At 40.0% G+C, this 64,887-nt stretch overlaps 3 protein-coding genes and 1 long non-coding RNA gene across 5 annotated transcripts; 2 read left to right on the top strand and 2 right to left on the bottom strand.

Moving 5' to 3' along the window:
- The first annotated feature begins 13,070 nt into the window (after nt 1-13,070).
- On the top strand, nt 13,071-17,363 carry LOC310905968. The gene is made up of 3 exons (XR_014589312.1): nt 13,071-13,536; nt 13,876-13,971; nt 16,183-17,363. It is a non-coding gene; the product is annotated as an uncharacterized lncRNA (long non-coding RNA).
- Nucleotides 17,364-31,220: 13,857 nt separating this feature from the next.
- Nucleotides 31,221-34,534, bottom strand: KCNRG (potassium channel regulator). Its single transcript, XM_083854941.1, has 2 exons — nt 33,958-34,534; nt 31,221-32,120 (listed from the first exon to the last, which is right to left on the bottom strand). The coding sequence occupies exons 1-2, from the start codon at nt 34,530-34,532 to the stop codon at nt 31,868-31,870; spliced, it is 828 nt and encodes a 275-aa protein (XP_083711067.1). The 5' UTR covers nt 34,533-34,534; the 3' UTR covers nt 31,221-31,867.
- A 1,578-nt stretch (nt 34,535-36,112) lies between these two features.
- TRIM13 (tripartite motif containing 13) lies at nt 36,113-42,551 on the bottom strand. Of its 2 annotated transcripts, none has more exons than XM_083854940.1 (2): nt 42,429-42,551; nt 36,113-37,353 (listed from the first exon to the last, which is right to left on the bottom strand). In XM_083854940.1, exon 2 carries the CDS (start codon nt 37,348-37,350, stop codon nt 36,121-36,123), a length of 1,230 nt encoding a protein of 409 aa, XP_083711066.1. In that variant the 5' UTR covers nt 37,351-37,353; nt 42,429-42,551; the 3' UTR covers nt 36,113-36,120. The 2 variants fall into 2 exon arrangements, with proteins under 2 accessions (XP_083711066.1, XP_083711065.1); XM_083854939.1 differs by lacking the exon at nt 42,429-42,551 and adding an exon at nt 42,184-42,258.
- Nucleotides 42,552-50,151: 7,600 nt separating this feature from the next.
- SPRYD7 (SPRY domain containing 7) lies at nt 50,152-58,833 on the top strand. Its single transcript, XM_083854426.1, has 5 exons — nt 50,152-50,492; nt 51,695-51,811; nt 54,734-54,900; nt 56,575-56,677; nt 58,588-58,833. Exons 1-5 carry the CDS (start codon nt 50,387-50,389, stop codon nt 58,683-58,685), a joined length of 591 nt encoding a protein of 196 aa, XP_083710552.1. The 5' UTR covers nt 50,152-50,386; the 3' UTR covers nt 58,686-58,833.
- The last annotated feature ends 6,054 nt before the right edge of the window (nt 58,834-64,887 follow it).

Genomic DNA, 64,887 nt, shown 5'->3' with positions numbered 1-64,887 from the left:
TATCTGGGATATTGAAATGCTTATTCTTCTAATTCAAATGCCAATATACATAAGTACAGTATTGCCCCCTTTTTATTGTTATTTTTTTTTAATTTCAGCAGACATCAAAGGAGGAATTTATGTAGACCCATACATTGAAGGTTCCAGTGAGGGAAAGAGAAATGTAATCAAAGTTGTTAAATGTTCATATAGTGTATTGATGATATTGATGATAAACACCTTGGTTTAGACTGCTCTTTGCACAATAAAAACAGGGCATGTATGAAATTGCATGTATGCAATTGCTAATGGAGTAGTGTGTTTGAATAAACCATTGTTTCTAGCTTTGTTAATTTTGAATTTCTTTCAAACACATGGATATTCATGGTAATTTTTTTCTGAGTTTGTTTGTGCCAGGACTTTTTTTTTTTTTTTTCTTTTTTTCTTTTTTTTTTTTTCTTTTTTTTCTTTTTTTTTTTTTCCAGAAATTAAGGGGGGTTTTGTTTTTCTAAATTTTTAGACCACTATTATAAGATAATTAGTAATTTTTTTTTGAAATACATTATCAAGATAATCTGGTCAAAGCAAGATATCAGCAATATCTGTTTTTAATTTGTGAGGTCCTTAAAAATCTTAGTGATGTGCAAATACCTCTGAAGTATTTACACCTTTTCTTTAACCCACTAAATTTTAAGAGGTTGCTTTTTACTTCCTGTGAGTGTCCTATGGTGGGTTTTTTTGTTTTGTTTTGTGGATGGTTTAGTTTGTTTTGGTTTGTTGGTGGGTTTTTTGAGCTTTTGGTCAAAAAAATATTTTCGTGATTTTATACTTCCACTTCCTAGTTTACATGAAGAGCAATTTAATTTTTTTTTTTATTTTTTTTTTAAACTGCACTTTCTTCCTCCAGAAGGAAATAGATTTTAGTATTCATATGGAAGTTCGCTTAGATACTTAGAAAGTAGTGCAATTATGAACATGATTATGGTCTTCCCGAATTTAACTGATCATTTCCTACTTCAAAATAGATATAACATCTTATAAGCCACTTCTAGATTTAACAGGATTTCCAGTGGGTCTGGTAAATGAAAACTTTTGCTTTATAAATTCTGTATTCCTTTGGAGCAAAGTTTTCTCTTGGTAGAATGGATAGATACTATGGTCTTAGGAATGTTATCACTTTATTCTGAAAACACCTCACTTTCTCTTGTTGCAAGTTAGTCCATATTTTAGTCAGGCTTAAAAATTAGACAAAGATGCTCCATCTGGTGTGAAACATTGCAATGGCTCTTATAAGAAAGTCGTTCTCTAAGTGAAAATATATTGAAAAGTTTCTTGTGAAACAGAGTTCACTTTTGATACTCTAACACATACTGTCAGCATTTTCCACAGGCAAAAAGGACTCCTGATCAAAAATAATAATTATGTACTGGTTACCTTGTCCCTTTGCTCCCTAAAAGCAAAATATTTTTTCCAGGTTCTCAGGAGAAGAGAAAATGCTGCTTTTAATGCCAAGCACGGGAGTTATAAAAGCAGCACCCAAATCTGTACTTTTCTTCATCTGTGTTAATACCTAATTCTAAAAATATTTTTTCAGCTCTCAGTCAGAGTGAGGGATTGTAGTTCTGTATGACCAGAGTATTTTTTACACAAAGGGTCATACACTCATCTTTAATTCTATGTATGTGGAAATCCACAGCCTGTATGACATGCAAGTGTTACTAATATATTCTCTATACTTAAGTCCCTTATTTGTGATCTCTCTGAAGAGTTCGAGAGCAAATAAAACATGGCTTGAAATAAAATCAGAGGAAAATGCTTCCTAGTATTACCAGGTTTAAAATCTGGATCTTCATGGTGCCTATGTTTTGCATCTGACTTTAGGGTGTAACGAGGAGACTCTTGAATTAGCAGTGAGGGAATAATTCCTTCGGGGGTATTGGTACTGCTAAACTGTGTTCTGTTGACACCAGCAACTCTGGGTTTTTTTATGTTTTGATCCCACCATAATGACAGTGAATTTGGCTGTGAATTTTAGAAATTGATATTTTTGTGAAACTGCATAAGAAACTCACTGAAATGTAAAATACAATGTTCATAAGTTCTCTCATAAATTTGTTGTCCTTGGTTTTTTAAATTTTTTTTTAATTTATTTATTAATTTTTTAAAATTTATTTTTTTATTTTCCTCATTGTTGGCCATTTAGGTATATAGACTTCTTGTATTTTGTATTTTTGGTGTGTAGTACTTAATTTGTCAACCTCACAGTCTTCTGACCTGAAAACAAATTTGAAACACTGTTCAAATTTTTTTTGTTTAATTTTTTAGCTTAATATAACTTAGTTGCTGACCCACTTTCCGTTATTAAAAACCTGAATAGGATTTGTCATTGAGGTAGGAATTAATGAAGGCTAACACTAGAGGGCAATTCAAAGCAGCAGCCTACCCCAGAACAGTTATGAGTGCCTGTGGCCCTGAGATGAAAAAGAGGGAGCCAATGGAGGCTTTCCCAGGGTCTCCCCCAGGCAAAAGCTGCTCTTTGTGATTACCCTCCTAAATGGTTTATTTAACTCACTTTTCGTATATTGGAGTGCTCCACTGAATGAGAAAGAAGTTAAGCCAGTTCTTATGCTTTGCTGAATTACAAGTTAAGAAATATCTTCCACAGTGTCTTACCTCATTCACTCTTGCCATTGTCAAAAAGGCATAACTTCCTCGGTGGTGGGTTTTGTTTGGTTTTTATTTGTGTCACATGCTGCATCAAACTCTTGGAAAGATACTGAGGTTTAGGGGGTAAGATAACATTGCAGAAGAGCTTAAATGTCTTTTGTTAAGTACTAAGAAAAATGGAATATATGGTGAGTAAAATATTTTCTTACAAAATACTGCAAAGTTAGTCAAATTGAGATGACTATATGAATATTTAATTTAATATTTTAAAAAATACACAAAAACCAAAACACATGATAACCAAGATAAAGCTTCAGATAGATATTTGTGTCTGTAATTTTCTCAAGTAAAATATATTATATAGAATGGAAAAAAAGTTGAAGATGAGCAATAAAGTGGTGTATTTAATATTTAACTAAGTAGAAGAGATCATCTGTTGTACACAATTTAAACAATTTATATAACAGTGCATTACATAATAAATTATAGTTTTCACTGTTGCAATGTTCATTATAGATTTACCGAACATCTTAAATACTTGTAAATAATAACCTGTAATGCAAATGGCGGTGTCATGGTTCTTGAAAAGCACTCTAGTATTCTTATTTTAGCAATGCAAATTTTCTCATTATATTGAAATGTATGCACCCAGCCGTGTAAATGCTTGTGGCACAGTACAAATTTGAAAACAAAAGGCATTTTATATAAGAGTGTGTGTGTTTATACCTGTCTTTCTGTCTAACTTTAAGTGCATATATATATATAATACCTTTTATATTTTGTGTGCTTGTATATAAAAAAGCTGATCTATGATTAAAATGGCATGTTTGTTTCTACACTCTGGATCAATTTGTCAAGTTGTATTTTCTTTGTATTCTTTTGCACAACTTGCTATTAATGTCTAAAATTTGCTTTAGCCCCTTTCAGGTTGTTTTTTTATAAAGAGTATTTACTTGCAATCACTCTGGCAGTGCCACAGATTAATATAAATACTGAAGTGCATTGTTACAACAAACATTTACACCTGTTTTCTGCAGGGCTGATCAGCAACTCTAGTGCAATTTGAAAATATGTAATCTGCTGGCAATGATGTGCCCAACCTTAACTGGTACTGGTGCCTTTGGGAGAGAGATATTGTGTCATAACACAGTACGTATAGTCCAACAATGAGTGGCCTTCGTCAGTCTGTCCAGGAAGAAAAGAGGTTTCGTGGTTTTTAATTTGCAAAATGCACAACAAGGGGGGGAAAAGGAGCATGTGAAATTTAACCTACAAAAATTGTAAGGTTCTCTGGAGTTTAGGGGAGATTTTTGGTAAACTGGGGAAATGGGTTTGAGGAATTAGATGGCAGCCATGTACAGTGATAAAAAGGTCTTAATCATACAGATGAACTCTTGGTTTTGGAATGTATGTCTGTGAAATCTGTCTGATACTAGGTGATTAAACCAAGCACGTATGTAAGCTCTTAAGAAACTGAACCCTTAGTCTTTTGCAGGTAAGACACTACCATTTTAAGAATAAGTATTTTCGTGCCAATATGACTCTTCTTTTTTTTTTTTTTTCTTTTTTTTTTTTTTTTTTTTCTTTTTTTTTTCTTTTTTTTTTTTTCTTTTTGCCAGCTTGATTTTTGGCCCTAAATCAAAGAGATAAGTTCTGTCATTAACATTAAAGCAGTCTTCAGAACTTTGTTTATTTGAACAAAGCAAGAACAAATGTGTAAGTACCAGCAATGTGCAGACCAGTATTGCAATATTGGTCTGTTCTGTCTTTAAGCAGGTGGTTTCATGTGGCAGGCTGGAAGAGAGACTCTTTTTCTTCCCAGCTTTTGACAAAAAGATGACGCATATGACTCAGAATTAGAAGGGGAAATCTGCCAGTTTGCATCAGTTCCTTAACTTGTGGGCTGCTATTCACCACAAGAAAAATCAGTATACTCGTACCAGTGCTTCTTGAGAGATGAGGAGTAATCGTTTCCTTCAAATAGTGTACGATGATTGGAGTAGGCCTTTCATATGTTACACTAGGCTTTTCCTATATTAAGGTATTTTTTAAATTATATTAAATTTTTAGAAAGAAAAAAACAGATAATTTTATTAAATGCTAGATTTAATAGTTAATATAGAAATCAGATATTATAGCTTTATGTAGATCAAAAGCAAAGCGATTTGTTTCATGAAACTTCTGTTTTGTTGGCACTGAAACTCAGCTGTTAGAGATCTCCAGAGTCAAAAGGTAAGGTTTGGGGCTTTTTTGTATATTTTTTAACCTAATTCCACATATCTGAATCTCCAGTTCCAGCTTTTAAGTTAGTAGGATTGAAAAGAAAAATAAAAATAGTAACTTTGAAGACAGAAGCCATCTATTTTGAAGGGGAAAATAATTACTTGAAGTATGGAAGATCTGTGTTTTCAAAATGTCTTGCCCTAGACTTGCTATAAAAGATAATGCAGATAATTTTGGTTCTTTCATAAAGGTTAGGATTATGATAGAGACACTTCTTGCAATACTGATATTGCTCAAAGAGCACACTGTCGAGTAACTTTTTATTTTAAAAAATTGAAATTCTGGTTTTCAGAGATTTAACATCTTTTAGGTTTGTGGGTATTTATTAGTTTTAGAGTGCAATTTGGATTTTTCTTTTTATTTAACTACTTGTGTACTTTAAGTATTGGATTATAAACCTTTTTTCTTAATATATTAACATCTAGTTAATTCAGCATGGTTTTACTTTAAGCTTTTTAGTGCAATAGTGAAAATCTAGCTTAATATAAAGCCATAAGAAGCAGCCAGCATCCTTACCTCTTGTATTTTTTTTCAGTGGTTAAAGTTCCTTTCATTTGTCAAAACCCTTGTTATTGTTTTGGGAAATGTTCTAAGTGAAGTTTGTTTTCCAGCTAAAAAATTAAATTCACTGCTTATCGATCTGTGTCAGCCTTAGAAAGCACCATTTTATTTTGTATTAGCTCAGTTCTGTAAGTAGTGGGTCTCATTGATGGAAAGGGGAACCAAACCAGAAATGTTTCTGAAAGGGAGTACACAGATCTGTGTGTTAGATGGTATCTATTAAGATTAGTAGTATTCTAATAATATTTCATGGAGAGATGGGGGAAAGATTGCTGCTCTAGCTGCCACTGAGTAAACAATAAGATAATATGACCAGGAATCTGCACCCCAAAGGTGTTATGGACACCTGAAACTTCTGCTGAAGTGATTAATTAAATAATGAAGTTGTAGAAGTACAGCTAACAACTGGAAAAGTAGCAGTTACTAGGAGGTGTTTCTCTTCTATTAACTAGTGGATTCCCTTAATAGTTGAGCTGATTTCTTCAAACAGGTCAGACTCACCTTTCATAAGTCACGCTGTTGTCTGGCATTTTATAGAAGTCATGTAGTGATGATGTTAAGAAAAAGACAAATTTACTGCCTGAGCCAGAAGGCAGGCTTACAAAAAGCAACTCCTTTCACGACACGAAAAGCTCTTTGTTCTGTGGCCTTGGTCTTTTTGTGCTTTGACCCTTATTTTATAGCATTGTCACTCTGACCTTAAATCTTTGAAAGCAGACAAGCAGCAAATTTAGCCCTTTACAAGTGGAGTTTCGTTCTGAGCTATGAGCCTGGTTTTTATCTTTAGGCATTATAGTCCCATACAATACTGAGATGTAACAAAATCTCAATCTAAGATTTGTGGGTTTGGCATAGTGTAAATAGTTATTATTTATATATAAGGCAATTGAAAAAAACCTGTGTTGCTCTGTTACTGGCCTATGATTTGTAGATATTTACCAATTTGAGATAAGACAGCAACTAGGAAGGCAGTCTGGCTAATACTGACCAATATATTTTCCACTTTCCTAGAAGTACTTTGGAAATTGATCCTGTGCACAGACCACCAGAGTTTCTGCAAAAATTATTTGAATATTCTGTTGAGGAATAAAAATGCTTTGCTGTACATTCTAGAGTTAGAAGATTTAAACAGCAATACTTGCATGGCCTTCTTTCATTAAAGACTCTGCCAGCTTAGGAGAGCACAAAATTTTACATGAGGTCTGTGACTATTATGTGAGCAAGTCTTCTGAGAACTTCATAAAACTTTTTTTTTTTTTTTTTCTGGTAAGAAAAACAGAAATTAATGAATGTAATAGAGAACCAATAGTTGATAGATTTTAAAGTTTTAGGTGTTTTTTTTTTTTTTATTTCATATGTTTAAAAGGAAAACTTGTTTCCCTGTCTTAATAACTTTATGTTATGTAGCTGGTTTGTACTGTACAGTTATTGTTATTTGGAGAGGGATTGTCACATTTTCTTTTATCACTAATGATTCTATATACTTCAAGTTTTGGAAACTTAAGCTATTATAATGGGATACTATTTTCTGAATGTAATAGTGTAATAATCTAAGTCTACATGTATTGGAGAACTTGAAATTATTATTTTTTTATTTAATTTTTTTATTAATCTGAAAAGATATTAGAATTTTTTTTAATACTCATACAGAAACTGAAGATTATATTTTAAGACAGATTTGGCTTTCTTTTTGATAAATCTGCTATATTTAGTTTTAATATTTTTTGTGATAAAATTGAGGGGGGAAAAAACACTTTAATTACTACTATAATGAAATTTAAAACTTACTTTGTAGAACTTCAGAAAATAACTTCTTCGTTTTTCTTAATTTTGTATGTGTCCTTTCAAGCAGAAAGAATGCTGGTACAGATTGAAAGTGTTCACACAGTTTTTCTTCCTGTGTGCTTGCCAAAGGTGCAGAGAAGACAGATTTTTAAAAGTTGTGTGCAAGCTATACCAATGCAGTCAAGAGGGATCTGGAAAGCTTTTCTGAAATGCAACTTTTACAAACTCAGCTAGAACTTGGAGCTTGTTACACTTTATAAGTTCCCTGTAAAGTTTTTCATACAGCAATCTAGTTAATGCATCAACTTCAGACAAAACTCGTTTGAGAAGCTGGAAAAAGAGGTGGGAGGGGTTAATCTTATTCAGTTTTATTTTTGAGCTACAGTTGATTCTAAAATACACTGATAACATACCAAACTTTACACTGATAAATTTTTTGTGTCCTGTATCAGCTTCCCATAGTTATGCTTTTTTTAGCTAGCAAGTTATAAAAATTGATAAACTGTACTTGTTCAAATCAGAACTGACTACCTTTAGTTTTTTGCCTTTCACAGAAATCCACTGCATTCTGTTTGCTATTCATCACTCCAACAGAAGCATCAATATTGCAGAACCAAGTAACAGTCTTCATTTTGGTTTGTTTTCCTGAGTGCAGTCAGCAGTGGGGGGTGCACCTCATACAAATTAATACATGAGTCAAGCTAGTGTAAGCAGTAGTTGGAGTCTTAGCTTAAGTAAAAAGGGTGTAAAACAGAATTTGATGAATGAGAATCCTTAACTGCACTTCTAAATTTCCAGGTGTTTTTATACTTCTGAATTTCTCAATGGTTTTACTTCCTGGTTTTTATTTTTAGCTGGCTTTGTTATTTCATGTTTATCTTATGCAGTAGTTCTCCAGCTAGTCTAAATCTGTTTGTTCATGATCCTTGGAGAGATGGCTGGACACATGATATAGATTCTCCAAATTTAGTAGCAGTAAATTTCAGTAATCAGCAGTCATCTGCTTTACTTTAGTTATTAATACTTCACATTGCAAAAATGTAGTTCTCCCAGTCTTTTGCCATGGTTATGTGGGGAGTATTGCTGACATAATCAGGAAATAGTGAACATGCATTTTTTTTCTTTTTTTTATGTCAAAGTTTGTGCTACCAAAACTCTAAATTAGTGTTAGTAATTTCTGTTTAAATATTCATCTTTTTGTTCAGCTAATTATTTAAACCATTGTTTGTGATTTTTTTTTTACACAACTTCATAATAGTCTTAAAAATATTCAGCTGCTTGCTAGAAGGTATGGGAGGACCTATTATGCATAGAGAGTGTGTATAAGCTTAGTCCTGGATTATTGCACCTCTTCAAGGTGAAGTTAGGAAAATTTATTGCTGTGTTAGCATTATTTAATTAAAAAAACAAAACAAACATATGCAACAAAATTGCTAGCTTAGAGACAGATTTTTTAAATTTTATTTTATTTTTTATTTTTAGAACTGCAGTCTTAAACAATAATTAAAAATCTCACTGTTACTTCCAGAGAAGAGCAATCAAGATATATAGTTTAATCTCTAAATTCTTCTTCCTCAGACCAGAAAGTAACCTCAATTAAGTTGAGTGAATTAACTGAGTGTTGTAGGTTATGCCTGAACTAAATAATAATGGAACAAAAGTAGCCAAAAATACACTGATACCTTTGAAGTTAATGTTCTGAAATATTTCAGTGGAACCTTTCTTTGTTTTTAAAAATACATGCATATCACTTTAAAGGCTACTGACACCACAAATTAAATGGAAAGATAGTTCCTTAACAAAGAAACAAGAAGGCAGGAGTAAAATAACATACTTCTAAATCTTAGAATTTATAACTCTTGTTCATTCTGAAATCTATTCTGTTTGCAGTGTAAATACAGCAGTGTTGAGTAAGCATATGACAAAAATAAAATGAAACTATTGTTTTAGCTTGGAGGGAGGGGTGTAAACAGTGTACAAGAAAGATACAGCTACATATGCTTTTAGATCTCAGAATCCTAGAGAATGAAAGTATTCAAATTTCTTGGTAGTGGACAGTGAGAGTCTCTAATTCTATCTTTTCCCAGATTAATTCAATAAAACTAAAAGTATTTTCCAGTGTCGAACTGCCATTGTATTTATTCATATTTAGTGGTGTGTTAGTGGCACTGAACTGTGAGCAGGGAGCTTGGCAAATTCACCAGCAGTTGTCCGAAAAGATACACTGCAAAATGTCCTGTCTAACATAGAAGTAACTTGCTCCATTAATGGAATGCACAGAACAGGACACACTTGTCAAAGATGCTGCACTTCATGCTGTGTCATCTCAGTGCAAACCCTGTCTCATTTCTGGTTAAACTAAGCTAACCTAGGAAAACTGAGATGGATGTGTAATTGCTGATGTCAGGGCTGTGGAGGAGAGTAGCACTGGTGGACAAATGTAATGCTTTTAGACTGTGGAATACTTGCGTCTTTCAGGTTCACGTTTAGTTTTCTAATTTTAATCTGAAATAAGGTTGGGAAAGGGTCACGATGAACAGTGAAGCAATAGCCTTGCTTTCATACTGGATCTGTGTTTTGCATTAATGAGTAAGGAACAAAAGCAATGGAATATGGTTGTGAGCAATGGTGTATAACACTATTAATGAGGAAGAAGTTTTGGCCAAGAAGTATCAAGAAAGTGGGTTTTTTGCATGACCAAAAGGCACGAGGTAAATGTTTACATTTTACATCATGTTTTTGGGTATTAGAGACAACATACAGTATTTAATACAAAGGCCTTGGTGTATTTTACTCCAAGTCAGTGACCTGTCAGTCAGATTGCAGGCCTAGTGGTACCTTCTGGATATAATATGTTACATAGATGTTTAAGGAGGTTATTAGTAGTTATAGTAGCATTTAAGGAGCTTATTAGTATGTATAGTAGCCAGAAATTGACTTGTGGCTGGTTTTCATAGGGTCAGAAAAGACTGAGTTTGGCTTGATGTTGTCATAAACTCTTAACTATAAGCAATAAAAACTGAAAATGATATTTTATATTGGGCTTGGTCTTTGATAAATCAACTAAGAAATACTGAAATCAAGGAAAGGCTCTTTCATTGCTTGGGAACACTCCAGTTGCTAAAACAAGCACAAATACATATACACACAGTCTCTCTCTTTTTTTCTTTCTCTTTCTTGTTTTTTAACAGTTCTAGTACTTCTTTTCAAAGGGCATTCCTGACTGGTGTGTATGAGCAGCTTCATTGGAATTTCAGTTTTGCATCTTCAGAATCCTTCCTCAGCAGAGGTCTTGCTTTTAGGGACTTGGGAAATGTAATGGAGCTGCTTGCATACATGATTCCCAGCTTTTACTGAGGTCTCCTTTGTCTGTCTGTCTCTCATCCACAGACTTAAGACACAAGGATGGAGGTAGGAAAAGAACTCTTGGTAACGACTATATGGACTTTATGACCAAAACCTAATGGTACACAGCTTTGTGCAGACACTCCTCGATTTCAGCAGATTGCTGGCTCAGCTATTAGTACACTTCTTATCTTAGATTTTCTCCTTTCATGCTTTTCCTGTTCCACAACCCCGTCTCTCACATACACTGCCTTCAATTTTGTGATAATTTGCTTATTCTCCTTGCAGATGATATCTATTTTAATAGCAATGTAGAAAACATACAGTCACATTGTGTTGAATTTTGGATTGGTTGAGGTTTTTTGGGGGCATTTTGTAGTAAAGTTTAAAAAAAAACAAAACAGCAACAAAAGACCTTTAAAATCACTATTAAAAGGGAACTCCCCTCCAAAAAACAAACAAACAAACAAAAAAAAACCACAACAACTTCAAATAGCCCAGAATCCTGCCAGAATCCTGTAATTCATGCAAGGTTTTGTGTCCATGTTTTGTATGGGTGGCTGGAATTACCTGCAAGTTTTCTTACTAATATACTTACTGTAGAAAACAGCATAAGAAAATAGCATAATAGTTCTGCCAAGTCTTCATTTCATACTGTGTATAGTTTAATTTTAGAGGGATTTAGTTATGCAATAGGAAAAAAACTCTCCATACTTAAGCTAGAACCTGAAATCAACCAGACAGTGAAAGAATAGTATCAGTTAAACACATGGAATTTCAAATTAAGAATTTGGCCTGAATGTAAAAATGAGAAATGCACTTCCAAAGATGTTAGATGTTGCAGCTGTCTTACTTAAATAATTTTCTTTCAAGCTTTTAAGGTAAATGTACAAGTACCAAGCAATATTTTTTCCTGCTAGAGAATGTTTTTCATACACTTTTTCTTACTCTTAAAGTTGGAGTAAATCTCTTACTGCTGGCTAGCATTTTTGCTCACATCTATCTTTATGCCTTCCACATTTTATATATGTGTGTGTATATATATATGGTGGAGGATTTTGTCTTTACTTTTTCTTCTCTTGGCTTCTGCCTAGCACAGTTTCTTCAGGGAGAAGACCAACTGTCAGAGCATATGTTTACAGTATAGGTTTATTTTGACTTTGCACTCCTGCTTTAATTCACCATGGTAAGTTGGGTAAGTCATGCCTATTTTAGCTATCTGTTCTAAAAACAAACATAGGTAGTAAGAGGTGGGGCGGGTTAAGTGTAAATATAGCTGTGCATGTATAAAATATACTGAAAATGGCTCTTTGATGCAGTTCCTAAAGATAGTATTCCTCTGGATAAACTGTATAAAAAGTGTTGGTGCTGCTACCTGCAAATTTACACTGGCAATCCCAATTTAATTGGCATGTTTGTGGCAATGGACTCTTCTAGTAGATACTGCCCTGCTGTATCAAAAATAGGAAAAGGAGCAAAGAAAAACTCCCCAATCTTTCCCCCACATGGCCTGCCAAATCTCTTCTTGTGCTTCCAGATAGTCCTGTTATTTTCCAGAAGTTGTCTGTCATGAACTGACTAGAAGGCTTATTGCAATAGAGTGGCATGCTTGGGTCCATGCTGTGTAAGTAGCTTTTGTCTTAAATTTAGTATAAAAACATTATAGAAAGCATAATTCATGTTATCTAAGAAACCAGTAAAAGGACTGCACACACTTAAATCTCTGGCATTCTTTAGTGTAAGAAAATGATACCTGGCAGGGACATGAATTCTACATCTCCTGCCTACTTCAAGTGAAGTGGCATGGTCATTCTAGAGTGGGGGCAGATGAACTCCTGCTCATAATAACAGATAAGTTACTATTCTTGCTAACAATTGTTTTGGGCGGTTTTAGGTTGGTTTTTTTTTTTTTTCCTTCTGAAATTATTAAGACTCTTTGGAGTCTTGTCTGTCCAAAAATTGTACTAAGGGTAAGCTGCAGAGCTAACAAATAGCTTGAGGACTGATAGAGTAGTTGACAGCTTATTTTAAAATTAGCTCTTATTATCTTACATATGAAAGTTGTTGGGGTTTTCTTTTCACATCTGAGTTTCCAGATGACAAAAAATTAGATTAGAAAATAACCCAGATTTTTCTGTTTTCTTTTGAAATAAACATCTGCATAATCTTTAGTTCCTCTAATCAAACACACAATTGTCCAGTTTGTCATTCATGTCCCATTAAGATATTTTGCTCAGGTGACAATAAAGTCTGGAGCTTCACTATAAATGAACAGCTTGGCAATGAACAGATGTTTTCTAAATATTTTGTAGTCCATTGATACAACTGATGTTACTACATGAAAGCTAAAGTTCAATAAGAAAATAATGCATTCATCTCTGAGAGTATGTTTCTGGTTTTTTGAAGCATGGTAGACACCTTGGCATAACGTAGCAGCACATAATGGTTTGTGGGTTTTGAAAAGGTGCAGGCCATATTGTGCTGCCTCAAAAATACAAGGATTTCATCACCCTGAAGAGACATACCACTCACTTATGAATTAGTCAATCTTGTGATGCTGATGTCTGTCATACTTTAGCAGCACGTAAATATTGGTGTTAAGACTGTAAATATCTCCAGTATTAACTGTGCTGCTGAAGTAAGGCTAGCCACTTCTGCACGTGAGTCATGGAACAGGACATTGCATGTATTTCTTATGCCTTTTTATTTCTATAAATTTATATATTGTTTTTATATGAACATTTTCTTAGCTTTTTTTTTTTTAATTTTCATTTATTCAGAAACTGTTTAGAGCTTCATAGTATCTGATGGTAAATGTAGAATTGACATATATATATATAATTTTGCCTTGGTTTATGTGAAAACTGAACTTTTTAAAGGAGCCATCTCAAGCTACCCCTGTCTAACAATGCTTTGGTAAGTATGTTTTGTTTATATATTTAAAAACTATAAAAATTATGTTACTTTAATTTACAGCACATTTCATTATTAAAACTCTTAAAACTGTGTTCATTTTTACAACATTACATTTTAAATTAGTGGAACTGGGAAGTTTTTGATCATGCCCTTAGCAAAGAGAACTCATAAAGAAAAAGTGCCTTGCAATTTTTTTAACAAAATTTATTAACCACTTCATTTCTTAAACCATTGGGCTATAAACAGATAACAGTTTTATGGTTAAAAGTTTAAATTCTCCATCTGACTGTGAATTTACTAATTTTTTCTCATCTTCCACTAAGATTTTTTCTCTTGCAGGAGAATCTTTCATTGAGATGAGTGAAATTGCTGCAGTGAGAATGGAAATTACTTGGGCTTCTTTTCCTTTTAAAAGCTGCATGCAAGAACTGTGTGGTGAGTCAAATGTAGACTAATGGTTATGTAAATGTCACTAATTTTAGATACAGATCTGAAAGTGTGTTTCCTTTTAAGATTTTATTTTCTTCACTATCATGACTCAGTATCACTTGCTAATCTAATTTTATTAGCCCTGTTGTATTTTACCATTTAAAATACACATTACCTTATTCAAATAGTTGTTCACAGAGTCAAGTTAATGTATCATATAGATGTTTTAAAAGGAGGAAAAAAAGCTTATCTGCACTCAAGATTTGTTTTGATTTTAGCCTTCACAGGCCTGCTGCTGGTGTAGTTGCACAGGTACAAAGATGATAAAAATGAATATGAATCCAAGTTGTTATAATTCATAAGCTTGCATTATTTGACCATATTTCAGTATTTCAGACTGGTAAAAATCACACTCTCATTGCCTACTACTGCTATGGTTTTAAACTGGCAAAATTACTAATGGCTAAAATTTCCAATTTAGTTCAGACCTGAGCAGTTCTCAATAGCACAGCTATGGAGAATTAGATAGCCTACAGCTTTTCATCAGGAACACTTGTGTGCACTTTAACCTACTACATTTCTCTTAAGATACATGAGCAAAATGAGGTTGGCTACTTAGAAAAAATATCCTATCTAGATAAAAGTTGGATAGCTTTCTCGTTGAATTTCTTCAAGTAGCACTATATAACTGCTAAATATTACAGACCTGCACATACACTTCAGCCATTTGAAGACTTAGAATGCTTGGAAAGACCTTAAAGGTCACTGATTTTTTTTTGAGTGTGATGCAGACTGGTGCTTGCAGCAGGCCATCCATCCAGTTGCTCTTGTAGATCTAGTGTTTTAATGTACCCAGGATTTTTCCCAAGGACTTCTATGAGTAGATGTGAATCTAAAGAGCTGATCAGAAACTTGAGAGCATACAAGTCTGTTTGCATGGCTTTGTCTAAGTCCAGTGGCCAAACTGTTTGTTCCTGACTACTTCATTGTGCTCATGTTGGCCTTTGTGTGAAGATAGAAACAGTCTGTGCTTCCTTCTGGTTCACCATGCAAACTCCTATCACTGGCACAAGGGCAGGAAATAGCAGAGAGCAGGAAGAAGCAGAAGGGCAAAGGTTGGAGCGCCTCGTTTGGTGGCCCTAGCGGCTTAGAATAGTTCAGTGACGTGGTGAAAACACAGTTTGAGCATTTGCAGAACCAGAGTTCAACTGAGGAACCAAAGTTCCTGTCTGGATTAAGAAAACTACTTCAAGTGCTTATGAAGGCCTACTCAAATGATTTAGTTCCTAAACCTTTGAAAAGGATGTTACATTTCTCACATGGTTCACAGGTGGCTTAATATTAGCAGTTATATATTGTAGAGGTTTGCCGTATAGGAGGTGCCGGAGATTGTGGCTGGACCGAACTCACTTCGCATTGCAGCTCTGGGGTCCTAAGGACTGTGCCCGATGTAAGAAAGGAAGGCTCACTGTTTTCAATTCAGGGGCTTATTTTCTTCTAGGCTTAGGAACTATATGGGAAAAAGATATTTAATTAACATAAAAAGGCAAGAAAAGATAGGCCTGCTTGAAAAGAAACTGAGACTACTAGCTGTATATGAGTGAAGACAACTAGTGTTAGGAGCATGTCTAAAAAATGCGGTGTTAAAAGGTTGGAGCTGAGAACAGATGCAGGAAGGACAGATCTGACAAACTGGAAAATCAGAAGTATTGAAATATACTGGGCAAAGATTTAGGGGTTTGTTTATTGAATTTGGAAGAAGCAGCAGCCTGACAGAGGGGTCTGGCTTGAGGCAAAGCGACAGAGTCAGGTTTAGGGAAAGGGGCTTGCTCTCCTCAGATGATTCCTAACATTCACGGGAATGCTCTGCACTTTGGATCCAGAAGAGAATGCAGACTGGAAAGTTGTAGCTTTTGCTATTATATGGGAAATCATTGTCAATTTCATCCCCCTCATCATATTCCACAGAGAAGAGGGCAAACCTATTAGTACCCTCAGCTACTTCATGGATTTTGGTCCCCGAAAAGAAATCCCAAAGTAAGAGCAGTTGAGTTTGTAGGGGAGAGCTCTAGTTCAAACGGGATAGTTTCTTTAAGGCTATGTGCAGTCAATTTTGAATATATTCAAGGATGGAGATTCTGCAGCCTGTCTTGTTCAGCTAGAATTTCATGCAATTCACTTCTTACCTGTTGCTTCTTGTCTTGTGTCTGAACACAGCTGAGAAGAGCCTGGCTATGCCTTTACTCTCCTGTACCCCCACCAGCAAGCATTTAGAAAGGTTGCTGAGATCACACAAACACAAGCCTTTTCTTCTCCAGACTGGAGTCTCAACTCACTCAGCCTTTTTTCATGTGAAAGATTCTTCAGTTCTCTCATCATCTTTGTGGAAGTAAATAAAATGCTTAATATAATAAGGGGAATTAGAATTCAAAGGAGGAAATGTTTTTGTGAGGAGAAAATGAAAAAAACAAAGCACAAGCTAATAACTGTTAAAAGAAGAAGAAGATGACAAAATGAAACATTAAGAAGTTAGATAACTCCTGCTTTAAGATTCTGCAATCTTCATTTGCCCCCTTGTGTCAGTATACTATGAAGCAGTCTTTGTGATCACACAGAATCTAATCTATTGATAGGGTCAGCCTCTTGTGCTGGGCCAGGGAAGATGTTTGTGGGCTGTGCAAGCAAGAAGCCTGATGTTGCTATAGATGCTGCAGAAATTAGTAAAAATTCTGTAGGCAATGGAACAAATGGCTGCAAATAGAGGAAACCAAATAGAGGTTATGTCAAGTGAGAATTCCTAAGAATTAGATGTGATGTTTATTCTTCTGCCTTTATTCTCATGTGATGCTGGACAAGTAACCAGGCCATTGTTTCTGTTGTGCATATATTGTGCTTTACTTTAGAAGTGGCTGATTTAAGATTCACATGTCTAAAAGAAACACTGGTGGTTCACATTGGTAGCTGAGCTGCTTAGGAGTTGTCATTTGAATTAAAATGCTCTGTAAAGTTATGTCGCTGACAGTCTCCTCTTCTTAAAGGGAACTTGAAACTGTTGCATACTATGATAGTTTCTACATCTCACTGTCACATTTAAAATAGAGGTAATGGACACATACCTTGAAGGGCTCTTGGCTACTTTTGTTCAGTAGCTGTGCCACAGTAATGCATTTCCTTATGGAATTTTCTATGGCATTTATTAATTCTGATTTCAGAGGAAGAGGTGAGTACTGTGCATCTTTTAAAGACCAGATCTGCAATCAACTTTCCTTGTTACCAGCTCAGGCTGGGAAGCAGAGTTTCTGTGCTGTTTATTGGTCTATTTCTGCAGTCCTGTGAACTCTAAAATACTCTGACTTGTGTCCTGTCTTGTCACTGATTCATTTTGCAAATATAACTCATTATTAAACATTTGTGTGTGCCTCTTTTTTTGCTTGTCATTTTTGTAAGTAACATCATCAACATTCTGCAAAATCTTCTATATACTAAAGGTAAGGTACATGTTTGAACTTCAGCATATTTGACAATAAATTTACCTGTGAAGATCTATTTTCCAGAGAGAAAAAAAATGAATTAGTTAAATTGTAACAATTTCTTAATGTACAGTGGTAAGCACTGCATTTTCTAGAAATGTAAAGTGACATATTGTTTGACTAGCTAGGACAGCCAACAATAGTATAAGACTGTGGTTCTACAGCCTTGCAGTTCTTGAACCAGACAAGTTTGGGAATGAGTCTTCTTGTTTCTTTCACTATTACCCTGGCTCTCATATGCCTTTGGTGGTTTCACTGAATGACTTTAGGTTAGTTTTTGGTAGGCTCAGCCAGCTGAATATGCTTACTGTAAGCAACAGTGCCAGCACCGAGAAAATGCCCTTCACTCCTGAGACTGGCACTCCAGTTTTAAAGTCCATTTCACTGCTTAAATCACTGTAAGGAATATTCAGGGCCTTATTCTTTGTTTCTTGACACTACTACAGACAGACTTGGCCTATCTGCTCTTTAAATTGATATCAAAGGTCTAGAAACATTTCGGTCTATCTCTTTTCTTGTACAGAAGATTAGTATCAACATATGAAACCAGCACAAAAATGCTCATATAGATATAGCTTCTTAGCATCTGTACTATGCCTTTCCTATTATCAAGAAAATGTGAAAGTCTCCCCCTTTTCCAACAAGCAATATCTGTTATTCTCAGACACATCAATAAATACATTAAAGCTATATTATCCATCTATAATGAAACTTTCAGATCAAAAACACAAGATTTCCAGTAGTATGAGACAAAGATGGACAAGAATTCTGTTTTGGAGGTATGAAATCTGTTAAATGACTTGTTCTTCAACCAGTTTTAGGAAGTGTGCATGAATGGTAGGTTGTACAGTCAGGAAAAGGATTTCACTGCAGAGTTGATAACATTGTGTAGCCAGACAGCCCCCTGTTGGTTGTATTGCTGTGGAGGTTCTAGAAAGAAATTGTGCTTGAATTCAGCTGTTCATTGCACTCAGCAAGCAATTTTTTTCAATCCCGTATCACAAATAGAGAAAGTGGAGGGAGAATAAAAATGGTTGTGCTTGTAAAAACTACCTTTGAATTAAGTTTTCTCTCTTGTGTATAAGAAATGTTAAAGCTTGGTTAAATAGAGGGCCTGCACACAGTTCCTTAATGCCTTTATAGAAGTTTATTTTTAAATTGCTGTAGTAAAAATGTAGAGCAATGCTTCATCCTTGTGATAAAACTTAAGACTAGCATGCCTTAATATCACATTTATAGCCTAAGGCAAAGTATTTAGATAAAGTTCTGTCAAAAATGCAGGGTTTTAAAACATAAAAGTTTGTAAGCTGGCAATGAACTAACCAGGTACAGCCTTATTTAATAACTAAGACTCTTGCAGGCATATCTGTGAGAGCTTCTGCTATTTAACAAGGTACAATTTTACCAAGAGTGAGTCTTGGGTATTTTTTAATAATTTGCTTTGCTTTAGGATGTTTTCTGTATGTGTTTTAAGTTGCTGCCAATGCAACTAGTACTGTGTTTCTCATACGTTGAGAAATGGAAGAAGTTCTTATTCAAAATGAAATTACTGTGTTATGCTGGCAATTGCAGGACAATTATTAGGCATTTTGGCTTTTTTTTTTTTTTTTTTCCTAATGTGTTTGTGAAAAGAACCTAAAATCTCCCTTGTAATGGTCACTTTATATCCATCCACAATAGATATTCTATGAAATTGTAGTACTGGGTGATGCAAGGATTCCAGAAAGAACTTTTAGAGAGATACAGAGTCTTCTGCTCTGAATTAAACAATACATAAGTTCTCTTTCTGCATCAGGTATGGCCAAGGTTATAACACCTCATCTTCATTTAAGGAATTGGATTTGTGGCTGAAAATCCATAGCTGCAACAGTGCTAGAGAAATTGATGTGACAGTTAGTTTCTACTACAGCACAGGAGACTAGCGTGATGCCAAGAAAGCCAGAGTGCTGGAGAACATTTTCTCACTCTTAGAACTCATTTTAAAAATCAGTGATCAGGTATCTTGGAGCAGCTGGCAAAAACAAGAGGGTAAGTCTTACCTGCTGTGACTAAAAAGAGGAAATGGGAAAGATAGGGACAGAACAAAGAGCTGGTTTAAAATTGTCATGACTTGCTAAAATCCCTCAGAAAAGTTTTAAGAAACTAGCTGAAACAATCTCAAGGCAAGGGGACTCCTCCATGAAACAGAAAACCAGAAGCCTGAGGAGATTCAGGTTCACATCTCCTGCTTCTGAAAAAATACCCAGTGGAAGTTGCCCACAGATGTTCCCCATCTTTCTTGTTAAATCAAGGATATGCGCAAAAAAGTCACAAAACGATTTTGTTCAAAGTTGTTGGCAGTGATAACTATTGCTGTTAGCAGATGAAAGCAAGCTGCAGGTAGAATTTCAAAGGGTAGTGGAATTTGTTTTTATTGGACTAACTGTGCAGTTCCTTGCATGTTCCATATTCTTTTCCTAAGATGTTTCCTGAAGTAATGGTAAAGTCAGCATACAATAAATATAAGTAACCATTAAAGCGCACTAAAAGGAATACCTTATGTTTCCAGTAGATGTACACTGAGATAACGAAGTATTTTTATATAACAAAGATTTGTGAATTGCATCACAGTCCGCTATTATGCCAAAGTTCTGGGATAATTGCTGAAGAGAGCACCAGTAAAGGTGGCTTTAAACTGCTTTATGCTCCTACATTCTCTAAGTCTGCTGAAGGTGGAAAGCAGGGAGCCAGCATTAAAGAACTTCAGCAGCTAGCAAGGGGATTCACCTCTTCCCTCTTTGCAATCTACCCTCAAACTGCTTCCTTTCTGTGTTGGAAGCAGCTTTTTGAGTCTTTGGGTTCCAGAGGTATTTTGGTTTGGGTTGGGTTTTTTTCACAGGAGAGTTTACAATCCCGCTTAAAAATTAGCAGCATAGGTAAGAGCCTGTTCTAGGTTGAAGAAGATTCAAATAATTTACCCAGTTCAGAAAAATAAAATATTCTTCTGAGGAGGAAGAGTGGTTACCCCATTCCCAAATTAGGATTGAACTTCAGGACTTCTTCATTGTTCTAAAGTATCATTAATTTTTAGTTTAAGTAATTCTAGTTACTTGGAACATAGCTGGTATGTAACCTGCGTACTTAATTCAGGCATAAAGTAACTAGCCTGAGAAAAGCACTCCCTTTTGCTATGAATGTATCTCAGTTTCCTCCAAAATTGCAGGTTTTTCTCTTTAGCTGTGAACATTTGTCCAGACCAGTGGACATAATTTTTAATCATAATTGACAAATCCTAACTTTATCTCTAGGGGATTTTTTATGTTTACTGCAGGATTCTTTTTATAACAGCACCTGGTCCTGATGATTTATAGTGTTTGAGTTTCTCAGGCTTTCAACAGGCTCTTTTGAGATATCTAGGCCTGGGAAAACTCCATAATCTGTGAATCTTCATAAGGCACATCCTTGAGATAGGAATTTCTCTGTCACCCTTTATGTTGAAACCAAATAATTTATATTGATCCCATGACATTTTCTTTCATCTGCTTCTGGATATTACATGGACAAAACCAAAAAATATCCTCCTGAATTATAAAATCTTTAAGAATACTTGTAATTCTGTGTGTGTGTGTGTTGTGCATTGATACAGGGGTACTGCCTGAAGCCATGAGTACCAGTCGAGCAGAACATCTTTCAGCAGCACCTGTGAAAGCAATAACTGCATTTCTTTGTGCAAGAGTAGTGTTAATCCATCCCCTCATTCTTCAGACTACCAGTGGCTACAGAGAGCTTTTCATTAGCTAATGATAGTAGTAATTTTATTTTTTCCCTAACCTTCATTAGGTTTTCCTTACTTTACTTTCTTACTTGTTTACATTAACACTTAATGAACTGTTAAGATGTGGTTTAGTTAAGAAACTATAGCATTTCTGATTTGTTGGGTTTGGTTTTTTTCTGCTTTGGTTGGAGAAATTGCTTCAAGAATTCTATGTCTGTGCATACCCCATGAATGAGCACGACCTCCCTAGCATTTAGACGTTTACTGTGTAATGTAGTGGTGTCATTAAAGACTGCCTACATAAGATACACTTTACTTGAGTTGATGAGCATCACATGAATCTTCTAAGAAGGCTGAGCAAGCAAAACATCTTGCCTCAAGATGTCACAAGTGATACAGGCACCTGGCCTCTGGTTCTAGTTTGCCTGAGCAGAAACACTTGAGAAATACCAGAGCTCTTTTGCTTTTCTAACTGCTTGTCCTGGGCTGTCAGTAAGGCTCTTAACATGGCTAGACCTTGATTAGATGGAGACAAGGAAGAGAACATTTGCAAAACAGATCCTGATTTTATCCTACATAAATTCTGAAGAAGTTAAGCACAGCTCAGACCTGGGAATACTGGGCAGTCCAATGATGCAGAGCTGGAATTTTCATGATACAATGGTCTACAGTTCTTGGATTCCTTGGCATCCATAATTCTAGAGAAATTATTAGTAACAATGTGGCACCAAGAATTAATTATAACAAGGTTGGAATCACTTTTGAATCTTTGAGCTCCATCAGAGAAATCCAGCTCCTCACTGTCAAATCAGGTTCAGAATCACCCCTCATAAACTTCAACGGGTGTCTGGCCCTCAGCATTGATTCAAACATTCTCTATTCTGCTAGTACTCAGAGATCATTTTTTATAAGCTTCTGGCATCCTGTAGGACTAGTTCCAATAAAATACTTGTGTGCTTAGTCAGAACCAGAAGAAGACTGAAAGGTTCTGTACAGTTCCGCTTAGCTGGATGCATCCTACATCAGTAGAGAGGTAGGTGTGGTTCACACTAGGACAGCTTATAGAGATGGGAACTTCCTGTAATTTTCAGCATCTCACAGATTCCAAAGTGTTAAGGTTGGAAAAGGCCTCTAGTCCAGCCGTTAAACCAGCACCACCATGCTCACCAATAAACTATATCCCCGAGTGCCACACCCACATCCCTTTTCAGCTTCTCCAGGAATGGTCATTTTGCCTGGGCAGCCTGTTCTAATGCTTAACCACCCTTTCAGTGAAGAAAGTTTTCCTACTGTCCAATCTAAACCTACACTAGCACAACTTGAGGCCATTTCCTTTCATCTTGCCACTTGTTACCTGCGAGAAAAGACTGACATCCACCTTGCTACATCCTTTCAGATAATTGCAGAGAGCTTTCTTGTTTGTTCCTCCAGGTAACAAGTGACAGGATGATAAAAAATGGCCTAAAACTCTACCAGGGGAAGTTTAGGTTGGACATTAGGAGGAATTTCTTCTCAGAAAGGGTAATTAGATATTGGAATGGGCTGCCCAGGGAAGTGGTGGAGTCACCATCCCTGAAGGTGTTTAAGAAAAGACTGGATGTGGCATTTGGTGCCATGGTCCACTTGACAAGGTGGTGTTCAGTTGGTCATAGGTTGGACATGATCTGAGACGTCTTTCCCAAGCTAATTTATTCCGTGAAAGCTGCCTCCAATGACAGGAAATATTGATAACTAGAGCAAAAAGATGCTGAAGTTTTGTCTCTGCTGTAGAAAGAATTACCTTCTGAAAATGAGGGTCTCAAGTAGCATATTATTAGTTCATGCTGCAAATGCTAATTTGAAATGGAAAGCATTGCCACAGCCATCTAGAAAGGAATTTAGATATGGTGCAGTAGAGAGCCTTTATTGCAGTAGTGACATTTCCAGAGACAGACATCTTGATAAAAAGTATTTCTATGGGTTTTCTGAAGCACAAGGACCTATTCAATGCTTTGCATTCTCTTTTATAGACAAGTTTGTACCACACTCTTCTTAGATCCTCAAGACAAGTAAACACCAGTTGCCAAATACAGGCATCACAAGAGCACAGGCTTTCCAACCCTGCAGGCTTACATGCCCTCCCGCAAAGCAGCACAAGACTTAAAGAGGGAAAAAAGACAACTTCCTTGTGTGTAGCAGTTCACCTGCTTCTTTCATCTACATGGCAGTGTCTGAATGTTCACACCAGAACATTTGGAATGTTTTTGAAGTTGTACCTCTTCCTTTCAAACACTGAAATGGTTTTACAAAGTGTTAAAGCCTACCAATTGTCACAGAGATTTGGGTATTCTATTTTAGTCACTCATTGACTCCTTTTTGTCCAAAGTGTTTTATGAGAGCATGTTAGATCATTAGTAACACTGCTTCTTTTCCTATGGAAAAGACATCCTCTTTTTATCTCTTAAAAAGGGAAGGGGATCTCTTAAAAAAGATGGTAGTGAGCCAATTCCAATACAGTATTCACTTTGGCTGTCCCAGAACTCAAGAATGTAAATGCACGGAGCTGAAAGATCAGCTACAAAGAAATGTTTTCAGCCAGCAGTTTATCACTACCAAGGTAGAAAGCCCTGAGAGCTCTGAGTTTTCAAAACAGTTATTTCCACACTGTTACCCACCCAGCCTGAAGGAACAGTGTGGTCTTTCTAGCAGGCGTCATTGCCTCCAGTATAAGACCTGTGTGCTTGTCACTGCCTCTTTCAGAAGAACAAAAACCCACATATGCATGTGTGTCCTGAACACTCTGTAAGTGATCCAAGAACTGTCATTACATCCTTCATTCTTGGTTTTGTCTTGGTCCTCAGGGTAGACAAGCAGTCAGCATAGATCTCTCCACAGAAGAGATGATCCAAACCATAGCAGTCTGATGTTCCATTAGCCTTCTGTGACTTCACATAACATTCAGCTTTTCTATTCAATCTCAGAGCCTATCTCAGAAGCTCATTGAGATCATGGGTCAGAGGGTGGTGAGGCACTGGCACAGGTTGCCCAGAGAAGCTGTGGAAGCCTGGAATTGTTCAAGAGCAGGTTGAATGGAGCTTGAAGCAACCTGGTCTAGTGAATGGCATTCCTGCCCACAGCAGAGGGGCTGGAACCAGATAGTCTTTAATGTTCCTTCCAACCCAAACCCTTCTGTGATTCTAGGGGCAAGACTTTCAATAGCTTAGCACAAGACACTGTTACAGCACAGCTTATGAGGGCAAACTATAGCCAACAAAGGAATTGCTTAAGTGTTCCTGTGCTTGCTTGGGCATTTCCAGCAGGGAGTCTCCAAAAGATGAATCTTGAAAAAATATGATCATTTGACCATCATTTTTCCAACATGTATTTGTAGAGATTTTGAGACTGTATATGGATACCAGTGAAGTCTAGATTGCACTATTACACTTCAATTGTCAAAGAAATCTTATAAAATAGGAGCAGAAAGCAGTTTTAGCCTAACCAATGATGGAAGAAACTTCTGTTACATCAGGGGCCATGCAGATAAATTTTTCATTTACATTCTTGACATGGCCATATTTAAGCTATTAATGTATTCTGGGGATCCATGGTTTACTGAGCCATCTTGAGAAGATAATGTTTTGAACAACTATAGGTAGCAAATTAATATTATATGGGTTAAGGATAGAATTGGAAATGGAGAAAACAAAAGGTAAACCAGTCTGTTCCAGGAGATACCTTTCCCATTTATGGAAAATTAGGAACTTATCAACAGGGTTAGTGCTCACCATAATGCAACTGGCATTGAAACAAAGGCTACCAACAGGACATATCCAGCTTAGCTTCTGTTTCTAAATGTGAGGTATCAACATAGTCAAATCCATCTGATGTCTGGATCCTGCACTGTTTCACTTCACAACATGTATGCAGAAATTACCTCCTAAAGAAAAATTTTCTTCTTCAGGTATGTGAACTATTACTGGAAGATATTCTATAATGCATTAACCTAACACATTGGAAAAAAATAAAACATCCCTATAGTCTCATGAACATTTAAGTTCTTTGTCCATGTTATTCTGTGCCATTTCCAGGTTTGTACAGCAGCTATTACCCACCCATTTGTTCACCCCTGTGAGATCTGCTTTTCTTTGTCCAGTGGCATTGACATTTCTGGCAGCTCTGTCCTCTCCTCAGTACAGTAAATTGTGTCTCTGGGCTCACAAAGGCCATGACTCTTTCCAGCCTAGTTTTATTCCTTTACTTCCTCTGGGTAATGGGAAAGAAGTGAGTTTGCCGCCTTCTCTGATCTCTGCCTGCCCTTACCACGTAGTCCCTTCCTCTGTTCCACCAGGACCTGGCTGAGGAGCAGGCTGAAGACATAGTAAAAACACAAAGATTAAAGGATGGAAGGATCAGCATGCCTTCTGTTTATTGTTGAATACTACATTGTAAATAAACCAGTATGTCAGCAATTACTTTATTACTCAGTTTAGATATCACTGGGGAACAAAAACCAAAAACATAAACCAGCCTTTTCAGAAGGCCTTCAATGAAAGCTACAAACTGCCTTTAAAAGTCAAAGAAAACTCAGTTCCTTACTCCAAAGTACTAGTAAAACCCCAGACTTGATGTTTCCAATCTATTGCCTTTTTTTTTTTTCGAGTGGAGAATCAGGATGGAACAATGTTGCAATGTTTAATCCTTCGCAGTTTCAGCAAGCACTAAGCTGACTGCTCTAACTGTAACTTGCTTAGAAAGCAAAGCCGTAAATTAATTTTCTACAGCAGACTTGTACACATTACTGTTTCCAGCCTTTAGGGCTACATTCATCATCCTGCTAACCAGAGAGAAGACACCAATTATTGAACCATTGCATTAGAATGAAAACAGTAGAAAAGGAGGAAGGATTCTTGGAAAAATTTACACATCAGATCACACTTCAGGAAGTTGTTTCAGCAGAAACTACATGATGGTCTAAAAATCTTTTTTTTAATAGAAGTCAGATCTATTTGCATTTTATATGATGACTAGTGATTTACATCTTACCCACTCATTTGAGAATATTCAGGGCTCTAGGCATATCTCCAACCAGAACCAGAATATTCAAATCATTGTTGGTCCATCCATTTACTAGTTACAACAAGGCCTTCTGTGACTAATTATGGTCTGACTGCAGCAGGAGAGGCAGCTTCAAAGAATGGGAATCTTCAGACACACTAGCAGTTCCCTTGGTTCCCAAATTCATTATTTATGTGGATTACATTGAGCTGACAGATTTAACTGGGCTGTTGAAGATATGGTCAAAGCAGCAGAGTCACTCCCTTCCCTTTTATTGTCTTCTGAATACATAACAGTCATATGCATCTGTCACTAGAGAGAGGAAGTTCTCCATCACTGGACTTCATTTGGGGTTTTATAGGCTGTTTCAGTAGCATTTGGGAATAGATCAATATAATATTTCGTAGGGAGTTGTATTTCTTCATGATGCACTGTAAATCTTTTATTGAAGATACTCCCACTGTTTATTGTTGAAAATCGATAAAAATAAACCTTGTAAAGTCAAAGCCTGGCAATGGTTCAGCACAAATCAGAGGGAAGGAGTAAGAGGCAATGAGCCTCCCTCCTCTTCTTGGATAATTCCCAGCTTGTTTCTCAATGAATATTTAGTAACACTTTCCAGCAATCTAGGAACAATTAAAAAAAAAGTATTCAAAGTTATGAATGCTTCGTTGTGAACTCAAACAGGACTTTTGATCCACTCTGGTGGCTTTCTGGTACTGAATTCAGCTGTGGATCAAAACAAAATATCACCCAGGTTGTGTTGGATGTACCTGAGACTTAGCCACTCAAGAGACTGACAAAAGCACATCACCCTTGCTTAGGTCAGATTAAGGGAGTTATGTTTGAGCATTGGAAAGCTGGAAACCAACCAAAATAGGTAGAAACTGGGAAGAGTTCACCAGGCTCCAAAGTTAACAGAAGATACTATCCCTGAGCATGATGCAATTACTCCAGCATCATTGTTTTGCCCTATGGCTGTTAATTCCTCATATACAGCATTGTAGAGAGGATCCAATTAGGAAATGAAAAATTGTTTGGAATTACTTAGTAAAGGGGGAAACTTCCCAGTACTATGGCCAGTGCAAAGAGATCAGTCTTAGTCTAAACAGTATCTTAGTCTATTGTATCAATTTCTAGAGCTTTATTTAAACATCTATTCTTAATCGTTTATACAATCACGTGAGTGCTGACTGCAGAACCTATAACAATGCAATGACTGCACTTCCCAAAGAAGTGCAAAAACCCTCATGAAGTGTCAGTGAAATCAATACCCAAAGAACAAGAAGGTATTTCACAATAGTCCTTCCTGGTATCAGCAGGATACTGAACAATTCAAGTGGTAAATAAATGACATGTCCCTGAAAGGGATAAGAATGACAAAAGAGAGACTTCCCAGTGTGTGAAGAAGCAGACAAAAAGTTACTTAAAAGCACAAAAAGTGTCACCCACCAATCACTAGAAAAGGATGTCAACATGGTGCAGGAATGGGAATGGAAAAAGTGTGTGGTACCTCTATCCCGTTGGGACATCCAACAGGCACCACAAGACTGTACTGGGAAAGCCCTTGAATATAGAAACACAGGATGAAACCGAGCTATAAAGGAGAGAAAAGTGATTAAAATGAGAAAGTGTACAGCAAATGAGGCATTACTTTTCTGAATCGTCTGCCTTTTGCAAACCCCACAAGCCAGCACCTCATTTTGGATGATCTTCTGCCATGTAACACTGCAGTCCCCATGAGTGGGGACAGGATGAGGTGCTGCCTCACCATCCAGTTTTTTTTTCCCCTAGGGCTCTGTCTGCTTGCCTGTTACAAAGCACAGAGAGCTCACTGTGAGTGAGTGAGTGAGTGAGTGAGTGAGTGAGTGAGTGAGTGAGTGAGTGAGTGAGTGAGTGAGTGGGCTGCCCCAGCATTGTGGCAGCCCCTTTCTAGCATCACAGGCATTAGAAGTTTCCACATTTCTGCTGAATCCAGGGAAGATTAAAAAGGCAAATACAGCAGTGAAGTTTACTGAAATCACCAAGTTTTGCATCTTCGCAGGAAAAAAATAATTCTCTTAAGAAACTTGGCAATGACTTGAAGAAGTAGATTATTTCAGGGTAACAAATTACTTTATTGGAAAATAAGTCAAAATGTCTCAAAATCCATTCCCATTTAATCAAAAATAGAGCTAGATGTGAGGAGTTTCTGCTTCTGTCACAAGTAAAAGCACAACCAAGTCACCATCTCACAACACACTGCTAGTCTAGCAGAGATGGTGTTGTGAGATACCGGAGTTGAATTGCCTGCCAAGGTTTGGGTGCAAGTACTTGGTTTAGCACATAATGTGGTTTTGACGACATAAAGCAGCTTTTAAAATCACTCGGACTTGTAGTTCCTATCAGTCAAATTCACTTCTACAGCTGTTCCCTTCTGTGTGAACAACTCTGCTGAGCACACACCACACAGTCTGCTCTCTGCTGCATCCCTGCTTGTTTGGGGCTTCAGAGGGGAAGGTGCAGAAAAAACATTGGCCACTATTCTAAACTCCTGCCTTGGTGCCTGCAGGTTACATTGCATACCACTTCAAAGGAAACAGAAAAACTGCCATCCTGGCTCAGCAACACTTTACAGTAGCATAAATAACCTCACAAAGTGGAGGCCAGCTGAAGATCCTCCTAGTAAATCAGTGCTATTTTTATATTAGTTTGTAAATGAACATAATTTCCCGTTCCTCCATGATTACTGCTATTTAGTTTTAGCTTGAAGCTACACAACACCTGTAGCTCTACCATCACTGCTTCCTTTTTCTGTATAAAGAAATCCAGTCAGGTGCTTTCCTTGAAGAACCAGCTTCAATTAATTTATTCAATCAATCTTCCATTAAAGTCATGGGTATCCTACTGGTATCAGACAGACACTTTCAACAGATTTCTATCAGGTTGTTCACACACATGCTGTCAAACTTATTTAAGGAACTACCAGTTAAAAAACAAACAAGCAAAAAAACAACAAAGTGAAAGCATTGTGTAAGAAAGAGCCTAGTCATGTTCTCTGCAGGAACACAAAATGACAGAAGGTGACATTTCTCAGTTCAGAGCTAAGTAAGAATAAATGCTAGAACTCTGGGAACCCAAGCTTGTTGATAGTCATGTGCTTTGCTTCCAAAAGAAGCAGAGTCACAACACACTGTTACCCAAGGGCAAGTTAAAGCACATATGGCTCTTTACATGACAGCAACTTGCACTGGTATATTTTCCAGAGCCAAATATTGTATTAATAGAATAATGCTGGTGCTAAATAAAGATTAAACCCATGAGAGGAACCTGAAAGTGCTCAGTCCATCATAAAGTACGACTGAAATGGTTGTATCAAACATTAATTTTTCCAAAGACATGGAACATGGATAATGGCACAGGTAAAAACTTTGGGGCTCTTTAAAAACAGAAGTATTTTGTCTTTTCTTTAACACCAAAAAAAAACCTGGAATCTAAACCTCAATTTTCAAAGTGGCTGCTGCAGCAAGGAAAACAAAGTCCCTACTTTTGTGGTACCTGAAACAAAACAGTGTAATTGTTACTATGAGGGGTTCTGAAACTTGGCTCACCTTACATCACTGCTATTGGTGATCATTTAGGGCAAAATGTCAAAATACAGCCTCAAGTCTAGTTTTTTAACTTTCCCTGTAAGAAGTTGTTTGCTTGTTTGTTTTGTCTCATGCTTCACATTATTATTGGGTAGTCCCTCCACCTACAATATCCACAGTCAATGACTCACCCAATAATCAACATTAGTTTCCAAACAAGGAGTTTTGTCTGCAGCACAGCAACTTGTGGGGACAGTCATCCCACACAGCTTGTCTGCTCTGTCACCCAACAGTGGTCTGACCTTAAAGCCCACCATGATAGGCTTTTTAGCACAGACCTTCACAGAAGGTCTCCACAGAATCAAGGAACAGGCCAGGCTGGAAGGGAACTCAAAAGATCATCTGGCCCAGTCTTTCATGTGAAACAGAGCTACCATGAAATCATTTAGCATCCTCTTCAAAACTTCTAACAATGGAGACTCCACCACATCTGTGGGGAGGTTGTTCAGTGAATGATGGTTCTCAATATAACAAATATCTTACTTCAAGACAATTATGAACATATTGACATTATTGACCAAAAAAATTGCCATTTGAAGTGAAAGCATTCACTCTTACATTCCCATTTATTACATTACATAACCTGTAAGCAGCTTAGGAGATGTAGTCCCATAATCACATTTGAAACCCAAACAGCTCTAGAACAAGCTAAGAGGACCTCACTGTTTCTGCTGAGCTTCTGAACATGGCTGAAGCTGAAATGCCCGAGAAGTAGCCAAAGAAAAGAGGTGTCTGATAGTGGCACCACCAGTCTGGGAAGATAATTTCATTGAAACTCCTCAGGGCAAGAAATAGATGGCTGAGTCCCACCCCCATTATCAAGTGCTGCAAATAAAGTAACACATTCACATTTTAAAACTTATGAAAAGCCAGATCTAACTGATCAGTCAAGAAAGCTCAAAGTGGTTCTCTTGGACTGTTCAAAGCCTTGGGAAGATTGTGCTTTACCAGCAACAAAATTGAGATGCAACTAATGAATTCCTGAAGTTATTGCTATCTTCTTTCCCTGCCTTGATGGAAGGACAAAAGATTCTTAATTTATAAAGCTTCGTTAACTTACCTCTCTCAGTACCTGAGCTAATTTTGGCATCTTTGCAAAGCTTTGTACAGGACTAACATTCCCAAGGCTCTTAAAGCCACTTCTGCTAAGCATTCCAACTGTGTTGTACTTAACAAGTGCTAAAAAATCCTTTGCACTATTTTGTTTGAAACTGTACAATCTCTTTCATCTGAAGGGCTCTTTTTCACATTTTCATCCTTTTTATGGTGAAAGCAGTAAAATTAACTGACCTTCACAAAGATAATTTATTATTTAATTCTCAGAAGCAAAGAGCATCATAATGCCACCAGAGTGGGAGGACAGAGGAGTGTTCCACAACAGATAGTCATACATTATTTCACAGACCTCAGCAATGGCTTTTACAAAGCCACACAGCAGCACACCTCGGGATGTTCTCCTTACACTGCTCTCAGCCAACTGCAAGAGAGTCAGTGAGTGGAAGCACTAATCAATGGTTGGGATTTGCATTCCTCCTCCAGCCACTTCTCCAGACTCTTGGGATGACAGTTGCATAAAGATGTTATTTCTTCATGTATTACCATGTTTTTAAAATCTACTTGCAGATTAGCACAGAACATAAAAAATATTTTCTAGAAGGGATGGCTGATGCTTTGGAAGTCCTCATGTAAATTTTAGCCACAGAGAAAAAACAAAAACAACTCTTGGAAATGCTGAAATCTGGTCCACAAACCCAGTATTGAATTTGGGCTTCTTTTACTTAAAGAGGGTGGAGCAGTAAAAGGCAAGAAAGCATTTTTCCCCTAAATACTTGAAAAAAAATGTTTGTTACTTCCGTCAATAGCTGCAGCTTCAAACAAGCCAAAACAAAACAAAAAAAAGGCCACCAGTGCTGACACATCCCTCCTCTACATTCAAAAGATGGAAGGAAAAGCCTTTATTTCCTTTTCTGCACTTGGCTTCTCCTTGCCTGTGCTACCCCAGAGCTCCCTGGGGTTTGGTTCACCATGATGGCAAGGCCTGCTGCCCTCTTCATCCTTTCAAAAGTGTAGCATTCAACCTTCTCTTCACTGGCAACTGTCCTGGTGCTTATGAGGTGAAATCCATCTTTGAGTAAAGTGTCAAACAGCAGGCCTAGCACATTAGTACCATTAATCAGCTTTCTATTATCAGGCTTTATGGAAACATACCTAAAATCAGGAAAAGGAAAAAAAAAAAGCAGTTACAACACACTTTAACTACTTCTTGACAGCATAAATCAGCACAGCCACACAGTGTTTACAGCAACCAACACTCCGGATATTTTTTTCCTCTTTTAAGGACAACTGGACTCTTTCCTTCATTATGAGTAATTCTCAGTTCATCGAGTTATGTGCTGGGGAAGAAGAGCTTCTCTTTCACACCCTCCCCCGCCACAAAACTTACTTTCTTAAGAAATATCTGTGACAATCCCCATCTTGTCTCACTTAATGGAGGAGAAGGGAGCAGCAAGCTCTGCAATGCTGCAACAGTTTTTCAGGTAAATGATGGACAGCAGAGTCACATTCACCCCAAAAGCATCACTCTCCAACGTACAGGATCTCTCTCTACAAACAGTGACATTTATTGCAAAGTTACCTTGTACAGCAGGTCATGTGGTAACAAATACGAAAATCATTTTCACATGGCCTCAAATTATTTAATTTGATATAAGGTACAGTGTAACAATCTATCTAGACATTCTGAGGAGCAGAAGTCAGGTAAAAATACTATTACAAAATATATAAACTGACGGGTGAAACTGTTCCACAGTTCACAGGCAAGTACACCAAACATTCATGGAAAGCACAAGAAAGGCAAAAAAAGTCCATGTCACCACAAAGATTAAGGAGACAAATTTAGAAAGGCAACATAATCAAATTTGACTTGTTTCATTACTCAAGATAAGCTTTTTTATTGATCTGAAGAGGGAAATTTTTACCAAGTCTAAAGAAATAAATGAAAAAATCAGAAATATTTTCCCCACTACTTAAGTTGCCATAACCTCAACCAATTGCTCGTCCATTAAAATTAGTAATATGTTACAAATTTAAGGTTTGGCACACAAACATATATATTGCTTCACAAATGCAAGTAGTTTTTATTCTACTTTCTTAGCCAAAGAAAGCTGGAAGAAAGATAAACTTTATTTTCTTAAAAAAATAATCAAAAGACTGCTGTGTTGGTTCATATATTCAAAGAGAATAACCCTTTTGGAAATATTTCAATGAAATTTCCATAAAATTCCAGATGTTCTAACAGCCACAGAGGACAAATTAGTTTAACATTTTCTTATACAGTAAGAACATGTCTCCATACAATAGAGACATCCAGCTAAAGATAGTTTAAAAAATCTAAATAGTCATTAGAATATGATACTGCTATCACAAAAATTACTGATACACGGTTATCTTAATAAAAACAGGACCTGGCTCTGAATTCAAAGAAAACCCACTGTGAAACATATAGTTAATAATCTGTCTCTTCTCCCTCCCCCTAATAAAAAGCTCTACAAAAGCTTTGCAGTCCCCAAAATGCTGTCTCAGTTCCACTGGAGTTTTCAACCCTTCTTGCCATTCTGTTCCCTGTTTTCCATATGAAAGCCTTTTTCACCACAAGTTAGTGGAGATTTTAGGCTTCCCCCCAGTACTTCTTTACTTTGTTTCTTTTGCTTCATTTTACTGTGTTTTTCATGTTCTCTAGAAGGTGATACTGTGAAATTCTAAAGTCAGTGAGGAGGAAATGGCAGAGAGAGAGAAAAACCCAAGTGAGCTCATAAACAAACATCAAGAACAATATTTTAGAAAGCTGAAAAACAGGCAAATCAGTGTAACAAATTAAACTGGGTGTTTCGGAACTAGAAAAAGCATAACATTGAACAGAAAAAAGGAACATAATTCTTTTCTTTCAATTTCTTTAAAATGAGCTTTGCTACCACGTAGCATGCACTTCATGAACTGTAAGTCACAAAGACATATCCATAATGAGAAGTCACTCTAGGAACAGTACCTGGCCATGAACTGGTCACCAGAATACTCAGTACCACACAGAAAAACCAGATCGTGATGAGAGGGTCTTTCCAAAGGAAGTGGAACAAGTGGTTTCTGAGAAGGAAAAGGGCTGTTCCAGCCCTGTCCTGATTGCTGCCCTGTAAACACAGTGATCTGCCCAGCTAGTGCCTCAATGGTGGTACTGCAGGAACCAAAGATCCGGAAAAAAGTCTGCATTTCTTGGAGAGAAAAACGCACTTCCAAGATCTCCAGCCTCGGCTTCAGCAAATGTTCTTGGCTCAGGAGGTCGGCCAGGGGGCAGAGTCCATAGAATTCTGCTTCTCTCTGCAGCCTCTGATAGTCTGAGAAATCAGTTGGCAAGGACACCTGGAGAGTCCTCAAGAAGTCCATGATGTAACTAAACAAAGCTCCATCTCTGTCCACAAAAAACTCTCCATTCTCCAGTTTAAATTCCCGGTCATTGTCATGCACCATCCGTGCCAGCCTGGACTCAGGGAACTGCTGCAAGGTGGAAACCCGGGTTACAAATCTCACACCTCCCACATTCAGAACAATCACCTCTCGACTACTCATGGCTACCTCAGCCACTCAGGAATCACAGCTCTCTCATCTACATGTCTGGGACTTGATCTTTCCTGAACTACAAGGCATCTGCAAGAACCATTGCGTGCTTTAAGCAAGTGTTTGGAGTGAGGTGTGGAGCAGCAACAGGATTCCCAGGCAACAAAGATGTAAATATCATGTACAATAGTTTTGTTTGCTGGGTTTGGTTGCTTGGAAACTTTGATTCTTGGAATTTCGTGTTTTATTTTCGAAATGAACAGCTTGCAAGGACTAGCAGAATATAGTGAATTGACTGTCACAACTTATGAAACCTTGAGAGGGGCCAATGAATACTCCCAAAGTATGGCACACGTTATGTTTGTTTTCAAGAAATGTCAGTTCAACTTTTTCATTCCATACACTGCTGTTCACAGGACCACTGCAAAAAGAGGTTAGATGTGCTTCAGGCAAGTACCATATGCTCTGAAAGAAGGGCACTTCAGAGAACTCAAGCTTAAGGTTCCTTTTAAATCACTGTTATCTAAGGCCAAGTCCACACAACCAGAAAATTCAATTAGCTCCTGAAATGAGATACACAAAAATAAAGTAACAGCAGGAAAACCTATACAAGGTTCTTCAACCACCAACATCCATACACCTGCTGCATCACATAACCTGTTCCAGGAATCATCCAATCATTTTTCCTGGCTTTTGGAATTGCAATCTGGAGGGGCAGAGAGGGACAGGAGAGCAGCTCTTGTACCTGTCACCTCTGCAGGGCTGGAGCCCAGGCTGCCTTCCTGTAGCAGACCCCTGCATGCCTCTCACTGCATTAAATTCTTCATATTAAGGCCAGTTTTTAAGAAAGTGTGACTTCAGAGAAACATGGACAAAACAGTCCAGCTCCCCAACAATTTGATGTTAGAAAAGTAAACTGCAAAGTATGAACTATCTGCAAAGTACCATCTTGCAGCCTGTGCTTATCATTACCTCTAGAATTTATGCTTGCCCTGAAGATACATTTTTGTATAGAATATATAATCTGAATGCACAGGGTAATTACAACATTTGGTTATACAAATAAAACCCACACTACAAAACCAAACCAAAACATGTAACTATTTCAGAGAGAAGTAACATCATCAGATAGAAGCTGGTTCCAGAAGGTGAATGATGCACACTGCATTTTGCAGTGGAAAGGCAGTCCTCAGCAAACCGGTCAGCACAGTGCCCACCTCAATCACAACTCTTCTTCCTCTTTCCAAACAATCTCCCCAGTCAGAATTTTTTTAAACTACAATCTTTTATCTTATTCTACAATTACATTAACATCAAACTAAAGATACAGTTTGGCCTTATATTTTGGTAAGAATAATGATTTATGGTGAATAATATTCCCATAATCACCACTGAAAGAAGAATCCACAAAGTGTATTTCAAAGCTCCATTTCACTTTCTGGTGTAGCAGTGCTCAAACTATGTGAACATTATGAATGTTTTGGAATAATTTTGAATCTTTGAATGTTTTCACTTGGAAGTCTGAAGAGACCAATTAATTTAAGAAGTTCCATGTTTTCTTCCCCAGATCTCTCTTAGTTCTTATATTCTAGCAGACACCTCACAACAGTTTATATTTGCACACAAACTGTGCAACATTATCCAGTACAACCAACGTATAGTTTTTACACTTTTCTCTTAAAAGTGAAGCTCCATCTGTCATCTGCTCCCAGTAAAAGACTGCATGATCTGCTATCTCCACGGTATCTGCCAAATAGGACAAGCAAATTGTAAGGAACTGAGATTTCCAGCACTGGAGATTGTCAATGACTGACTCCACAAAGGACATTCTGGTGACAGCAAGAATGAGCAAGAAAATAAGAGAGTTCACTATAAATCTGCGCGAAAAGACTGAGGGAATCTTGAATTTAAAAGTGTTGCTTTCCTGAGGCAAGGAAAGTTTGTCCACATCAACAAGTTTTATTCCATTCCACTGGCTGGTATCAAAGCTCTTCATTGTAGGACTGATGTCCACAGTGGAACAAGGTAAAGGGGTTTCTTTGAGCACCTTGATTTTTTCCCTGAACTCCTGCATCTGTTGCAGAAATATAATGGGTTCAGATACATCTTTGAAGGCCTCTGCAATGTTAAAAGCCATCCGCTGCTCTTGCAGAATCGTGTTCAGTTTATTGATTTCCGGATCGTAGGCTTGCATCACTGCAAGCTTCATGGTCTCAAAGTCAGACAGAATCTCATTTCGCTTCTGCTCCAGCGTGTGCTGCAGCTTCTCAAAGAACTCCTTCACTTTGTCAGAATCTTTTGTCAGCATCTGCAGAGCTTTCCTCTTACTGGTCTCTAAGGTATCCAGCCGCGAGAGGGCATCTCCACAACGCCAAGTTTCAAAACCCTGAAACAAGGTTTCAAAAGCCCTCTTCTCCTGGGAATAAGCTTCTTCAATGGAACAGAAAACATGCTTTGTGTGGTCACCACGTGTGGCGCAAACCCCACATATCAGCTGCATGTCTGTCCGGCAAAAAATGTTAAGGGGTTGTCCGCTGTGCACTTTGCACACAGGCATTTTTGGAGTTACTTTGATTTTGTTGTACTTCTCCACGATACCTTTCAAGGAATAGTTGACCTGCAAGCTGTTGACTCCAGTGACAGGAGTCTCCTTCCTGCATGTGGGGCACTTGAAAGGGGATGGCCTCCAAAGCACGTTCCGCACATTTCCCTCAAGAATCCCTTCCAGACACTTTCTGCAGAAATTGTGTGAACAGGGCAGGACACGAGGATCATCAAACAGGCTACAGCAAATGGGACAGGTGAGATCTTCCTCTAGGAGCTCCATCATATCCTAGGAAAGAGGAAAAAGATGGTAACTTCTTTTTTGTATTTTGTATCTTTGTATTTCTCCCTCAAGGAGACCACACAAAAACCAATCTCCATTTGAGATACGTCTCAGTGAGAAAAGGATGTATTCTTTTCCTCCAGTATCTTTAAGCCAGAGCCTCAGCTGGCTTTCCACAGCCAATACCCCTTGGCTGTGGTACCTGGCCAGCAAACGGCAGGCACAAGAATGGTGCAATGCTCAGGCAGAACCACTTTTTTGGATTCTCAAGTAGAAATGCTGGAAAAGAACATTTGCCAATCCCAGCAAGGATTCTGAAAGAAAATAACTAATGTACTCATAATAACAGTACAAGACTTACTTCTTTCCTTGCTGATGCAATTCACAGAAATGGGATTTGCACATAAAATACACAGCCAATACACCCTGCTAAGATTTGATTACTTTCTACTTGCTCCATTCATCCAAATCTTCCAGTTTCAAACCCCACACACTAGTACTGTAGGCAATACTAAAAGTGACTAAAAAAGCCCAGCTGCAATATTTCTGCTGCTACAGAATACATTATGTGCCTTTTTGCTCTACTTGCAAGGCCAAAGGAGAGTCACCACTCACTTTAAGAACTAGCTTTCCTCTTGCTCCTGCAATATTTTTAAATAACCAACTGAATGTGTTACTATTGAGCTATTCAGCACAAGTTGCTGAATAACAGCTGCCCATAATCCTTGATAATTCATCATGAAACAAAACTGTTAAAACGTTTTTACTCATCTGCAATCTCTATTTCCAATTCCATTCTCACATCATTCATGTCTCAGTAATCTCCTTCTGTGGAGAGAACCAACAGGTAGTATATTTATCATGTAATCCTTCCTACTGTAAAGTCTCAGTGAAGGGACCCAGTGCACTACCCTCCCCTTGCCTCTAACTAAAGCCAAGTTTTCAGATGCAGACACCTTGTAACTTACAGCATGCTCCAAGAAAACAAATAGCTAATAAAGACCAAAACAGGTGACAGTCTGCATCATCCAAAGCTCTCAACCACTTAGTTTTGAGCTATAATTAGAAAGATGCTTCCCTTGCATAAATTCTTTCCATATTATACAACATATATTATTACATTTATTACATATGTAATAAAATTCCTTTTATAAATTGAAAGACATCACAGAAAAGTCCATTAAAGTACTGCTGTGACATCAAGGCACGTGAATGAGCTTTTAATTAGTTTTGATGTAATTTCTAAGGTTTCTGTCCCCTCAAAGAAATATGAAGTGGAAAATGTGGGAGCCAAGAAGACAGCTGCAAGGGAAAATCCATGCTGCACAGGACAAGAAGAGCAACAAAATCAATACCACTGACTCAAGGAAAGCAAAATTCACTACCAGGAAAAAAGGTGAGGTCAGTCCTGACTTTCCTTCATAAAAGGACCAATAGTCCCAGTAAGACTTCACAGTAAAAGCCGTTCTTGGGAAGTAAGCAAACCTCCCATGCTTTTCAAGTGAGGAGGAGAGGCTGTCACAACCCGGAAACTCAGCACAAAGTCTCGCAGGGCTGAACAAAGGCAGCAGCCCAGTGCCAGGGAACTCCTGCCCTTCGTTATACAGCCACCTTAACTCCAACAGCTATCACACCATTTAGTCGTAGAAGGTTGGCTAACAAGCTCTTAACTTCTACAATGAACTTTACCGTGCTCCCAACTCTGCCAGCAAACCGGCACAGAGCAAGGGGTAAAATCTGATTGCTGGGATAGAACCAGACAGGAGAGAGTAAAGACGGAAAATAGAGAAAGTGAAGGGGAAAGACTAGCAGTCCTTAGATCCCTCATCGTCCTGCCACTGTGTATGGTGCAGATCTGGGACCAACAAAAGCGCGGGAGGATCCGCTCCCTCCCTTTTACAGTTTCCCCGGGGCACAGCCCCTCATTTTTGGCGCCATTTCCTGCTGCCGGCGCAGGCGCAGTGCGGCCCCGGAGCCCTTGAGGGAACGAGCGGGGCTGGGGCTGTGGGGCCTGTGGAGTGCGGGGGCTCCTTTAGCGGGTGTCGGGGCTGACCCTTCTCTTGCCCAGGCACACGGACCGTGAGCCCCCAGGCTGCCCCACAAGCCCAGCAATGAAAGGGAAGCCGCCTCACAACAGCGCTGCCCTGCCCTGCCCCAGCGGGACCCTCTCTCCCAATCCCAACTCTCCTGCCGCAGCACGGCAACCACGCTTATGTGCTTGTGCCCCTCCACATGTTCTCTGTGCTTGCTGGAAGAAAGAGACTTTGGTAAATTTGCCAGCTTTTTTACTCAGAACTAAAGTCAGAACAAGCCACCACTGTAACTGGGGACAAAGTCCCAGAGAAAAGGTCTAATAATTAACGGGTGTCCCAGAAGCCCACAGATCCCATTCAGAAACATCATTTTCCGGGAGGAGAATGTAGTTCTGAAGCACCTCTCATGCTCTCAAAGCAAGGTTTTTCTTCCATTTTTCTCCTAGTGCTAAAAATAATGGGATGACAGGAAGATGATAATTTCGTCCCTCCACTCCTGAGTCTTCCTTTTTGTGAGCAGCCCTCTCTCTCCACCTTGTACTCAAGGCTTTTAGCCACAGCAGCAGCACAAAGATCAGTTCTGCTCATGTGTTAAGAGGACAATAACTACAAAACCAAAATGACAGTCTTCCACCTCTTAGTAAATGGAAATGCACAGGGCAGAAAATATTTGCTCTGGTCCATCTCCTTTACCAGGGAGGTTTTTACTTCCCAGTTAGGGAGCTGGAAAAGCACCTTTGCATGTCTGACAGCAAGAACTGCAAACCAATGCAGAAAATGCTTACTCTAACACTTTCCATCAACATTGCAGGATAAACACTGAAGATTTACACATTCCTAAAAATACAAAAAACCTACACAAAAAGGCTTCATGATGCAACTAAAACTGTCCTGCTGCATTTCAACCCTACTTACCCAATTACATAATTATGCTTTATAAATACAACTGAATTTCAAAATCTTTATACAACATCATTAAAAACACTGAATTTAAAAAAATAAATGGGCACATCTCCAAACTTCTCCCCCTCTTACAACACCAGAAATGCCAAACCAAAAATACTGAAGACTTGTATGACTGGTTGGACAGATTAACTTCTGTCTTCTTTAGAATATTAATTTCAGACAGAAAATTATCTGTGAATTGAAACATTCCTTAGCAACCTGGTATTTGTGAGATGAACTACAGCGACATTTCAATTTTTCCACTGGGAATTTCTCTGTGTAACTTCTGACCCATGTTTGGGTGGCCCTGGAATTCTCCACTTGTAGCACACAGACCAAAAGCACCTCTGGGTACAAACCCAACAGATGTCACCCATCAGAAATAGCAACTTGCAGAGTTTTATCATTAAAAAGAAGAATGGCAAACAACATCAAACCATAAAAGTAAAACCAATCACAGTAGCTTTTTCCCACACTCCAGAGAGAAATTCATTTAGCATGCTCCTCAGGACAGAGGTTGGGTTTATCGGCCAGCAGCATGCTGAAAGCAAAACCAGAATTTCACCAGGCTTCAAACAAAACAAAAAGGTAAATCCTGAATTACAAGTTTCCTGCAATGGTGTGTAGCTGTTCTAAGTGAGAACTGACCAAGTCAAGCTACATTTCAACAAGCAGTTGAGCTAGACAGGAGAGGTCTCATCTCCCTTCCTTGGCAAGGACCCTGGTCTGTGTCAGGACCCCTATGAGCAATTTCACCAGCCTTCTGCCAGACTGGTGTGTTGAATCAGTCCTAAAAAGAGTCCCACACAGAGGGGAAAGGAGATGGAAGATCCTCCTTCCAGCAGCAATGATCTTAACCCTGTTCACTCCACTGAGAGAAACTGCAATCTAATGGAGGGTCATTGTATACATTTTAATGTGGAACAACTGACTTCCATGAGCAGTAGGTAACATAGGGTTATAGAATGTAAGGGGTTGAAAAGGGCTGAAGAATATCTAGTCCCAACTCCCCCTGCCATGGGCAGGACACCGAGCACTAGACCAGGCTGCCCAAGGCCCTACCTAACCTGGTCTTGAACACTGCTGGGATTGGGGCATCCACAACCTCCCTGGGCAACCTGTTCCATTGTTACTACCCTCACAGTAAAGAATTTCTTCCCAATATCTAAACAAAATTTCCCTTCATTCAGCTCGTACCCAGTACTTGTGGTCCTGTCACTATAGTTCCTGATAAAGAGTCCCTCTCTGGCTTCCCTGCAGCCCCTTCAGCCACTGGAGGATTGCTATTCAGACAGCCAAAAAGACCTGGCTAAATTGCCCATGCCTTAAACCTGGTATTTCATGGCCAGAAGTTTTTCCAGGAGCACCAGGCAGATCCAACCCGGTCAGACTCTAGAAAGGCAGGAAGCCCTGGAGAAATAAGCGATCTGTGCTCAGTGCATTCACAGCCCCAGGGACAGCGTTTCACCCCCAGGGCTGGACGGTCTGTCGAGCACAGGGGCTGCCCCAACACTGTCCCTTGACCTGGCAGGGGTTCCCTCGCTGCTCCTCCTTACAACGCCCCTCTGCAATTCCAGCGGGAATCGCCCCTAAACATGGCACTGTAACCAGCCCCGGCCGGGCCTCCCGGGGGTCACAGGCTCCGCCGGGCACGGCAGCCCGGGGCAGGGGAGGCCCTGCTGGCCCCGCGAAGCGCTCGGGGCTCTCGGGGGATGGCGGCTGCCAGCGGAACCGGCGGCTCCGGCCGCGGCCGCGGCGTCCCCCGGGCCGGGCGCTGCCGCCGCCCCTCACAAAGCCGCGGCCTGCGCTCGCCCGGCCGCGCCCGCCCGTCCTGCCGCCCCCGGGCCCCGCTACTCACCATGGCAGCCGGGGCCGCGGGGAGACCGGGGAGCGCCGGCCCCTCAGTCTCTCGCAGGGCTCGCCGCCGCTCCCGCCCCGGCCGCCGCCGCCTTCCGCGTCCGCCGCTCCCGCCCCGCCGCCCGGCCCCGGCCCCGGCCCCACCGGCCCCGAGCTGCTGCCCCGCCGTCCCACCCACCTTGGCCCGCGGCCGCCGGGCCAGCCCCAGGGCAGGAGCTGCTGCGGCTCTTCCCTTGCTGCACTTGCCTGGGAGCGGCTTAGGAGAGCTCCGGAGCTCCGGGATAGAGGCCCGGCGGTGGATGCTGCTGGCCTGAGGCGGCGGGCGAGGCTGCAGCCTGTGCCTCCGCCGAGATATACACGGGTGTCTGTTGTTTGTTAACTCTGTGAAATTGCACTTGAGCCCGCAGCTCACAGCGCACGGTGCACAGCCTGAGGAGGGGCGCTGCTGGGTGACAATCCTCCTGGCATCTGCCACCTCCCGAAAGCGCTTATTAAAGAAAAAAAAAAAATAATTTGAGGCAGATCGCCTTATGTGCTTCATAAAAGGATAGCGACTCATTCTTATTTGCTTGAACACACCAGTTATTCCGTACCCAGCTGGTGAATCTCCTGGAGAGTTAACGTGGCCTGTAAAACCTCTGCAGGTTTTCCACAATAACACTGACTAGTCCCAGGGAAACAGAGCAGAAGAGATCCCGTGGCCACTCGAAAAAACATTCCAATTACAGGACTATGAAACTGAGTCTGGAAGTTCTGAAATATCAGAGGACCTTTGTCTTGGGTATCTCTTTCGCAGTTTTGTTAGTTCTCAGTCAACAGAACAGGTCTCACATTAAAGTCATACTAGACTTATTTTCAAGTTAGACTTTGTGAAATACTACATCAAAAGATGTTCCCGAATGTGCATACTCTGCCTCCTGCATCCCTTCACTCCCCTACTCTTCACCCAAGTGCAATCACATCACTCATCAGCACAGGGGAGACTTCAGTCCGGGACTATCCACACAAGGAACATCACAATTCAGACCCTATTTCTATCAAATAAAGCCACCTCACACATCTGACATATTTCTTCTGATTATTTAGGGACCTGGATCTTAAAAGCCATGCAATAACATGCCAAGGTTATGCTTCCCCAATTCACTGCAGTCAGTTACTCCTCACCCTCTCTCCTTAATGCCCCACACAAGTTGGGCTGCCTGCTCAGCTGAATTCAATGGGAACAGTTTGACCAAGGACAAGCATTTTTGAAAATTCTTTTCAGAGTGGCTACACACTGAGGCATTTCTTCCACTATCCACTGAAGAACAGCTCCAGGAGGTAGAGTTCCTGCACAAAACAACCGAGGCCTTCAGATGTATTTCAACATCCTGCTTGTTTCTTCTTAATTGTCCAGCATCTTGTTTGTGTCTATTAACAACAAGTAATTCCGTATAGTTTCCCTCAGCCACCTAAACTGCTTTCAAGTGATATCCCAATGCTTGTGCATTTACATTTGCTGAGTACTTCTTGTCTACACTTTCCCAACAGCCACTTTTACATAAAGAATTTCTGGGTCCTATTAATCTCTGTGATTTTACGGTTAAAGATTAACAACAACATGGCATTTTAGATTTCTCACTCATTATTTCCATATATTTCTCATATAACATTTTCCCTGATATATTTTTAGAGTACGTTTTATTCTCTATTAATTCTTTGGGCTGGTCCAACTCTGTCTCCTTATAAATGGAGAAGGAGCTGAATGGGTGGAAGAGTGGTTGCTTGCCCACTTGGGGTAATCCCTCTTCATTAGGTCCACCTGAAAATGTTCTCCTTGTCTTTGATGTTGTTCCTCCTTGCCTTTGATTTCTTCTGTCAAAGAGGAAAGGTTAAACTTCTGGGCAAAGACACAGCAGGATTTCTGTGCTTGGTGCAGAGAAACACTGCCTAGCCAAGCCAGCACCCTACTTAAGTGTCCCACAGCTGTCCTGAGCATGATCAAATAGAATTTGGTCACTCTTCTACTTCTTATCTGACTGATGGAGTCATACACAACCGTTTTGCACAGATACAAGTCCATCTTTCTATACCTTTTAACTCTGCTTCAATAGCAGCACTTTCAATAGTAGTTTGTTTATGGGCTTGCAATCCTGCATCCAAGGCAGCATAAAAGGCCAGTTGTGGAAGCTTTAGGGAAAAGCTCTGGCTAATAGAAAAGAACATTTGTAGATCTGTGGAGCAGTACATAAACAAAGCCAAAGGAAACCTAGGCTCAAAGGACAGGCTCAGCTTGAAAGGGGCGTTAACCCTCCCACTTAGTTATGGGAGGGTTAAAAATACAGGGGTAGAAATTTGGAACAAGTTATACAATAGTGGCAATTTCCAGATTTTCAAGACAAGTATCATATTTGTTGTAAGACAAAGGGCAATCCTCTACTGTCATCTTTAAGCTACAGAGAACCCAGATCATGGCTCTTCTAATAAGCACTGCCAGAAGATTTCTGAGAGTGAATTCTCTGTGTTGTGGTTCATTCAGTGACCTCAGGGCTGACAGCTACTACTCCCCTTGCCTGTCCCAGCTCTGCCAGCCTCTGCAGATGCTTTACTGAGCTGATTCCACCCACTCAGCCAGCAGAACGCTATTCCCTTTTCTTTGTCGAGGTGAGTTTTGTGTTGATTCAAAAAGTTAAATCAGTCCAATGCAAGATTAGACAATCACCAGCTCTAACATCAGAAGGGTGAGGAAAAGAGGAACAAGATTTTTCTCATTCAGTGGAAGTAAGCCATTAATGTGACTCAAGCTGTAACAGGTAATTCTACCCTGACAGGCAGATTCTCAGGGGGTTAAGCCAAGACGAGGCTGTGATACTGGCAGAAGTCATCATTCCATCCTTTCCCCTTTCCTTAGTCATGCTTTCCTGATGCCTCCTCTCCGCTGGCTCCAACACTAATGCAGTCACACGTTAAGCCAGATGGGCTTGCCAACAGAGCTGAAAGCTAATTCAGTTTACAAAAAGGAAAAAAAAAAAAAAAAAAAAAAAAAAAAAAAAAAAAAAAAGGAAAGGAAAGGAAAGGGAAAAAAAAAAGTTTCCAGCGGGATCAATTTTGGCAGCCAGCTTATCCTGCAGCCATGCAAACACCAGTGCCAGGATGAGCCAGTGAGAGGGCCTGTTTCGGTGGCAGCCTGCACACACGTCAGCATAAACCAGAAGTGCCCCCACAGGCCATAATTTCACAAATGCTTCCAGCCAGCTATTGCCAGCACTGCTGCCAAAAGTAACACAGCCTTGCCCTCGGCCACACCAGCTGCTCATTCCAGGCTCCAGGCACCCGCTGTGCTTTTCTGAAGAAGAACTGATTGATAAATATAGCTGGAGTTAAAAGCAGCATTTTTTTTTTCTCCCAAATTTGTATTCCACATCAGTAAAGCACCTCTGAACTAAAGACCTGTTGGATTGTAGTTGTCTCCTGGGGTGAAGCTCTGGAAAAAAGAGGTCAGTTGAGGGCATTTTACAGTCTTATCCTTGGCTGCAAACCTGCCTTCCCACTAAGGCTAAGGCTTCACGTCCCATTACAGAGGTGTCAGAGCACACACAGAGTACACTCCAGCCTCAGGACAGAGACTTCTTGAAGGACTCTGCTTTATTCAGCTGTGCTGGGCCGAGCATACTCTCAATCTGAGGTGCATAATGTAGTTGCTGTAGGGACCTAAATATGGACATAAATCTGCAAGAGCTTTAGAGCAGCTTGATAAGAAGACACTGTAAGATAACACAAATAAATAAATTATTCAAAACACCTCCACATATCAAACACCTTATTGATGTATAAATCTTTCATAACTATATTGTATCTGACTACATTTCTTTTCAACAGATACATCTGGACTGTATTAAACATTCCAAACAAGGGATCAGAGAAAGCAGTTTCTTGTTATTGTTCCATAAAAGCTACTTTTAATATGGATTGTAGAAATACCAGGCATTAAAAATCCATGAAGGATCATCAGCAATTGAAATGATCAACTGCTGTTTTGAGGTCTGACTTTCAGAGACGGCCTTGATATCTGCAGGATCTCTGGTGACTATTTTAGCAGTACTGAAAAGCTCTGTAGTTTTGCATACAGAACTTTGACCCACAGAGTTAACTAATATTCAGCACTTTGCCAGATTTTTCTGCAGAGGGATGTGGGGGGGAGAATCGATGATGAATTCAGTCAGCTCCTTAGTGAAATCGTATTTATTTACAAAGAATGTACAGCCACGTCCCATTTCCTTGCACGCAGAGGAAGCAAATGGGAGGGAGAACTGTGCAGCAGTCCAAGTTTGCTGCTCCAGCCAGGATGCTTGCCCAGAAGAAGCTGTCCCTTGGCTTTTTCTCAGGGCCGTACACCACTTCTTCTCCCACTGTCTGCTGGCTCTTGCGTGGTGTTTCCGGTCCCAGACATGCACACAGGCAAGCACAGCTGCAACCAATCTGTGCTCTTGCTGCTGCGTTCACAAGCAGTCCCTAGAAAAGTCTCCCTGACTTGCCCCAAATTAGTGCTTGCTCATACAAGTTAGCTCATCTTAGCACTTGGCCACACACCCCCGTACCATGGGCAGTGGTTTCTCGTTTTTAGCTATCTTATGCCATAAAAGAACTTAATCGCTCCTTCCTGAACAAAGCCTGGCCAATGTGCCTGTCAGTTTTAATGAGGTTTGGGATTGCCTATAGATCAAAGTTCTGCTCCAGTAGGTTTTGCTTGTATTGCATAAAGAGGAAAGGAAAAGTGACCTCCAAAGCAAACAGAACAACAAAGAACAAAATTAATTTCCATATGTAATTTCTTCTATGATTTGGCAAGCGTCAGATTAACTGTGTAAAACAGAGGACTTCCTACAGAATGTTAATCCTCACAAGAACTACGTTAATGGTGAAGATTTCAAAAGTACAAGCACAACCTGTTTTTCATCTGAGACCTTGTCTGTATCATCTTCCAAACCACAGGCCTGACCCTGGGAGTGGAAGGACTGCTTTCAATAAACAAACCTTGATTTTCCAGTTCTGTACCATCATTTACTCCTGTGCAAGTTGCAAGGAGACATTACTAAATCCATTCCAACATACATAATAACTACCTTTTTTTCTTTGGTTTTCACAGGTGTGAATGCCTCCACAAAGCATATGGCAGCAGAGAAGCAAGTCTGATTGGTTTTTACTTGCAGGACAAAGGAATTATTTTTCTGAGAAGGGATTAGTCATGTATAATATAACATTGTTGTAATACGTGCTGCCACAATGGGAGAGAGCTGCCCTGTCCAGCAAATTTGGTGTATCAGGGAACCTTTCTGAAAACATACTTGTCTGAAGCCAGTAGATGTCCTTTGCAGGGCTAATGAGAGACAGTTGTATTTTGCGAATGAAACTCTAAGCCAGAGAATGAAACAAGTCAATGACCATCATTTCCCTTCAGCAGGTCCTCCAAATAAGTCTGCATTTGTGAAATGGATGGGAGTGGTCGTGTTCTACTAGCGTGGTTCCCAGACAAAATGTCTGCTGCTACTGTTCAAGGAAATAAAATTAAAACACTGCAAGCAGCAAACATGTCTAGGCATGCTGAGCATAATTTTGCATCCAGTGTGGGAGGGTCCAAAATACTTGGCCTCCCCAGTGAAAGAAATGAACACTCAAGTAAGCAGAAGCTGAATTAACCCTTAAGTACTAAGCACAATTATACTTCCAAATATTGAAGGCAAGATCTTCATTTCTTTGGGGCAGTTCTTTGTGCACTGTAAAGCTTCTGGTGTTCACACACTCTACAAACAGGCTGACGAGCACATTTACAAATACAGTGCTATCCTGCTGCAATTGTTCACCTCATCCTTCAAGAAAGGCATATGAGTAAGCCATATTTCTTACCAGCTGACTTCTGCCTTACTTCCACCACACCAGCGGATATTCTGCTGGACTGTGTCCGGCACCAGAGCCTTCACTCAGGGCACACAAACACCTCTGCTGCCGCTCCTGCCCATGGTGACCCCAGCCTGCCGCTGACAGGGTGCCCAGGAGCTGGGCTCTGCATCTGCAGGGAGACAAGGTGGGCTCGAGGATGAGTTGGTCCCCGAGGCTTCCTGCCTGCCAAGCACACCGGCGCTGGAATGAACGTGCTCCAAAGCAGCACCGGCAGCTTTTCCAAGCTGTGGCGTGTGCTTTGCCGCACCAGGGCTGCGGTCTGCTGGCCTGTCAAACCAGCCTCTCCAGTTAAGAGAGTAGTGCAGCAGGAAACTGGTAGGGAGGCACAGCCATACACTGCTCCCCAAAGCTTCATCCCCTGGAGTCCAACAGATTTGGCAATGCTGACTTCATGTGGCGAGATGTGTTTGTATTCCCAGTGCTCATTGTGGAGAAGAAAGGACATAGTGGGGCAGAGAAAAACATGGGACAGAGACTCATTAAGAGCTTAAGTCTCTACCTAAGTTTTCTTTTCTTTTCCTTTTTTTTCTTTTTAAAACTATACTAACATTTATCTTTTAGCACTTACTGTAACAAACCCACAGGCAATAAAATTCCCACAGTGACTTAAATGAGACTAAATTTGTGAACAACAAGCTGCCAATAAGGATCCCGATGCCCTTCATATGAAATAAATAAACATCAGTTTCCACCTAATATTTACTTCTTGGAAGTTAAAGACTAATCCCGTTTGGCATATTTTAAAGAAGTGAGCTCTTGACCTCAAATGTTTATGGGCTGTAACAGTAAGTCCAATAAAAAAAAGAAAAAAGAAGCATATTATAAAGCTGGTCTTAAAATCAGATTGGTTTTAGGCACCATTTTGAGAGAGACAGCACTTCACCCCATGTTTCGAGTAAAAGGGGGTAAGTGTGACTGATACAGCCCATCCAGACCAGTAGGATATTTGTGGCTATGAACGTTTCTTTTAACAAGGATTTCTGAATATCTGTATTAACTCCCTGGCCCCCACAAGACAAATAACATAGTAGCACATGGGTTACATTACTTACATCATACTTCATACTGTAATAAAATGTTAAGGGAGACTTCTAGGTGAAATGCCACAAAATAATACACTGATTGAAATAATGAGAAAGAACAATTTCATCCCAAACTTGTTTGGAGATAAAAAAGCCTTCAGATGCAAGTAATCAAATTACCCGCTGTCTGCATAACATTCTACATCAGCAGCTCACAGCACAACATTTATTTGATATTTTTCTGTAGATAAATATAAATGTGACGTGGGCACAGGTAGGCTTCTATAGTCACATTATCAATATTTACTGTGTTTGCTTTTTGTGGGTCCTCCTCTGGATGCTGTGTGTGCTGTAGGAATGCAGAAATAGACATAGAAATGCTTCTGTAACCCAAAGACCACAAGTCACATTACAGCTTTTTTAATTACAGGTATTCTCCCTCTGCGAAATGGACACCAAGCTGGCCCCAAAAAACAAAATTCTAAGTGCAATGACAGCACACTGTAGCTGACTTTGCAGTTGAATTTAACTGAGAAAATTAGGAGAGGTTGTGAACACATGAAGAGTGCTCCAGGAGCAAAGAGAACTTCTTCAATCTCTCTGGGTTAGGATTCAGAGATGGAGGGGTCTGGACAATGAGGAGACAGAGCAACTCACAGGTGGTCCTGGAGGCCCTGTGTGAACCTTCCATTTCAGTGAGCCAGGCCTCAGTTTTCCAAGAATTAAAAAAGAGAAAGGTGGAAGGGAAAGAAGAAAAAAAAAAAAGGACAAAGAAATAAAATAAACGGGGTTCTTGTTACATGACGCCAGGAAGAGCTGAGCAGTAAATTTCCATGAAGGATTCCCTTCTCACGTGTGAGGCTCCTGGATGCCAGAACTACCACCTGCCCATCATAATCAGTGTCCTCGTTATGTATGTATGTATGTATGTATGTGTGTATATGTGCATATATACATGAATTACCCTTCATATGCAGGTACGGATGTACCATTCATCCTTTAGGAGGCCGCGCCGCTCGCCTCACGCCACGGCCACAACTGCGGAAAAACAGCAACAGGGCTCGTTGTCCACTAGATTTAAACTTCCAGAGGGAAGATGGGGCTTTAATTTTGATTAAAAAAAAAAAAAAAAAAAAAATTATTTCCCTCCATCCCGCGCTGGGCGCTGCAGGCCCCGCCCCCAATTGGCGGCGGGGCGGGGCCGGCGGCCGTTGCGCCTGCGCGGTGCGGGGGGTGCGGCCGGCCATGGCCGCCTCCGTCTTCTGCTGCTTCTCCTGGTGCCGGGATGGCGGCGCCGGGCACATCCCGCTCAAGGAGATGCCGGCCGTGCACCTGGACACGCAGCGCATGGGTGAGCGGGGCGGGGCCGCTGCCGCCGGATGGGGCTCCCCGGCGGGCAGGGCCGCAGCCCTGGGGCGCGGCGCGGGGTAACCGCTGGGAAAGTCGCTGTAGGGCTACTTCTGTAGCAGGAATTGGCAGTTCTCAGGGAAAAAACAAAACAATAAGGAAGGTTGGCCTGAAAAGTGGTGTAAAGCAGTTTGGGTTTAAGTGAAGGCGGTGGGCAGGATGAGTGTGAGGTGCCCAGGGGGGCGGGCGCCCCTCAGGGGGGTCAGGGCGGTCAGGGCCGGGGGTCCCAGTCACACAGACACGGAATGTGTGAGGTGGGAAAGGCTCCTGAGGGCATCCAGCCCGGCCTGTGACCCCACACCACCATGGCAGCACTTATGCCACGTCCAGCATTTCCTTAAACATCTCCCGGGACGGAGACTCCCCCTGCAGTGAGGGCAGTGGAGGTGAGGAAGGAGCCGGGCCGTGCGGGGTCTCCTCCGCTGCTCTTTGGAGGATCACCCTTAGCGTGACCTGCCCGCAGAACCGTGCTCGGGCTTGGTGAGGACAGGAGGGATCTGGGCCAGCAGCGGCAGAGCTGGGGAGGAATATAGGTACGGCCCAGTGCTCGAGCACAATTGTTAGCAACAGCCTCCCCTGTGCTTGGCCGTGACAACAGTGCCTAAGGATGAAGTCGTCCAATGGAGAAGGAAAACTTAGCAGAGGATTTTTTTTCTCTCTGTATTGGCAGGCACATTTCTGATAGAAGGACTATTTCAGAGACTTACTAAACACCTCGTAATTCCGTCAATCATTTCTACCCGATATGCTTTTCCTTCTTGTTGCAGAATGCTTTTTCTCCGATGTTAGAGAACAGAGTACAGGGCTTTGGTCTCACAGTGAACCCTTTCTGACTAAATTGTAAGTTATACTTCTGATGTGGCTAAGCAAAGGTTGTAATCAGCATGGTGCCATAAAGCCCGAGAGGTGACAATTAGATCAGGCTATAGATTTTAAATAAATAACCCAAGTGGAAAGAGAACTAGCCTGTAAACAATCTTGCTTCAAAGCACGGCCCATCATCATATTTCTCACAGACTAATGAAACTTTTACTTGGGGCAGAAGTAACAAAAACTGGTCTCAACATTTACGGCTTTTGAGGGCTGCTTTCAGATTTCTAAAAATGTTTTGAAGTTCTGTGTTGTTTTTTTTTTTTCTTCTTGCAGGAACAGATGTCGTCATTGTTAAGAATGGCAGAAGAATATGTGGTACTGGAGGCTGCTTAGCCAATGCACCTTTGCATCAGAACAAGAGCTATTTCGAGTTTAAAATCCAGTCCACAGGTTAGTCAGCAAAAACATGCAACTTTAAACTTGGGAGGTATGTTACATTCCCTGCTGGTGGCAATATCTCAAATACTGAGCACGTGCATCTTTCTAATTGCATCCTTGAACTTGTGAACATTGGAGAGATTTATAAGGTACTGTGTGAAAGGAAATTTCTTTTTTTCTTTTTTTTTAAATTTTGACTCCAAAATATTAAGAATAATAGTAAGGGTATTACTAGAGGAGTGCAAATACTGAGCCCCCACATTGTTTTGTATGCTGTTATAGGCATGTTTTTCAGGTGGCATATTTTAGAAATTATTTTTGCTCAATAAATGCTTATGACCACATAAAACACTGTATCTATGAAGTATTTTTTAAGGAGTGCAGTTCATCCGATGATACTTATATTTATTTGTCTACTCTCATTTGCTCTTAGCAGGCATGGTTTGCCCAAGCAAGGATAACACTCCTTGTGCTACCCTTTCCTCTTCAGATCAAGTGTGTAGCACTTACTCTGACACTGCCTTATCCAGGGCAGCCTTTCAGCACCTTGTTCCTTTTTTTACTCCTACAAATACAGTCAGCTTCACTACTACAGAGAGCACTCCAGGCTTGCCTGTGTTCTACCATGAAAAATCAGCCTGTATTTTTAAAAGCTGCTAGCAGACACTCTGAAAATGAAGCTGTGCTTTCCCTAAGAGTGTGTGGGGAGGAAAAAAGAAGGGAAGTGTTAGTCCAGAGACAGGCCATGTGTACCAGCTGGAGCTTGATGCTGAAACTTTTTGGGTAAGACTTATTTGCCTTCAGGTGGGTCAGAGTGCAGGCAGCCTGGACACAGATCAGCCCAGAACACCTTACAGCCCAACTAGGTGGTTAGTTTCAAGCTACATGTAAGCCCATATCCATCTTAACTTGGCAATTTTATCATCCTTTATGTTGGAAAGAATCCATTGCAGGTGTTGTTCATACACGGTCATTATTCACAGATAGTGTATCCATGTTCTTACACTTGAGAAACATGGGAAATAAACTCTTCTGGCTCCTGTGAGCCTTTTTTTCCTCTCTTCCTGTGCCCCAAGGCAGGAGAACTGTAGAAGACTTAACGTAAATCTTTGATTTCCAGAAGTGTCTCTTTTCCAGAAGTGTCCCTGCACAGCCATTTAGAGTTTTATCTGTGGGGTCATTCTGACTATTGTAGTTTTCCGAAGTCAAATCACACTCTTGTCCTATCACACTCTTGTCCTTTTCATTCTTGGCATTAGAATGAAATGTAAAAATTCATTTTTACAGTTTCATCTTTTAAAAATAAGTTTCTTACATTTTTGCCTCCTTTTAGTCTTCTCTAGACTAAACAGTCCCAGTTTATTGGGGTGTTTTTCATTGTCTCCTTATAGATGAAATTTTTATACTTTTGAGGTAGAGTGCTCAAAATGGATGTTGTGCTTCAGCTGCAGCAGCAGTAGATGACCTCATCTGTTTTATACATGCCACATATCCAGAAGTTTTCCACAGCAGCAGGGCACACTCACACTCAGCAAGTGGTCTGTGAACTGGTTACCAAGCCACTACTATATTTGTGCCACTTACTCTTCCTACTTACCTGCTCTTCTTCAGAATTTAGTAAAAACAGATGCACTTTCTTTATTTCTAACCAGTTAGTCAGGATCACTTCGAACTTGAGGGGCCTCTCAAGAGCTTGCAGTCCTGTCAGGTTGGGATTGGCAGCACGTTTAATCAACACCTTGTTGTGTTATTCGAGTAATTGGTGGGGATACAGAACATTATCTGACCTTGTGCATTCAATGCAAAACCTCAAACTCCACTTGAGTCATCGTTTTTGATTTGACAGGGTGCTACTGATGAGTAATCTTGGAATAGTTTTATAACCACTCGTGCCTTCATATTGCTGTAACTGTCTAGACCATGTTTTCATCATTTGACTATTTCAGTGTTGTATGAGTTTCAAAAATATTACCAAATCAAGGTCTATAATATTGATACTTTCTTTTTTTAATAAGACTAGTCTAACTAGCTGAAAAAGGAAAATTTGTTGTTTATAGACCCATGCTAGTTGGATTTATTGTTTTTATTCTCCTACAGTTTCAGAGTTTGTTTTCAGTGTTTTTCTGGGAATAAAAGCTGAGCTGAGTGGTTACAATTCTCTTTTTCAAAGATCCTTCTTTTTAAGATAGATGCTGTTTGTGTTCAGTCTGCTGTGACTATTTGTGCTGGGTCTGGTCAGGATGAAGTTCATTATCTTCATAGCAGCTGCTGCTGTGGTTCTGTGTTTTAGATTTGTGACCAAAGCAATCCTGATAAGAAAACAATACTGATAACATGCCACTATTTTAGCTATTGCTGGGCAGGGCCTGCACAGCATCAAAACCTCCTGTTTCTCACTCTGTCCCTCCAGTGAATACAATTAGGTTTGCATAAGGACTTGTGAGGGGACATAAGCAGGTGGGTGACCCAAACTAGCCAAAGAGTTATTCCATACTACATACCACCTGTCTTGCTCAGGAATAGATGGGAGAGGAGAAGATTTAGGGAGATTAGCATCTTTTGCTTGAGAATTGCCTGAGCATCAGTCTACCCATGCGGGAGGTGGTGAGTGATTGCCATTGCATCACTTTGTTTTGTTGTCTCTTTCACTTCTGCTTTACTTACTAAACAATTTTTATCTTTAGCCACAAGTTTTCTTGGTTTTACTCTTCCTGTCCTCTTCCTCCATTCCATGGGGGCGTGAAGGGGAAGAGAAATGACTGGCTGGATGGTGCTCAGCTGCCAGAGCTACCAGAGTTAACCTACAATAGTTCTGGTATTTCCAGGAGATATTTACCGGTAGTACCATCATGGCATTAGTTAAAAAACAAATTCTTTATGCTGTCCTTCAAAATAACATGTCTTTTTCCTTACTATGTTAATGTCACATTTTAGGGATTTGGGGTATTGGAGTTGCAACCCAGAAAGCAAACTTGAATCAAATTCCACTTGGTCGAGATGTCCACAGCCTGGTGATGAGAAATGATGGAGCTCTCTACTATAACAATGAGGAGAAAAACAGGCTACCAGCAAACAGCCTTCCTCAGGAGGGTGATGTGGTGGTGAGTTTCTTAAGGCTTTCTTACTTCCTCACCTCTTCCCAAATGCCTCTTATTTACAGCTCTGTGGTCAAACTGATTGTTTTAAGTTCAGTTGTTCAGTTTGCATCTCCCAGTTTGGAAAGTGCTGGGATATAAATTTCTTTTGTCTTTGAATGGATCAGCAGCCTGGATAATTGGTGGACTTCATTCTTGGTATTGATAGGTTCCTAATGAGGGATGGACTTGACCAGAGTTTGAGAAATAGTTTCTGATGGTCTATTGCAGTATCTACCTGACTGAAAACTCCCATCACAAGGATCTTACATTGTCTGAGATGGGACCTGCCTGAACAAATAATGTGCTGAACAAATAATGAGCAAACATGTGCTGGAATGCATTCCATGGCTATGCACCATGCCCAGCTGAACTCAAGATCCCTTAGCCAACTGGTTAATGATTAGAAGGACAGAGGGGAGCAGAGATGGGTCCTGGGTGATAAATTAATTAATGTATTTTTAGCCAAACTTTTGTAGTTTCTGGGGATATTAAATGGAGAGGGAGGTAATGTTCAGTGGAAAATGACTGAGAGAAAACGCTGGGTTTGTGCCTTAGTATTTCGGGTTTCTCAAAACATCCTTAAGTGACTTTGTTCAAAGTGCTGTTTTTTTTAGTACTGTCATTTTCTCCATGTCTTCTTTCATATTTTTAAAACTACATGAGAGCAATGCAATGAAATTGAGATCATTTACCACCCCTACTTTTTCATGCTGGTAACTTCTCTCTGTATAGCCATGGCTAGAAATGCCATCTTTAGAAACCCCAAACAGCTAAAGGTGACATCTCCACCCTTTATCCTCAGTACGATACTGTTCTTTTAATCCCCTTCTGAAACTGTTTTTTGAATGGTTGCAGACTGTTTCAGAGTTTGGTGAACTAGTGTGGTCTGAACAGCTTCAGCTAATCACAAAAAACCCCCCAGTGTGTTACTGCTAACTCCCCCATTTCCATAAATATCCAGTTATTTTGTTCTGTCATGAAAGCAAATTTTTGAAGTCCTGCATGAGCACACAAATTGTCACGCTCAGAGATACTGAAGCAGTGAGCAGAGTCCTTTATCTAACAGATAAGTAAGTTACTACCTTGTTAATGCTATCACTTTGCTTTCTGCTCTGTGGTCAGCATATTTATAGCATTGTGTGTGAAACCACAGTCTGGTGCTGCCAGCAGAGTAAATGGAACTGAGAGAGGTTTCCATATGGAGGCATGGAAGGATAAACTTGGTTCATAGCATCATTATTTATTAAAGTTATTTCTGTAAGAAGATACAAACAAAAAGATTGCAAACTGCCTCATACTCAAAATCATTGAACATCTTGTGTTTCTTTAATGTGGTGAAGTTTGGAAATTGGTTCTGTAAACTCAGAAAGATGCAAAGTGTATTGTGCAGTACTCTGCTGCATCCCTATTGAGCTGGTGTTAAGGACTCCTGAGTATTTGAAAATACAGATGTTACCCGTCATTTATTAACTTCTAGGCCTTGGCAGGAGTATGTCAAGTGAGATGTTTCTATGATGCTGTGGTTTGCATAATGGTGTTAAAATCTGCCTGTAGCTAAGAAAGCTAAGTTAAGCACCAGTCTTATGTGTATAAACTTGTTGATGCTTTTTTTTTTTGTTAATTTTCTCTACTTTGTAGGGCATTACATATGACCATGTAGAATTAAATGTATATTTAAATGGCAAGAATATGCATTGTCCAGCTTCAGGAATCAGGGGAACTGTCTATCCAGTGGTCTATGGTAAGTCAGAGATTTTAAAACTGTTTCACATTATGGAAAATATTTTCATTACAGTTCTGTTTTGTGAGCTGTGTCCCCTCATCATCTTTGTCACCATCCTCTGGACCTGCTCCAGGAGCCCCATCTTCAGTTTATCTGGGCCTCATCTAAGTAGTAACCAAAGTCATTTTGGTCTTAAGGATAACATGATGTAGCTACATGATGGGGATAGTTCTTAATTTCATGGTGGGTTCCTAATGAATTGTTGGCATGCTTCCATTTATATCTTGATACATTCTGGTTGATACGGAATTTTATGAAGAAAGTCCTCCAGATGTGTTGTAGAGTCTGAAGTCTATAAATGCAGCTGGTGAATTACTTGGTTCCGAGCCGTAAGGGTGGAATCGTTTTATATGGTCAAGTTGCGATGTGTCCTTCAGCCACGCGATGGCGCTGCTGAAATGCTGTGGCAGCTCCGCGGGATCTCCTCGTGCAAAATCCTCATGGGCAGCAGAAGAGTCACTGCGTGGCTGCATCTTCCCGAGATTTTGGAAGGGGTCTTACACAGCGTGAAGAATGAAGGTTGCTTTCGGAAAATACTTGGCGGCATGTTACCCTACTGTTAATCTTCTTTCCCTGACTAAAAAAGTTTCATGCCTGGGGAATGCAGTGACCTTTTATTGCCTGGCTCTTTTTGTCTTCTTCCACAAGTGGGCATAATTTCATCAGAATTATCACGTCTCCTACATATAGCTATAACTTGAAGCCTGCAGGTTGTTTTTGTACTCTACTTATATGGTATAACCTTCAACTACAAGTGTCCATAATTTAATGTGAACTTCTAGTCCTGTGGAAGGATTTGGCCATACAGAAGAGAGTTTCTCAAACATTTACCCTATTCAGGCTAGAACTATAGATATCTTTTTAAAAGGAACATGGTAGATCAGGCAAAACACAGTGCCAAGCTTGAGAAGATAAAACAAAAAAAATGGACTTAAAGGTTATTCCCTACAGCAGCTCTACCTCAGGCACTTTAATGGAAGCAAGACATAAACACTGTGTAAGTACTAGAGAACTGTACTGATAGGAGTTTTCACAAAGACTAGGAGGGAAAAATTCCAACCTTGTCTCTGAGATAGCTACATTCTAAAATATGGAGATGAAGCTTTTCTTGTTTGAACAAACATTGATAGTTTGCCAGGTTCATCTCAGAAGTTGTCTTTGAAAGAGACCTTGCTTTTCTGACTAGGTGAGCATTTCAGTTTGCTAGTGAAGTACACAGAAGCATTGCTCTGAAAATACTCAGCAGTTTCTTTTTTATATTCTACATTGAAAGTACAGTTACAGGTGGGTAGATTATGCAGGGGGTCCAAATCTGAGAGAACTTCTGTAAAAAAACAACATAAACTTCCAACTTCAAGAAGCAGTCAAAGAAGCTCCCTTTGGATCATAGGCTAAAACTGATGGTTTGATGCCAACCACTGCAGACGTGAAACCTTGTAAACCTTTAAAAATACACTGTAGACAACTGAAACTCCAGCAGAATTAGGAATAGAAAAATATGCACATCCCTGCAAGGTTTATCTGGTAGCATCCTTAATCTGTAGATTTCTGGAAAAATGGAGTAGAAAATTTGGAATCAATAGCCTGAAGCTCTGCTAACACTCCCAGTGAAATTAGACATTCTCATTGACTTCACCAAGGAACCTTTACTGAGTAAACAGCAGGAAAGAGAGATGGTTTGTTCTCCTGGCATAAGACTTTACCAAATTCGTTGAAGACATTTCTTTTAATTGTGTGTATGTAATGGATGTATTGAAGAAATTCTTTGTGGTTTGAGCACAGTCTACAGTCTATTAAGATGGTGTAAAAGAGGATCAAACTGGAAGTGTTCCTTCTCTTAATTCCTTCTTTTTGGTTCTCTTCTGCAGTTGATGACAGTGCCATTTTGGATTGTCAGTTCAGTGAATTTTATCATACACCTCCACCCGGGTTTGAAAAGATCCTCTTTGAGCAGCAAATCTTCTGAATGTCTTCATACTGAGAATTTGCACCCTGCACTGTTACAAAAGCTTTGTCATCTTGAAGCCTCACTTTACTTTTAGGAAACATATCTGTATTTTTAGTAAGTACTTGTGACTTTTGTCTGCAGAATAAATATGTTAATTGCAACACTAGGTAAATGTGTTGCAAATAAGAGTTTTCTGGCATTGTTTTGTGGTTGAAAATGAGTGTTTTGGGGCAGGGTTTTTCTCTGATTTGATGCATAAGGAGATGTACTTGATGCATAAGGAGACTAAGGGATGTTGCTGTTGTCACTATTATATTCAGTATTTTGAATAAACTGGAGCTCTGTAAGGCAAATAGTTCTTACACATATGATAGTTATGGAGATGGGTAGTTCTCATGATGTTTTCCCCCCAGCCTTTTTCTTACAGAAATTATGTAATTTCTTTAAAGGATGCACTTTGTTTCTAGTCTGAGATTTGGAGTTGTGGTATCCCAGTTCTGCACAATGACTAATAATACAATGGCATAACTAGCAGCTAGATTTTTTTTTTGGCAAAGTGTAGGTTACTCCGTTCCCTCAATCTTAGACCAGCAAATGCAGCTTATCTGTTGCTTCTAGCTTTTAATTTGCTTTTATTGTGACCAAAAAAAAAATTATAGTAATACTTTTTTGTTGAACCTTAAAAAGTAAACCTGAACACTGCCTGTGTGTTTGAGGACCACCATGCTCTGTTACTCTGGTAAGAGAGTAAGTACAGATTACTCAGCTTGGGTAAGCAAAGATCCAGGGAAGGATATAAGATGTTATGGTGAAGCATTACATCTAAACTGTAAATTAATTTATTCTCTTACGGAATAGCATATTTAATTTCTTCGTGAATCATTTATAAATGGCTAAGACATTGTTCTAAAATGTGATGCCCTTGAATATACATTGTGAGATGCTATTTTTTCCCCTCTTGTCATATTTAATATACTTCCTAGAAGAATTTTTATTGTAAAAAAATATCTTCATACTGAATGTTTGTGTTTTGGTTTTGGCTTTTCCTGGGTTAATGTGTTTGCATAAATTATTTTATTTAAATATTTTTAGAAATTACATTATTCTGAAATTTTCAAATACAAACAGCTTTCTCAAAGCCTTTCACCTTAGGATTTACTGCATCTGTCTTAATTCTGTGGCCCACGTTTTGCTTTCTTCTAGCCTTGCTGTCACATGACAATATTGAGTAGAATTTTTCAACCTTTTTAGCATTATGGTATAAACCTTGGGAGATTAGAGTGCAGTTTTATAATTTCCCTTTGAAATCTGCTCCAATCAGAGTAGGGTAATGAGAAATAAAACCTAAATCACCTTTCCCCCACCCCTCCCTTCTTTCTGGGCTTAAATTTTTTCCCAATTTGCTGTACCTCATTCCCCCAGCAGCAGAGAGGGACAAAGAATGGGGGCTGTGGTCAGTTCCTCACATGTTGTCTCTGCTGCTCCTTTTTCCTGAGGGGAAGGACTCCTCACATTCTTTCCCTGCTCCAGCATGGATCTCTCCCTTGGGAGGCAGCTCTCCAGAACTTCTCCATTGGGAGTCCTTTACATAGGCTGCAGTTCTTCACGACCTGCTCCAGCATGGATCCCTTACACTGGGTGCAGTCCTTCAGGAACAGACAGCTCCAGCATGGGTCCCCATGGGACCTCTTCAGGGTCACAGCCTCCTTCAGGCATCCATGTGCTCTGGGTGGGGTCCTTCACAGGCTGTGGGTGGATCTCTGCTTCCCCTTGGATCCCTATGGGCTGCAGGGGCACAGCTGCCTCACCATAGGCTGCACTAGGGGCTGCAGGGGAATCTCTGCTCTGGTGCCAGGAGCACCTTCTGCCCCTCCACTGACCTTGGTGTCTGCAGGGCTGTTTCTCTCATGTTCTCACCCCTCTCTCTGGCTGAAATGGTGCAGCTTTTCCCCCTACCCCTTCTTTGTCTGTTATCCCAGGGGCTCTACCACTGTCTCTGCTGGGCTTGATCTTGGCCAGCAGTGAGTCTGTCTTGGACCCAGCTGGCATTGGTCAGAAATGGGGGAAGCTTCTGGCATTTTCCCATGGAAGCCACTCCTGTAGTCTTCTGCTACCAGAACCTTGCCATGCAAACCCAATGCAGCTTCTACACAGCCTGGGCTTTAGATGTCTGAGGCAGCCCTCCAAGTCCCAGGTTGCGGGAATTGCCTGTGACCTCTGTCTGAGGCCAAGAAAAATGGCCCTCTGTCCTTCCAGAGATATGCTGTCTTGGAGAAGCTGTGCTGCCAACTGGATGAGTTCAGGAGGCACTGAGCAGGTGGCACATCAGAGAACAATAGAGGGAGACAGACAGGATCTTCTCTGAGTCTTAACAGCTTGAAAAGCCTCGGATCCCACCTGTAACAGGGAAGACAGCAGTGTCTGCCTTGCACTGTTAAGGTAAGCAAAACCTCTGGAGAAAAGGATGGATGGAAGCTGATGACTTCTGGCACCAAGAGGAATGTTCTTGCCACACCTATGGGTTTACAGCTGCGAAACAGGTTCGTTGCTCTCTTAGTTGAAGAGAAGCTAGATGAGCATGGGGCCCCAGGTGGTGGACAATACCTTGCTGGTGAGAGGAAAGGGAGTGAGAAGGAGAAGGCACTAATAGGACAAGTCAGTAATTAACTGCAGATCTAGTGTTGGGAACATCCCATAAGATCCTGATAGGTTGTGGTAAGAGCAGAGAGTAAGGTGGACTGAAAACTGGATGAATGGCCAGGCCCAGGGGCAGGTCAGTGGCACTAAGTTTAGTTGGAGGCCAGGAACCAGCTCTCCACTTCAGGGTCAGTACTGGCTCTGGTCCTCTTTAACATCTTCATTAATGTTCTGGATAATGGTGCAGGGTACCTTTAGTGAGTTTGCAGCTGACACAAACTTGAAAGGGTTGGCTGGTGTGCCAGAGGGTTGTGCTGCCATCCAGAGGGACCACAACAAGTTGGAGATACGGGCTGATGGGAAGCTTGTAAAGTTCAACAAGGAGAAGTGTGAAGTCCTGCAGTTGAGAAGAAGCAACCCCATCTGTCTGAACAGGCTGAGGGCTATCCATCTAGGAATCAGCTTGGCAGAAAGGAACCTGTGGGTCCTGGTGGACAACAAGATGAACTGAGACAACAATGTGCCCTTGCAGTAAAGAAAGTGAACAGTATGAATGGCTGCATTAGCCAAAATATTGCCAGCAAGTTAATGGAGGTGATCCTTTGCCTTTACTCAGCCCTGGTGAGACCACATTTGGACTGCTGTGTCCAGTCCTGGATTCCTTGATACAAAAGAGAAAGAGATACACTGGAGAGAGCCTGAAGAAGGACCACAGAGATGATGAAGGATGAAGCATCTTCCCTATGAAGCAAGGCTGGGAAAACTCAGACTGTTCAGTCTGGAGAAGAGAAGGCTCAGGGGATTTGATCAGTGCATATAAGACACCTGGAGGGAGGGTGAAAGGAATGCAGAGCCAGGCTCTTTGCAGAGGATCACAATGTCAGGACTGAAGGCAATGGGCAGAAACGTGTGCAGGAGGCTCCCTCTGAACATCGAGAAGCATTTTTTACTGTCAGGATGTCTGAGCACTGGCGTAGTGTGGCCAGACTGGTTGTGAAGTCATCATCCTTGGGAGATACTCAGAAGCCAACTGGACCTGGTCCTGGGTAACTGGGTCTAGGTGGCCCTGCATGAGCAGGAAGGTTGGACCAGATCATCTGGAGATCCCTTCCCAGCTCATCCATTCTGTGTTCATTGAAATGCTTCACCTGGAATTATATTTCTCATGTTCATGTGTAAAGGAGGAAGTATTTAAAGAAATTCTAATCACTGTATCTAACTGCATCCAGGAAACAACTCTGTCTGAAGGCTGCTGTGGTTAAGAATATTTAACCGTAGAAGCTGCTACCTTGAGCTTAATGTAGATTTGCTTTAAAATAGAGAGGAGGCTGTCTTCATCAAAGTTGGTATTTGAATGGAAAGCATTTTGGTATATATAAAATACTCAAAATATCTGCTACATTCACCAAAAATATGGAAAGAGCCTACTTTTGTGGCTTAAATTTGCTCATTTCTCATCTTAAACAGAATAAGATGCATTTGTAATAAGGCACAATGTAACTGCATATCTTCTGTAAAAGTCAGAAAACTTTTTGTTTTATAATTGGCCACACAGGAAAACACAAAAAAACCCAGAGATTAATAAAATCTTATTAAATCATTATAAAATCTTACTATAATCTATTAATCAAAGTGGAAAGAAAGACCAATTTTCACCTGAAAATAAGTTTTTGATGAGAGTTCTTAAAAGAAGCAAGGCTAGATTTAACCCCATTGGCCACGGAAATAGAACATGAGTTAACCTGTGTCTCAGCCTGTTATATCAGCACTTGGCAATGAATCCAGATGTTTTCCCAGAAGTGTTCCCAGTCCCGGCTTTGTCCAAAGAAATGAGATGCAATACCCATTTCTAAAAGTTGCATTTCAGTAAAAAGTAAATTTAGCAATATATTTACTAGTAGCAAATTTATTTTTACAAGAATGAATCATATTTCCCAGTGAAAGGGTTGAGGTATTTCCACTAACTGTTTATACCCAAAATGTTTTCTTAGTCTTTGAATGTTACAATTTTGACACCCTGTGTCTTTGAGTACAAAACTTTGTATTAACTAATGTTTCCTGTCTCCTTTTGACATTATACTGTGGCAGAAAAATATGAGGTCTGAAAAATACTTAATTATTGCATCCACAAATCAATAGAAGTGACAGGACACATAATGCAGGTTACATATAGATCAGAGGAATTGTTATTTTTATAATACTGGAACTGCCTGTGGTGCTTCTGGGGTAGATGAAATCAGGTAGTACTATTCCAACAAGATTAAAATCCTAACTAGATACTAGAAGGCTAGAAACACCTGACAAGGATTTCCTGAAAAGGCGCTCATCCACAAAAAATCAGGATCCAGTACCATGTATTCTCTGCAAAGAGAAACTTCATGCTGTGCATTGGGTCTCTTAAATGCCATTCAGCACAGTTCTAATCCCACTCTCCAAAAGAGCATTCAGAGATGGCAGGACATGGTATTCAGGTGCAGATGTTCACGAGAATAGAGACTTCCATGAATATTTGGGCTGGTTTTCCTTTTCTCAGGCCTTCTTGGGAGTGCACTGCTGTTCATACAGCTGTGTGCAAAAACAACAGAAGGAACCAGGTTCTATAGTGGGAATTTCTTTACTTCATCTGACTTCTTAGATTATTTTTGTGTCCTCACTCATCTTTCTTATCAGTTTGTGTTGATGTTGCCTTGCATACTGGCAGCCAATCTCAGCTCATGGCTGAGATAAGGTTCCACAGGGGTCCACAAGTAAATAAGTAAGACATTGTTTCATACCTTTGTCTCTGAATCCGGGCTTCAAGGCCCAACAATCCAGCCCCTCAAGTAACCTAAGGTGTTCAAAACCACTGTTGCTTCTGGAAATGGAATACCTCTTGCTTTAGGAAAGAACTGCTTGCATAAATGTGTCCAAAATTAAGCCACTAAGGTACTTAAAGGAAGCCTGTAATGGAAAATTTGGAACAAATTTAAGTGCCTCTTCACTCCTCTTCAGTGTTCCTTGCCCAGTTCTGCAATAAAATAGTTTTCAGTATAAATATCTTGGACTTCATAGAATTATAGAATCACTTAGGTTGGAAGAGACTTCTAAGATACTCAAGCCCAACCAGCACTGCCAAGTCCACCTCTAAACTTTGTGCCCATGAGCCACAACTACATGTTCTACCTGCAGGAATGAGGACTCCACCACTTCCCTAGGCAGTCTGTCCCAAAAGTTGACAACCTTTTCAGGGAAGATTTTTTTTCTAGTATCCAATCTAAACCTCTCCTGGTACAACTGGAGGACGTTTCCTCTTGTCCTGTCACTTGTTACATAGGAGAAGAGACTGACCCCCACATGGCTCCACCCTCCTTTCAGGCACTTGTACAGAGTGACAAGGTCCTCTCGTGAGCTTCCTTTTCTCAGCTGAACACCCCCAGACACTGCTCAAAACTCTTGTGCTTCAAACCCTTCAATACAGCTATGTTGCCCTTCTTTGGATATACTCCAGCACTTCAATGATAGAGATTTCTAAACAAAAGTGCAAAGCGTTAGGGAGAGCTCTCAGGTGCTTTGTACCTTGGCTTTTCTTGAGTGCTTCATGTGT

This window comes from Zosterops lateralis, assembly GCF_965231275.1.
Source record: "Zosterops lateralis genome assembly, chromosome: 2".
In the NCBI taxonomy this organism is placed as follows: domain Eukaryota; kingdom Metazoa; phylum Chordata; class Aves; order Passeriformes; family Zosteropidae; genus Zosterops; species Zosterops lateralis.
The sequence above is the reverse complement of the archived record's forward strand: the minus strand, read 5'-3'. Positions and strand labels throughout refer to the sequence as shown.

What these genes read in the sequence shown, in the direction of transcription:
- KCNRG (XM_083854941.1), bottom strand. Translation starts at nt 34,532, where the DNA reads ATGAGTAGTCGAGAGGTGATTGTTCTGAATGTGGGAGGTGTGAGATTT. An exon ending in GGTGACCAGTTCATGGCCAG is followed by an intron (nt 32,121 to 33,957) that starts GTACTGTTCCTA and finishes TCCTGATTTTAG; the next exon opens with GTATGTTTCCATAAAGCCTG.
- SPRYD7 (XM_083854426.1), top strand. Translation starts at nt 50,387, where the DNA reads ATGGCCGCCTCCGTCTTCTGCTGCTTCTCCTGGTGCCGGGATGGCGGC. An exon ending in CCTGGACACGCAGCGCATGG is followed by an intron (nt 50,493 to 51,694) that starts GTGAGCGGGGCG and finishes TTCTTCTTGCAG; the next exon opens with GAACAGATGTCGTCATTGTT. An exon ending in CTCAGGAGGGTGATGTGGTG is followed by an intron (nt 54,901 to 56,574) that starts GTGAGTTTCTTA and finishes TCTACTTTGTAG; the next exon opens with GGCATTACATATGACCATGT.